This window comes from Strongylocentrotus purpuratus, unplaced genomic scaffold, assembly GCF_000002235.5.
Source record: "Strongylocentrotus purpuratus isolate Spur 01 unplaced genomic scaffold, Spur_5.0 spur5_scaffold_5, whole genome shotgun sequence".
NCBI lineage: Eukaryota > Metazoa > Echinodermata > Echinoidea > Camarodonta > Strongylocentrotidae > Strongylocentrotus > Strongylocentrotus purpuratus.
The window spans coordinates 29,221,830-29,293,918 of NW_022145611.1; the positions used below are offsets into that span (position 1 = coordinate 29,221,830).

Consider the following 72,089-nt stretch of genomic DNA (forward strand, 5'->3'; position numbering starts at 1 on the left):
TGCATATCTTATTCCCTGTTACTATGTTTAATCTTACTTTTATTCCTAATTCATTTAAATAATTGCAGTTTTCTTAAAATTACTTTTTGTTTAATCCGGTAGAATTGCGACTAAGATTATTTCTTGGCTCCTCTTCTTGCCGATAGTATCGATTTCACGAGATATCTAGCTAGTAAGCTCGTCATGAAACGGTTTCGGAAGTTCAGCGACATCTCCGTAGTTGCTTGATAAAGTTATGACTGTCTTGTCGTTGGTTTCGAGAAACGGGCCCCTGTGGTTTTTTTTTCATCTGCGAGCATCACTTTCCTATCGTGGAAAAATGCGCTCATCTGAATAGGTCGAATAGGGAATAGCTTCATAGTAGTTTCTCCCTCCATCCCCTCCCCCCTAAAAAAAAATGAAAGAAAAACAGAAAAACATGAAGGAATTAAACTAAATGAAAAGCGGGAAGAAACTTACTCTTCGTACGTCAGCTCGGCCTTGTGTTGCCAACACGTTTTTGTGGCATGGCGACTTTTTCTCTTACATCGTTCTTGTCCTATGGCTTTCGTCCGACATACGCACCTATAGCGTACTGCACCGTACATCGATGGATGCTCAAAGTCAATGTTCATCTACGTAATGAAAGCAGAGCAAAGAAAACACACACAAATAAATGACTGAGATATTTAATCAAATTTGAATGGAAAATTGAATTGAAAATAACTCCTTTCCATCATCACAGTCAAAGACTAAACAGATGGATAAAATGGATGACAAAGATAAAATGATTGTTTTACAGAGTAAACGGTATTACAAAAATACATATAAAGTACATATCATGTAACCATATTACAAATAGAAAATGAAATGCTATGCTGATAAGGCTTGATCATTCAATGCACACCATGCGCATTGGAGATAAAGATATTGGTTAGGCCTACAAATAAAGAAAACTGGGTTGATTTTGATCGAATATCAAATTGTATTTCCCAAGAACGGGTCTTAAAACCTATCGGGGTTCTGGTGTTTGGACCGAATCCCACTACCCTTTTATTAAAAATCCATTTGACTTTCCTTAAGAATCAAACTAACACATCATATGTCATTTTAAAGAGTAATTAAGATTATATCTAATGACACGGATGACTGAGCAACAGCTATTTTCAAGAAGCATTGTCAAAATTCTTTTCTACCAAGTTTAGAATGGAGAAATATATATTTTGTTAAAGCCCTTACGCATTGTTACTTCAGTCCAAAAACCATTGCTGATTTTACATTCACATTGATTTTGTACATTTGAATAGAAAAGGTGAACCTGTCAACTCAGAAAAAAAAAGAGGGGAAAAAAAAGACATTTTCTTTATTATGCTGACACAATATTGGCTTTTCTCATATCATCTTCTAAGGTAAGCCATGTCATTTCATCCAAAATGGATAAAGTTTACTTGGGACACTTTCCTTTTTCCAAGAAATTTTACTGTCAGCATCTTTGTTAGTTATCATAATGTGTTCTTTCGCGCATTTAATAAACCTCTAAGCTTTCATGTGCTGCTCGAACAAATAACTTATAAACCTTACACACATCAGAAATGTGAAATGTTGCAATGGATAAATGAGCGGAAAGATCTTAGATATCAAGAGACGAGAAGATAGGCTGAAATAATTCAAGATTGTCCCGGTGAATGAAATAAGGTCATTTGAAAGCTTAGGTAAAATGGATCACTTTAAATGATGAAGCGCTACAGTTTGAAGGAGAATTTCATTATTAAAAGGATTTACAAGACCAAAGAAAATATGCACGACGCGTTACTTTGGCATATCCCACATTTAGTGCATGGGCTCAAACGTTAGACAAGGAGATTTGACAGCACTTTTTAAAAGACACTGGTGCTCAATCAACCGTAGCAGGAAAAAATCCCAATAGTGCAGGGGCAGAAAAACAAGTTACTCATACCGTGAAATACATTCACGATCACATTGATTGTGAATTTGTAATCCCAAGCTACCAAAGTTGGGTATACGTTCTTGTATATACACTGCATTACCTTTAAACGTAAATTATTCTGGGACCGGGCTTCCCTGGTCTGTGTTACAATTGGGAAAATGTGATGAACGGAAAATATCTCCAAGTATTGTAATGCCATGATATGTGCTTAGTTTGTTTCGACATTTTCCTTATTGGCATATGATTAGGCCTATACAGTGCGTCCCGGAAAAAACGAAACCGAGAATTATCGATGTTTTATCATAACTTAGTCTCATTTATAATTAATAAATGACATATATTTGGAAGGCTTAGATCCCCCTCTTACATTTGATGTAACTCATAATGATGCATATTTCACGCATGAGTGATTAAAATGAATTTGAAGAGAGGAAACCCAAAAGTCATTTGGCGGACGGTATCTGAATTTCAAAGAGAAAATCCCATTTCTAGAAAGTTGAGTTTCTGCCCTTTCATATGACACCTCAATCAGGAAAAATAAGGAAGGAATGACAAAGTTCTGTTTGTTTAAAGTAGTGCTTGCATTTCCATAATTTTATCAAACGAATTCGTTTGCACTGGCTGCCTGCCGTAGAAACAAGAAGAATTGACAACAGACTTAACTCCGTTTCGTTGACAATCAGCCATGCATGAAGTCTTTCGTCTACGGCTTATTGTCAACTAAACGGAGTTAAGTCTTTTGTCAACTCTGTTTGTTGCTACGGCAGCAACCAGTGAAAACGAATTCGTTTGATACAATTATGGAAATGCAAGCACTACTTTAAACAAACAGAACTTTGTCATTCCTTCCTTATTTTTCCTAATTGAGGTGTCATATGAAAGGGCAGAAACTCAACTTTCTAGAAATGTGATTTTCTCTTTGAAATTCAGATACCGTCCGCCAAATGACATTTGGGTTTCCTCTCTTCAAATTCATTTTAATCACTCGTGCGTGAAATATGTATCATTATGAGTTGCATCAAATGAAAGAGGAGGATCTAAGCTTTCCAAAGTCATTTATCAATTATAATTGTGGTTAAGTTATGATAAAACATCGATAATTCTCGGTTTTGTTTTTTCTGGGACGCATTGTATATATAATCAATCGTGTTTCTGAGGATTTCAAGGTTAAAATAAACATGATGAATATAAAAATTTAACCACACATACTGCTGTACAATGTTGCTACATTATCATGTACTTACGGTGAATTGAAAGGTGTAATATCTATATAGCTGCAGAATCGTGAATCGCCTAAGGATAAAATACAACAAAAAGAGAAGAAAAGGTCATTAAAGCGAATAAGATATGTTAGTACATAGAAGTTATAAAGGAAACCTCATCCAAAAATATAAGTGTGTAGCTTTTCTGAAAAAATGAGATGTACTCATGCCCTTTAGTGTATAATATTCCTTACGAAAATATACAGAAAATATATAAATGAATAATTATATTCTTGGCATGATGCCTTTTAGCATGACATGGGCGCAGCCCATTTTCTTGAAAATGTGACTAACCAGTTAAAGCTACATACTTGTATCATGTACCAAGCCTGCACTTAAAGATACTATGTCCCTTTTGCACCGAACAAAAATTCTGTAGAACTTTGCAGGAATTACGAATATGTCTGTGAAATTTAAACGTTAGCAGACTATGCAAGGAAACCTGTTTACTTGCTAGACTTCACTGTCAGACATTATTGAGTGAGTGACTGGCTTTTCTTCTTCTTTGGTAATAACATGCATAAAATGAGCTATAAAGGTATAATGAGCAATTTGTCTTCATCAATAACCCACTTCTTGTAATGTCCAAAATTAAACTGATTGAATCTTTGAGCAGCCTAAAATATACGACCATTCGGTACAATGGTCTGAAAATCAGACTATTACTTACTGGCTCTAAAGCTCTTAAGTCGATTCAACAACTAATAGTCGTTATTTTTCCACTTAAAGACATTTTCAAGCCCCCTTGTTTTTAGGAAAGTTCTTCTTTCAAATGCTGTTGGAATTTAACCATTTCATTTTTGGCCTGCAAATGGGACATAGTACCTTTAAGTGAGTTGGAAAGACTTTTTCAATTAATAACAAATACCTTAATTTTCAACGAGAAACATCAAAGATGAAAAGATAAAATTCATATTAAATTTTGGTGAAATATATATATATATATATATATATAACCAGTGGCGTACGGAGGATTTTTTCAAGGGGGGGGGGGGGGGGGGGAAGTAAACAGTTTTAAATCGGGCCGAAAATTTCGCAACGACTCTGCCAGTCGCTGAATAAGTGGGAGGGGGGGGGGGTAAGAGCACATTTTTTAATTTTTTTATTTTGGTTCCAAAAAATTCGCAACGACTCAGGGGGGGGGGGGGTAAAGTCACTTTTTGGGGGTCACCCTTTGGTAGAAAAATATATATGTATGTTTAAAAAAAAACTTATTTCTTAATTTATTTTTGTTTATTATTAAAAAAAAATGGGGGGGGGGGGTTCCTAACCAAAAAAAATCACGCACATAAAAAAAATTGAGGGGAGGGGGTTTCAACCCCCCCCCCCCCCCCGCTGCGTACGCGCCTGTATATAACAAGGGATTTATTATTGTAACTTATTCATTGAAAAATAATAAAATGTAGTACAGTCGAACGTGTCTATAGCGACCCCCCCCCCCCCCCGTAGAAAAAAATGCCCCTGCGCATTGAAATTCGTCATCCTTTGTTATAAAACAACGAAATTCCCATACCAACAATCTTTGGTACAAGCTCGCTAATTGGTTGTTTATTCACTTGGGACGTCATTGAGAACGCCCGTAGATTTGTTCTTAAACCGTTCTGGATTTCAGTACCTCAGCGGTCACCCAACTGTTACTATACCGAGTGAGTCAAAAAAAAAGTTTACACCTAAAAACTGATAATTATTTAAAAATCATCTATGAACAGTAAATTATTATACATCTTATAAAAGAGTGTTTTATCCCAAATCATTTGGTATCATTTTTGTGTGGTATGTGTTCACGCTTGGATGAACAGGAGACATTGTTTGCGAGAGTGCAAAAATCGACTTCCGCCAAAGTGATGCCTACAGTATGTATTATGTTGGGATTAGCGGAGTGAGAAAATGAATTGAATGTATCAAATGAAATGAATTGCATATCCTTTTTGAAAGGGCAAAGTCAAACACACCCACACACACGCGCACAAATGTTTGTAGATATTTGATATTCGATATGTGATATGTGTGGCATGATTAATTTTGTAAGGAATGTTATTTGAAATTGCAAAGACCGAATTAATACCCAAATCCCAATTGTTTTATTCAAACATCACATAAGCAACTTTGGCGCAAGTCGATTTTTGCACTCTCGCAAACAATGCCTCCTGTTCCTCGAGGCGTGAACACACACCACACAAAAATGGTACCAAATGATTTGGGATCAAACATTCTTTCATAAGATATATAACAATTTTATGTTTATCGATGATTTTTTTAATAATTAGCAATTTTGTAGGTGTAAACTTTTTTGGACTCACACTGTAGTAGCTTCTCGATTTTGCGCACGCACCCAGGCGCGTACGCAGGAGGGGGGTTATGCCAATGGCCGACCTTAAAAAAAATGACCTCACCCCCCCCCCCCTATGGAGCAAAATATCAAATTTTCAAATTTCGATACCAAAAAAAAAACCCCAAAAAATGTCCTCTTACCCCTTAATGTTTGCCGAACTGGCAAAAACCAATGTTTGCAGTTTGGATTCTGTTTGAAATACTATTATTCTTATCAGGTGAATGAAATAGTTTGTATCGAGGCACTTCACAAAGACGTATGTATTAAATTTGGTTACATTAGAAAATTGCCTATTATTGGCATTGCATTGCAATACCTCCGTAATATACGTACGCGTTCACCGAAAAGCGAAACCGCGTATTCTATCGAGGGCGGTCTATTCCCCCCCCCCCCGTTCCCCAACATAAAACAATCTTCTGTGTGCCCATGCCTTGGGCCATAATGCATGGGCGTACAGAGGATTTTGTTATGTTGAGGACCGGGGTAAAAATTCAATGAATTATTGAACATTTATTGCATTTTCTTTTCTTTTTTTTATTTGTGGGAACTGCCCCCTATCCTAGCCCCCGCTGCGTACAGTCATGGTTCAGTGGCAAAGCAATGGCCTCGTAACTGTGAGACCCCAGGATCAAAACCAAACATTGACAAATTATTATTCAATAAAATCTGAAAATGTATACTATTATCTAGATCTATTAGGAATAAATAATTGTCAAAATAATTCCATAAATTGGGGTAAAAAAATATTCCAACTATATGAGCGACAGTGTAGTAAGAAGATTGTATGACCAGGGAGCTGTAATACAAGGAGTGGAAACTCAAACGCATGCGTGGGTTCTAAAGCGTAACAATGGGATGCGTAACATTCCACTTGGCTCTGAGGTTCCATGCTTCGAGCCGCTCTTTCACTGCGGGGAAATTCGGAGGCCAGGCACCAGTTTCACATTTATAAAATTACCGGCAAAATTTCAGTGTAAATTATAAATTCTATATGGTGATTGTATTGTGAATAATGCATCAAACAATTTTTCAAATTTAGGACTCCGTCCTTCCTATAATTTGTGTGCCAAAGTTGGTAAAAGAAAAATTAGATCCTGACGAAACCTCAATACTTTAGGATAGTCCCATTATTTGTGCGAGTTTTAATGTCCAGTCATTTAATCCATGAGTTACAATCTTCGATAAATTTAAGTTTACTAATGCGTGCTTTCGCGTGCTTTTTGTATTTTTGCAGTTGGCCAAACAATTATGAAACTACAATACGATTTTTTTCTGATGTAGGAATTCTAAATCCTGATATTTCATTTGCTTTTTTATCTCACCACCTGCCCAACAGTTGCTAAGTAGCGCATAATATTTTGGCGGCTTGGAGCATGGGGTCAGGGGCGGCGATTTCTTTTCATGACCGGGGGGGGGGGATGCGAGGGAGCATAGGGAACGAGAGGGGCGAAGATGACGGAAGTTACTACCCCTTTACAGGTTGTTGAAGTTGTGTTGTATTAAAAAATTACATTCCTTATCAAAACTATAGTATAAAACGAAATACAGATTTTCTACAATATTTACTCGTATATTTTTAATGATATTATGCGAGTGAGCGTAGCGACCGAGCAAGGAGATTTTTGCATTTTTATTAGTCTAAACGCTGCACTCCTGGGCCATCCAGAGCCTAAACGTGTGTTGCAGTCTTTAGTCAGTATTTGCTTTACATTTTTGGGGGGTACTTTTTCAAATTTTCCGTGGGGGGTGATCCCCCTAAACAAAATTGAGGGAGACGTGTCCCCCTCCGTCCCCAGGGATCGCCGCCCCTGCATGGGGTCAAAGGAGAGCGGCTTGAGTCCACTCCTTGTATGACAGCTCCCTCGTATGACTTACAAATAGTAAAATTGTATTCGCCGTTAACAGTACTAGTAGGCATAATAATAGACCTTCGTAACAAGTGTAAACATTCAAATTTGTATGAAAAGTACTTAAACAAATTAACAACAACACAACAACAATGAGAATGATAACATTAATAAAACAATGATAACATTAAAACAACAATAACACAACAACATTTACAACCGTTAATGATACCGGCATGACACATTAACATTTATGGAGGAGATGATAAAACATTAAACATGCAAACGTTCTTTACAGGCAGCTTTTGTCAAACATATAAATAATTCTATCCGCTCCGGTAATATAAGACAAACATTCACATTACAAATATGGGCATGGATTAATTTTTTCCGTCATGAGTAATTTAAGAGATAGAGACATACAGTTAATTTCTACTGACATAACGCAACCGCGACAATAAAGTAGGCTTAAAATAGACTTGACCATGAGAGGAGGCCAATATACGGCCTTGGTACCCGGAGTAAACATGCATAATTTTATGATAAACATCGTTCAAACTAACTATTACAAACATCAACAAAAACAACCACAGCAACAACATTAAGGAGTTAAGAGTTTTAAATGATGCCGACATGACTGTAACATATTATACAAACCGTTATTAGTCAACGTTTGTTTTTAAAGTGATCTTTATCGGCAGCATTTAGCGAAGACATGAGCACATGAAAGTTCTATCTGAATTGATGTATAAAAGTAATACAAATCTCAAAAACAGATAGGTACATTTTCAGTCATGAGGCTTTTAAAACAGAGAGACGGTCATGTTACATTGACACACAATAAACGTGATAGGAAGATGAGGGTTGGGCGCCATGACAGGTTTACACATAGCTCCATTACTATTCTGGCTGTGTATTCAAAGCTGTTCTGTTGATTCTCAACATTTCAAACACAACTGTACAAAACTCAACTGATTTCAGTCAAAATCGGTACTTTAGTGACAATTAATGACACCTGAATAGCAGTAAGATACAATTTTTTCAACCTACCGATGTTAGGGAGAATAATTTAAAAAATCAAATCGTGAGTCTACTATCAATCTTGCCGATTAGCCACATCGTATTCATGGTGTGCATTTATGTGTATTGCGTACCGTATATTGACTATTCATGTGACTGTGCAATTGCTGCCTCTTAGCACGTAGTGCAGCTCTAAAGGTCGATACGCATTAGCGTTGACTCTATGTGCTTTGCTGGAGTGGACAGGACTACACACGGGTACAGGACCTTTTTCATACCATGTTCTTATTCTATAAATCAAAAACAAAATTCAGAGTTAAAACCATTGATGGGTTAGATGGCCCCTGCATGTTAAATAAACCGTGTTAAATAATCTTAAAAAACAAACTGAACATGAAAACGATTTCTACAAACTAAGGCAACTTTTGACGAAGAAAATCTATGACACCAACACCTCCAGCCAATATACAATAACAATCACTCAATATTAGCTAAAAATTACATACCCAAATATAAACTCACATTATTTCTAATGATACGGAAATGGAAAATATAACCAAGAGCATATCTACTGTTCATATCAAACCATAATATTGTTAGACATAAAACATAGTGAAAGAATGACCACAAATATGAGAGAGACAAGGAAGGTGGTGTTGACTTACGTAATGCTGTGAGACAAGTCTGCAGATCATTGAAGGCTGTTGGTATTTATACCAGATAATGATCAGAGACGCTCGCATTGAACATGACCACTGAACTATATCAAACTCAATGGATTAGCTTGTCATCTTAACCAGTAACTTGTATTCTTATCTTCCTTGTCTATCGCCAGCTCTCTGAAAAACAGCTTTGTCATGTTAGAAGAAATCATTGTCCCCGTCAACTCTGGCAAGTTCGTAGCCGTTCACGTCTCAAACTGACGAAGAAAAGCTCCAAGCCTGCAACAAAGCATTGGCAATGTTTTACACCCAGGATAAAGGGGAAACATTCTGGGTCAATTATCATGCAAATCTGCTGAAATAGTCATTTATTTGTCATCCCTCTTGGCAATAGATGCTTTCGATTAGTACATGCTGTAAAGTCAGCCTTTAATCCATCTCCCTGATCAGGGTTTAGGTGCCCATTCAATCCTTCAACATCATGCTTTGTAGCTTAACCAGGAGAGCCAAATTTGTTTGGTACAACAGTAATTTCAGTCTATGTTTACAGTTTCTTATACATACAACAACATTTGTGAACTATAGTTCTGCATGATTATGCAACAATAAATATACAGCAAATTTAATTTTTGATTCATGGAAAATGGGGATTTCACCGGCCAAGCATCAGAGTTGATGAGGAGAAAGAGACACTGTATTAAAATGCAAAATCAAGAAAACTGTTAAAGTTGTGACCCCCCCCCCTCCACTAAATCGCGACAAAGAGAGAGAGAGAGAGAGAGAGAGAAAGGGGGGAATAAACCCTCACATAATACAAGTATAAATCTCCCATTAACAGTGTACGTGGCCCTTGGTAATTCGCATTTCAGTTCCGCACCCCCCCCCCTTCCTTCCCCCCTAACAGTTCCCAATCAATGGCTGGACCGAGGCTACACTCTTTGATACCGGCGTAAATATTCACAATTGAATGACACACGCCCTTAAAACTAAAACAACAACAACAACAACATGGTTAGGGTTACATAACATGTAATGAGGGTCTTCGGGCCGTTTGTATTCCATTCAACGGTGAAACTCCCCCCCCCCCCCCATCAAACCGCCAGTGTCCCTTAAATGACGGGGCCCAAATCATGGCACTGGATTTTAAGTTGGGTTTGAATAATTATTTAAAATTTGGGAGCCTTTACCTTATGCAAAGACACTTTAAGTGTAAAAAAGATAACACATAATGTGCAAATGATGGTCTGAGTTTTTAACACCACAGGAATATTGTTTGAAACGAGCTATATTCTTGATTTGATCAAGTTTGGTCAAAATAAAACAGTTATATTATTAGGAGTGTATAAAATGAGAACAGAAAAATATTTATCGTGCTTGGTTAAATATAAGTGCAATGTTGCCATGCCATAATCAGCAGTATGGTAATAGTTAATAGCCTTTTCGAAAGTGAGCGCACGGAATTGAGAAATTTCTTGTCAAGTTAATAATTTTATTGGGGTAGTAGGTTCAGTGTATGGCTTCATATCGTGGAGGTGTTGTGGTATAATGGTTCATTAACTTGACTCTCAATGCAAAGTTTGAGGTTCAAATCCCAGCGCAGCACTAATGTCCTTTGGCAAGATGTTTTGCGACTCTCCACCTGGTACGTACCTGGCCTTATCTTAATTACAGGGCCATCAGGAAGAACAATGTTGATGATGATGATGGTTCACTGGGTAAACAAATTATCATCATTTATTATTATTATTGTTATTATCATTATATTTTATTGCTGCTATTATTATTATAATTATTACTATAATCATTGTTACTAATGTGCCTCTTGATTTAACTTTAGTATTCGGGTTCTATCTATAATATAATATGTAATAGAATTTCACCATCTTTCTGTTACATTTTTTATGTACGTTTGAGACATTCGGAATTAAGTACATTCATTTCGTGTCTGCATTGCAAACTTTCTGTAAGTTTTGTGGTAAGGTATCCTTGAACTTGGTTTCATGCGACAGGGAAGGTATATACTTTGTGGTTTTCAAAGCATTGCGAAGATGAAACCTTATTAATTGACTTCAGGAGAAAAAAAAATAAGCTAGGAATGACCTTCATTTATATTCCCCCTTTTCACTTTTCACTCTATTAAATATCATAGTATGTGCAATCAGCTGCTACAACATGAAAAAACTAGTAAATGATCCGCATCCATGGCGAGCTGCGTCAACTTAGTGGAGTAATAGTGTGACAAACACACAGACAATGAACGGACGAGTCCATTGTTATCTCGAAGGGTAATGAGTCTGAAAATAATGTTTCATTGATGAGGAACGAGGCACGAGCACTGGTGAAGGGTAGTTTGCAGGCACAAACCTTGGTCAGTCGTAAAAGAGAGTCTGCACTATAAGACTACCATAGGCCATGTACTATAGCTGCTCCTGATATTGACATGTATCTTCTTTCTTCTTCTTGATTTGATTTTGTTTGGCAATCAGTCACAGTTGACTATTTTTGCCACACACTATTTTATGAATTATTTATATATATGCATATGTACAATTTCATGTCGTAAATGACTATTATTAGGATTCTTTCTCTTTCCATCCCCTTTCCTTCTGCTTATTTTCTTTTATATTTTTGTTTTTGTTTTCAATAAATTAATAATTTTGGAAAGAGACGGCCTAGCAAGTTGTACGTACTCGTGTTTACGCGCACATGCGCGCTCAAATATCACCTCTGTATGTACTTCGCACTCACCCCCCACCCTTTTCAAAATGCCATCTTACCAGTCTTTGAGGTACATTTCGCAGACTTTCGGTTTTAACCTAGGTCACTCCGGCATAGGTGAGGGGGTGCCAGCTGGCATGTGATGCTGGAGGCGACCACCGAATTGTTAGAAATTTAAATGGTCAAATTAGTTACAAGTATTGTGGGCTTTATTGGTGCAAGAAAAAGGAAAAGAGAAGATAAGAAAGAAAAAAAATAATAATTTAGTTGTTTTGATACAGCCGCTTTGTTCTTCAAACGAAGCGAACTATTGCTTTTTGTTTAATTATTTCAGAAATTTTAAGTAATGTCATGATTCAACATAGCTCTTTCTATAATGTACTTTGAGCATTCAGTGAGAAAGTAGTATACAGTTTCAGTATGTCCTATGCAGTTATTGCAATGGCCTGTCGAGTGTATATTCAATCTGAAGAGATCTAAGTTCAAACCTATCACTCCTATTCTTAATCTATGGAAAATACTTTCTTCAAATCTGTTCAGCTTACATAAATATGGTTGATTTACTGTAGGCAGTATCTGTCTAAGAAAAATATCAGAATTATTCCATCTGTCTTTTATCTGAGTTTTATATACTTGCTGGTAATAATACTCTTTATTTCAGAAAAGGATAATTTATTACAAATTTCAATGTTATTGGCGTGAGGTCCAGGGGGCCGAGAACCCAGAAGCTCAGGGGTTTAAAGTATATTTTGCATAAAAATCTGCCATTTCATTTCCGTGTACACCACAATGGCTAAGAATCCATTCTAAGTGTATGTGTTTTCCTTGATACTATAATTTTGTACTTAATGTAATAATTTCAGTTACAAATGTAATAGCTTTTTCATCCTTTATAGCGAGCAGGGCGCTTATGGAGTCACAAAAAATAACAATGCCAACATACACATTAATGTTCTCTAGCCAATTAAGCGCAAGGAGAATTGCAGCCAGTTCGGCTCTAAAAGATGATGTGTGATCCGCCAATCGTTTTGCTTGTTGAAAGGAAAAGGCTGGTACATAAAAAGAAGCAGAACTTATTCCAAGATTTGGAACCTTTGACCCATCTGTATAGATGTGTAGTTGTATTGGCCATTTGGTACTGATCAATTCTAAACTGCGTTGAAGTAAATGAAATGGGTTTTCATGTTTGTTCACTATTTCGTTTAATTCTATCGACACGTTTGGAGCATTAATTTTCCAAGGGGGGAGGGGGGAACTAGATATAGTGAAGGGTTCGATAGTACAATGTTTGATAAGTTCTGTTCTGCATCCAAATTGCTTGTTATTCTATTGGAGCTTCAAAAGTTCCATTTGCCAGCTGGGCTTAAAGGTGAAATTCAAAGAAAATCACAAATATGTCAACTAATGTATCACTATAAACTGGTAAGCTTACAGATGGCAATCGTACAAGTTTTAGGTCAACTACATATCGGGTGATTTATAAAAATACAAATACAACCACCTCCATAGCAACTGGGATATACGAGAGATTCGCCGGAAAAATAACGATGTTTTAATGACGTCACTATATGGACCACTACTGCCCAAGCAGACGACATCCCATAAAGAATGAACATAATTGCGAAGCTATTATTTGTCAAATTATAATGAGTTCAGTGTATATAAATGTAATGGCATGTCAAACCATTCAAAAGGAGATATGACCCGATTCCGATAACTAAAATCTTTTGCTTGTAAATACACAGAATAGGGGTTAATTAACAATCAAAGAAACCAGACTTTCAAATTGAAAACCCCCCGGAATTATATTAAGGACGGCATTTGTTCCCTCTTGAAACGCCGAACATACCGCGGTGTGTGCAGCTGAATATTCAATGGCGTCTTATTTTGTTTACAAGCGACAGATTCCTTTATTTTCGTATCGCTGCATTTGTTATCAAAATAAAACCATGCGCGGGGTTTAGAGTGAGGCAATAGATTATACATTTAGCCTGACGGTAGTGAAGTAAGAGAAAGAACTCAAGAGAAGATGAAAACACAGGCACTGAAAATGTGTGAGATGTCATGGGACATCGTCTGCTTGTGCAAATCGTGTCCATACTGTGATCTCACACATCTCAGGAGCGTTCGGAGAGCTCTTCAGGTGCTATGCCGGGGCTGTATTTAAGCGTTTTACAATTTATAATATTCATTACTTCGAATGTTTCCAAGCATTGAATTTTGATAACCTTGTCGAATCAAAGTTTCAACTTTGCAATAATGAAATAAAGTTAGTTTTTAAAATCAATGAATATCTACTTTAACGTTTAATATGACAGGGTGATCTCGATGCATTTCAATCTTTTGTCTGAATCTGTCTGCCAGTAGGTATCAGTAGGTAGCTGGGCTAGGCTTCTCTCAAGGCACAATAATTTTTTGATAAAGTGTCAAATTAATGTCTGTGCTTGCAGAATAGGTGTAGGGTGGGGGGGAGGGCATGGGGGCTGCACCGCAAAAAAAACTTTGAAATTCGCCCCTACTTACGAATAGGCCATTTTCGTCCCAACCAATATAACCAAATTAAATGCAAATGCCTTTGGGGCTTATACTAAACACTCGGGTCGCGGCGCGCTGGAAAACACTCGGGTCACGGCTAGCTGCTTCCAACTTCGTTTTAAAGTAAATTTCCCCACGCACCCCCTTTGAAAAATGGTTAAAAACAGTCGCTAATCTAAAATAAGAATTTACCAGCGTGAAGGGCCGATTTGAAGCCACATTACAAATAATAATGGCCCAGCTAGCAGTGACCAGAGTGTTTTCCAACGCGCCGCGAACCGAGTGTTTGGTATAAGCCTGCCTTCATGCCTCAGTTACAAATTATTTCAGTCACCTGTTCATTTTGAGAATAATTGTTTTTTTAGTAGTCAGCCGTAATATGTGTTCTACATTGCCATAGAACATCATCTTCATCTTTAAGTTTAGGTTTAAATGTAAATCCCACCTCCCTGGACGGCAATAGAAACCGTACATCATTATGTTGGAGCAATGACAATGACAATGATTTGTATTTCTTTAACGGCCCCTTCTGGGGGATGGAAGAAATGTTTAAAAACGATATTAAAAAAAACACAGAAAATCTTTAAAAACAAGAAAATCTTTGGCAGCGAACAACACACGAATCGTTCGTTTGTGTCTCCTTAGATCAAGATAGTAATGTAAAATTCCTTAATTAAATTAAATTAAATTAAATTAAGTTCTTAAGTCGCCCGATTGCTGCAATGGCCGTTTCATTAACAGCGTCAAGGTCTTCATCTGTGCCAGGCGCGGATCAAGGATTAATTAGGGGTGGGGGCCCAAATTTGACATTTAGTTTGCTGAAATTTAAAAATCGTGCCGGCCAATATCTCGCTCAGTGGGGGGGGGGGGGTAGTGAGCACTAATTTCTTTTTCTTCCAACAAAAGGTAAAATTAAAATCGGAAGCTCAGGGGTTTTGGGCAATAAATTACTGTCAGATGAGCATGCTTTTATACCTTATTTGTGACATTTGCAGGACACAAATTAGTGTTGGGTCTAGAGGGCGGATCCGTCAGAAGCTCAGGGGTTTTATACATTAAATTATAGTCAGATGAGCATATTGTATACCTTATTTGTGACACTGGCAGGTCACGAATTGGCGTGGGATCCAGGGGCGGAGCCCCCGGAAGCTCAGGGGTTTTGGGCAATAAATAACCGTCAGATGAGCATATTTTTATACCTTATTTGTTACACTGGCAGGACACAAATTGGCGTGGGGTCCAGGGGGCGGAACCCCCGGAAGCTCAGGGGTTTTGGGCAATAAATTACGGTCAGATGAGCATATTTTTATACCTTATTTGTGACACTGGCAGGTCACGAATTGGCGTGAGATCCAGGAGGCGGAGCCCCCGGAGGCTCAGGGGGTTTAAGCTAGCTTTAAGATATTTTTAAAAATTCATAATACCCTATATCTCAACTGGCAGTACTAACACTACTTTATACAAGTATGTAGGAAATAAATAATTATTATCAGGGAGCGGATTAATTGCATCGTGACAAAAGATGGCGCTAGAGTACTATTACACACGGCCAGAGCTATTCTGACTGCAAATTCAATCACAATGACTTTACCAAAAAAGCTGATTTACTGACGTTACGCTTTCGAGATACAATCATGATTTGGGTGAAATCACTCTTGGTCGCTTAGGGGCACGTTTAATAATGAGATTAAAAAGGGGTCACACTTATCGAAAGGGATAAGTCACTTATTAGAACAGAAAAGGAGCACGTGCCAAAGCACAAAGGGTAATTATCAGAGGTGAGAATGGGCAATCCTTACACCTACACAAAAAGCACTCACCAGGGATGAAATAATTCACTTATGAGAAAGGGAAATGGGCATTTTTCGATGGAAAAGGGGCAACCATAAGATTTTGATAGGGGCATCCATAAGAGGTGAAAAAAGCATTTATCGCACCTGAAAAGGGGTATAGGTCCCTTATTAGAAAGAAATAGGGGCACGTATCATTGTTAAAATGGAAATTATCAGAGGTGAAAAGTAACACTTATCGCACCTGTAAAGGGGCACTGACCAAATATAAAAAGGGGCGCTCATGAGAATGAAAAAGGGCACTTATAATAAAAGAAAATGTGCATTAGTTGAAAGAAAAGTGGAGGGGCATTTATTTGAGGTTATAGGGGGCATTGATGAAAAGGGGGAAGAGGCTATTATTAACAAGAAAAAGAGGCATATGTCAAAACGGAACAGTTATCAGGGATGAAAAGGAGTAATTATAAAAAGGGGGAAGGAGGCACTTATTGCAAAGGAAAATGGGAACTTGTCGAAGGAAAAGGGACACGTGGCAAAATAAAAGGGACACTTATCAAATGTGATAATGGGTAGGGGCACTTTTACAAATTAATAGGGGCACTTTTAGAAGTAAAAGGGGCACTTTTAGAAGTAATGGGGGCACTTTTAGGGTACTTAAAAAGTGTGGGGGCACGGTGCTCCCATCCCCCGGGAGGGCCGCCTCCGATTCGGAAAATTCCAGACATGCACTTTCCAGTCAAATAAAACAAATATGTATACCCTATCACTGACCGACCATGCGAAAATTGCCGTCCAAATTCGCAGTTTTGAAGACAGTTCAACTTGGTCTTAAATGGCGATCTTTATACTTTTGTGTTATATAATTTGATGACGTCATCGCAAAGTTATCGCCAAAAATGATGGATTTACTATGCATTATATACATACGTTTCAGGCTTGCAGTACACACTATGAACATGACAGACAAAGAAAGCGGACAAAATATACAGTTCCTCAGGTAGACAAAGGAACATCCCTTCACTGCTATTATGTAAAAAGTGAATATGCATGTAACACCTGTTCTACACGTTTTTACATAATAGCAGTGAAGGAATGTTCCTTTGTCTAGCTAAGGAACTGTATATTTTGTCCGCTTTCTTTGTCAGTCATGTTCATAGTGACAATTTGCACAGATGACAATGGTTTCAGAATGAAATGCCCTTATGGATGATTCCAAATATGGTATATTTCACGCAGAAATGACCGGCAGCCAAACACACACACAAAAAAAAGGATTCTAGAAAAAGATGTCATGGCGTTTTAGGGTCATACTAATTAATAAGATGCGGGTGGATGCCACACGAATTCTTTACTAACAATGTCATAACATTTGAAAAAATGTCAAAAATTCGTAATTTCTGTTTTTTTGTTGTTGACAAAATAATTTTTTTTCTTTAAAATTATGGATTTTACTAAAGTAGAACGCTGCAAAAAAAGAAAAGTTCTTGTAAATTCAGGTTTTCTCAATCTATTAAACATTAGCCTAGCCTTCTTAGCCCAGTCAAAAGTCCTCTTAGGCTCAGGTATAGCATACTGTATAACTAAGTGCAGAAAAGTAGTTATTTACGTTTTAGGGTTTTCACTTAGTTCCTGAATTACCATATGATACATTTATATGTGTAAAATCTTGTTAAGGGTAGCGGACTTGAATATCAGGTAAAGTGTCATAAACAGAAAATAAAATAGTGTTTCCTTGTTTTACTTCAGTTATATGTCTGTTCAAATGGTCTCGTATATTATTTTAGTGAGGAATGTTTGTATCAAAGCAAAACGAAGTAATAACCAAATTTAGACATGCTTCAACTTCAAATAGTTTTTCATCGTAATTTTACTCTAAAGAATATATTCGACGAACATGAGTTTGAGCTTCTATGCACCCGCGCTTGTAAGTTTACCATCAGTGATCGGTTATTTTTTTTTCTTTAATGTTGAACCTAGAGAGTACGTGAACATCATTACAAATGATTTCAATCAAAGTACATTTCCTTTCAGAATGTTGCTTTCAAATGTGTTTTTCTTGTTCCTTTTACCCTTGTACATGCCCAGCCGTATGAAATATCTTATTTACCTACGGTACTTTGACATGATATAAAAAGTGTGCCAGTCCGTATATCATGGTATGACTAATGGTGATCGGACATAGATTTGGGTGGTCTCCAGGCAAAGTCACTATTTGGCTCTCTCTCTCTCTCTCTCTCTCTGTTAAAAAGGTCCAGGGTCCATGAGTAAACCCATATCGTTCACATAATATAAAATAAGAAAAAGAAGAAGAACAGAAAACACTACACACACAATAAGTTCTACAACACAATGTTTTTAATTTAGCCTCCTTCCTACATGATGTATTAAAGGTACTATGTCCCATTTGCAGGCCAAAAAAATGAAAAAGTTAAATTCCAACTGTATTTGAAAGATAATACTTATTTAGAACTTCCCTAAAAAAGGTGGGGCTTGAAAATGTCTTCAAGTGGGAAAATAATGACTATTAGTTGTCAAATCGACTTTAGGGCTATAGAGCCCAAAAGTAATAGTCTTGATTTTCAGACAAATGTACCGAATGGTCATACGTTTTATGCTGTGCAAAGAACAAAGATACAATCAGTTTAATCTTGGCCATCACAAGAAGTGGGTTATTGATGTAGACAAATGCTCATGTACCTTTTACAACTCTTTTCATGTATGTTATTACCAAAGAAGAAAAAAAGTCAGTCAGTCACTCGATAGTGTCTGACAGTGAAGTCTAGCAAATAAACGGGTTTCCTTGCATAATTTGAATATGAGGACACTGCTGACGTTTAAATTTCACAGATAGGACATACATGACATATTCATAATTCCTGCAAAGTTCTACAGAATTTGAGGTTGGCTGCAAAAGGGACATAGTACCTTTAATGACATAATTATTTCATGGCTATAGTAATTTTAAAGAATATTAAAATAATCCCTCTTACACGTCAACATGGTCAATCAGACCATGTTGTTGATGTCAGTGATAGTTGAGTTTCGGTATAGAGGGCGCTGTCCATTTTTTAAATTTTTTTTTATTTGTGAGGCTCCACAAATATTCGCTAATTTTGAACCAGGCGTTGAAGACTTCAAAAATGCTTACACTTTTCAAACAAATGTTTTTAATAAGTTGTTGATGATGTTTCTATTCAACCATTAACATAACATGCATAATTTTATTATTAAAAATGGTTGAAACCAATGGCTTTTTAGAGAATGCCCATATGTGGTTTGACGGCTCTCTAAACAGGCTTATTACTAAGTCGTATGTAATTTGTGTATACCTTTCATCTGAGAATGCCATTGGTTGAATCTCCATAATCTGTTGTATTGGTGTTTCAAAATTTATATAGTCTAATGCCGCCTCGGTTCCGATTTCGGGAATCGGCTCGATTGGGTTGGCCTCCGACCTAGTCCGTACAGTTAGAGGTGTGGAGTTAGCTCAATCCGACCACCGATTTAGTTTGGAAATACTGCTGGATTTAAAAGGTTCCCGGGACTTCAAACCACTACTCTCTTCTTTACCGTCACTCTTTCTCTCTCTCGCTCTCAGTCTCTCCCTCTTCTCTCTCCAAGTAACACTACGAGAACCCCAAAATAAAAAACAAGTACCAGCTCGGAATTTGAATTGGCCAAAAGGCTAAATAAGATTACTAATTGCCGTTCATGCCTCTCCTCGGCTAATAATAATAATAATACCATGCAGTGCGGGGGAAGGGGACGGGAGAAAGGAATAGAGGGAAGTTCGCTCGAGCTATAACGTTTCGTGGTCGACCACTGGTTCGGTTAGTTCATTCATACCTGTCGGAGTTCATACCTGTTTGAGTTCATCCCTGTTGGGCTTGGAGATATACCTGTTAGAGTTCAATTATATGGTGTTCGATCAGAAATCTGTGATTCTCCCCCCCCCCTTTCCTCGCATAGCTGGAAGGAGGAGTAGTGGAGGTGGCGGGAACAAAGTTACTTATTGCTTGACGTAGCTGGAAAGTGATTCTACTCGACGTAGCTGGGACATGCTTCTACTCATCGTAGCTGGATGTCAAAGCGGTCCCTTAGATGCTCATCTGACTGAAAAACCTAAAACCTAAAACCCCTGATTTCTGGGGGCTCTGCCCCCTGGACCCCACGCCAAATAGTGTCCTGCCAGTGACACAAAATAATAAGGTATCAAAAAATGCTCATCTGACCGTAATTAAACGCCTAAAAACCCTGAGCTTCACGGGGCTCTGCCCCCTGGATCCAACCAAGAGCCCTAAGGCGGGCCCCTTGATACTCATCTGACCGTAATCGAGTGCCTAAAACCCTTGAACCTCGGGGGCTCCGCCCCTGAACCCTACGCCAATTAGTGACCTGCCAGTGTCACAATTAGGTATCAAAATAATGCTTATCTGATCGTAATTAAATGCCTAAATCCCCTGAACTTCCGGGGCTCTGCCCCCTGGACCCAACCTAGGGCCCTAAGGCGGACCCCTGAATGCTAATCTGACCGTAAATTATTGCCTTAAACCCCTGAGCTTCCGGGGGCATACAAGGTATTAATATATGTTCATCTGACCGCATGCGCGTAGCCAGGGGGCGGTGGGGGTGGTCCCCCAAAAAACGCAAGCCCCAAAAAGAGAGGAGTGAAAAGGAAGAGGACGTAGGAAGAAAAGGGAGTAGACAATGAACATTACTATTTTTATTGGCTATATTTGCCCAATCCTTGAATATGCTACTCAAGTTTGGAGCGGAAGCCTAATTGGTGCACAAAATCATCGCCTAGAAAGATTACAAAAACGTCCATTGAGGATTATTTTTGGAAAGGATTACCTCAGTTACGCAAACGCTCTTATTCAATCGAAATTACAAACATTGGAAAGTCGTCGAAATGACTTATGTGTTACCTTCTTAAAAAAACCCTATCATGCACAGACCAGTTCAAACAATTTATACCCCAAAGAGCACACAATAGAACTTTGCGAAGAACTAACAAGATCCCTGAACCCAGGTGCAAAACTAAACGTATGCAGAATAGCCCAATCCCAGATTTGATCCGTTTGTATAACAAAAGCTTTTTATGATTGTATTATACTTTGAAACAAATTAAATTAAATTAAATTGTCTTTTACTTTTTTTGTTATTACAATTTCATATTCCTTAGTATATAATTAATCCATAAATCTGAGGTCTGATTTGTTACCAAATTAGTCAATGTATTTTTTATGACATGAAGAATGCGATGCATATCTATATGTATATTTTAATATTTCTAATGTTCACCTTATAATATTCATATTTGTTTTGCAATGTATCTTTGTATTTTATCAGCATGTACATAATTGTTTTCCCTCTCTGTCTATCTGTCCCCTTTCACCCCTCTCTCTCTCTCTCTCTCTTTCTCTCTCTTTCTCTCTTTCTTTCTCTCTCTTTCTCTCTCTTTCTCTCTCTTTCTCTCTCTCTCTTTCTCTCTCTCCTGGTTTCCCATCTCTCTTTCTTTTTTAACTCAAATTTTTAAATTGAAATATTGTTTAAGATTAATGGTATATAGTATATACACGCTCTTCATAATTATGTAGATTGTAGTGTGACATCTTGAAATGTATACTTGCGTTTTTTCCAGCAATTTACTCATGTGTAATTCAGTTACTTTTTACTGTGATAGCTCTTGAAATGTATAATTGTCTTCACCATCAATGTTTTATTCATGCACAATTCAGTTACTTGTAACTGCGATACATGGAAATGAATCAATAAATACCATTTATCTATCTATCTATCTATCTAACATTTTTGAAATTCAGACAAGGATTAAGAGTCGAAAATGGTAATAAAAATCGTCTTCTTTCTCTAATGAATTAATGAAACGTCAAAGCTTCCTCGCTTCGCGCGGGAGAGGGGAAACTGAATTTAGACGAAGATTAAGAGTCCATAACGCCACAACGAATCGTCTTCTTTCTCTAATGATTTAATAAAACGTAAAAGCTTCCGCGCTTCGCGCGGGAGGGGGGGAAACATAATCCAGACGAGGATTATTTTTGGGAACGGTACAACGAATCGTCTTTTTTTCTAATAATTTATTGAAATGTCAAAGCTTCCGCGCTTCGCGGAGGAGGGAGGGGAAAACTCGCCCCTCCCTGCACCCCCAATTACGTCACTGCTGGTCACCATTACGTACCAATATTTGGCTCGCATAATTTTAAATTTGGCCCCCCCCCCCTCCCTAAGAAATCCTGGATCCGCGCCTGACTGAAAAGGAGGAAGATAATCTTTTCCTCTAGTTCATTTATTCAACAAAAAAAAAAGTTCATTTATTTTTCTAGGAGAGGAGATAGGGGAAGAAGTTAGATATTTGAAGTAAGGGTTGTAACAAAATGATGGGGGGTGGGGGACAAGAAGAGATCTGCATTCCGATTGAATCATCTATAATCAGTACTGTCATACTTTAGTCAGCTCCTGTATGAGAGTATACAGAGCTTGATTTTGTACTAGAATCGTTCCGATCCCGATCCCCCACTTTGTCGAGTTGATTGGATCTATTCACTCACACTGTAAATTCAAATGATAAATAAATGAATCAATCGATCCATCCATCAAATGAATGAATAAATAAACCAATTCATAGAAAGCACGTTGGTTCCAAATATCCATAGTGCCCAAGTATCAGCAGATCTTTTAAACATCGAGAAGCCCCACTTTATATGCATTTTTGAATATCCACTGCCCCCTGAAACAAGAATATATATTTTCCTCTTCTTCTTCTTCTTCTTATTCTTCTTTTTGTGTATAATCGTCGGTGCGTAAATAAATAACAGTTACATAACTGTCGTGAAAACGTATCTAGTATTCGTCTAGATGGGTTTTACAATTTTGTACAGATGACCTCTGTCTCTCCATTGGCATGTACTTATCTTCGAACTGGCTTTGCCTATAAAAAATATAAATTAATCACCGAATAAATAAAGAAATAGATAAACACACACACATACGCACACAGTCAAATAGAAATATGTATAAAAAATGAGTATCAAAGAAATAAATATATAGGCAGATAAATTGAAGAAAAAATAGATAAAAAGATTTGATGGAGCACAACCAGAAATAAGAAATACACTGAGAGGCGCAATGAAAGTTCATGTCGTTGACACATTTACTTGGTAAGTGCCCAAGAATACAATTCAATTCAAACAATAAATATCTCATCAAATCCGATTAAGTTGTCAAATCTTAAAAGGTATCAAAGTCAAAATTGACATGTCAAATAATTTTGATAATCATAATCCTTCTTATTTTGTTCTTGGCTAATACGGCATACAAAGAAAAGGCAACAACAAGCAAATGAAAAATTAAACTGTATCTAATCTCCCGCTTATCTGTGGCAAAGAAGCAACAAAACAAAAATTATGTTTCTTTGTCATTTTGATCTCTACTTAGGATGATCATGTTATAAATCTACTGAGTATAGTTGTAATCATTAACAGTTTACCCATCTCACACAAAGCAACAATGAAATAATACAATAATCTGAAAGCATACGGTCTCGAATATTTGGCTTATACAACTCAAAAATCATGGACAAACACATATATTATAAGAGGACATAAGGAAAAGGTATAGACAAAAAAAAAAATCATAATTGGAAAGGCTTTTACGAATTTCAATAAATTAAAGGAAAATGTAACAAATTAGTGAACGCAGTAATAAGAGGAATGTAGGTTTCAGGAAAGAAAAAGTGAAAAATACCACACATCCGATTTTCTTTGCAGAGACACACAATTTGGGGAATGTTATTTCTCATATCAAAAAGAAATAGATAAATAAGAATGGAATCTTGGTAATCGATTGGAATCGATTGGAATGCTTGGAATATGCTGCAAAATTCAAATAACACGTATGGTATGTATATGAATATCTTCATCTATATAGTAACATAGTTGATAGTAAAGGTTACAATATGTAGTGACAGGACGGGAACTATACTCGGTATTAGCAAAAATATACCATTTTTATATACTGGAGAAAAAAAGACAACACTATATTACAATACAATGATAGAAGAAAAAAGTAAGATTCTTTACATCCATTTCATATAAATAAATTCCTGTTTTAAATGTAAGATCAACCATAGTTATGTCGATGGTAATTTTATTAAGTTGTAATCATCCACGTTCTGGTACTAAATATCGTTGACGATATGGCATGATTATGATTATTTTCACTAAAATGTTTAACGAATGTTTGTTTTACTGTAAGTGAACCTACAGTAAGTAAATGTATGTGACGCTAGGAAGGCCTAAATAGTACTATGTTTATAGCATTTGACGCTGTAAATCGATACATATTAATTAGTCCTGTTTGTGCATCTCATTTAACGCCTATGGTACTAAAAGCCATTTCTGTTAAGATCATAAAAAAATAGAGAGAAAAAAGGAAAAAAGACAAAGTAAACAAGTAAACACAAATCACAAACATTTCGGAACGTTATCTACTAAAAATGAATAAAACCCACCAAGAAAATGAAACCAAAATCGTACATTTGATAATTGTTAAGGAAAGCTTATCTGTCTCTGTTTAAGATAAAATTTTCAACATTTTATTATCTTTTACTCTCCCATTTGAAGAAAACAAATTTCCATTTTGACAGAGCGATTTTAAGGTCGGTGACACCCAAATATAAGTTGATTCCTGTTGATGTGCAGGGCTTCATACAACACATATTTTGTTATTCAAACATCTAAATACATTTCATAGATTTTAAATATTTTTAAAAATAATTTTCTCGAACCTTCTAAGCTCCACCCTAAAAAATGCTCCAGATCTCATTCATCGTATGAAATCAGCTGTAAATCATTAGTGAGCTAACAAGAGACAGTGTTATGTAGCTCAACAGAGCTGACCACTTATTTACAATAGACCATACAATACCAACATATGAGTTGCTATGTCAGACATGCTGTATCATCACCATGAAAAGAAAGGTATGTGGAGGTATTGTATGAAATAATGCAATTCCTTTGTGCTGAGCTGGGGGAAGTTACATTCCACTGTCTCTTGTTAGCTTACTAATGATTGACAGATGATGTCACAAGATGAATGAGATCTGGAGCATTTTTTTAGGGTGGAGCTTAACAGGTCTGAGAAAATTATTCTAAAAAACTTTTAAATATCTATGAAATATATTTAGATGTTTAAATAACAAAATAGGAGTTGTATGCAGCCCTGCACATCAACATGAATCAACTTATATTTGGATGTCACCCGACCTCAAACTCTCAGCAAAATCAGTTAGAATTCGTATATTTTCCCTCTGCATTTAACTTATCTCAAACTACTTTAGTGATCAATTCATAGTAATAACATCATCCTTGGTTCCAATACCAGTTCTTGCCCCCCCCCCCCCTCCAATATAAGTTACCTAGATCTCTCTACTTTAAAAGCCCCATTGGTTTAGAGAGTCTTGGATATCATTGTAGTACACAATGTAAACGAGACTGAATTTAGTTTACATTACAAACAGCAACAACTGCAAAAATTCCTCTTTTGCGTATACAAAATTAATATAGAGCCTGTTATAAAATAAGACGGTTAGAAATGTTATATAAAACAAGAGTCCATTTTGCTCGTTGAAATTCAGGAACATATATTGATATTATGTCATCTACGTATTGAAATATTTGTCATCCCACAATGTACTGTCGTCAATAAAGTTAATGTGGACCAAAATCTGTAAAAAGTTTGTAAATCGACTGCGAGACACTTCTTAAGCTCCACATGTAATATCAGGACACCGGGCATTATTGTTTATAATCATAATGACAGCTCTAAATGAAGGGATACTATAACATTATGTAACAGTAATTTCCGAATTGCTTTAGCAAATACAAATTCAAATATAAGGCTTTGAATATACCACAACGTTTTTTTTTATAACTTTCTTTGTCACAGAAATAGGCAATTGGTCAGTGTGATCACTCACTACAAACTACATCTTGTAAATGCATTCCTTTATTGTAAGCACATAGAGTACTTGTTTTTCTCATCATAATCATACCGAGCCCTTGAAGTTTTCTATGATAAAGGCGGCTCGCAAGATATTAAAACTAGTTCGAACGGAAAATCATTAATGCTTCAAAAGTATGGTCCGATAATATATGAAACTAAGCTGTCACAATTTAGAACTATAATAGTGATATTGTCTGACGGAGAGGAATTTCGTATAATCAATAAAGCATCGAAAAACTTCCCGCACACAATTGAAAAATATTGCATTAAGGCACACCGTATAGTAAAATTCACACAATTTTATCTATTACAACAAGAGCGTCTATCTGTACAGTATACATAAATATTGTTCTATTATTTTCATTGAAATGAGACAAAAGGCAATGTTTGTGAGAACAATAATCATTTTTTTCTCCAAGAGGAGAGAAACAAATAACCGAGGAATGATATGTGAAATTGAGAACATGACGACTAAAACTAGGAAAACGAGATTAACCATGAAAGTAAATTTGGTGGATGGTATTGTATTTATGATTATATTCAGCGACTTCCATTATATTGTGATCAAACCACCCCCCCCCCCCCACCAAAAAAGGTATTAGTGTAAGAGACTCGGTATTATGATTTGTCAATTCTGAATAAAAAGAATAACCCCAACCATATTTAAACCATCAAAATTTGAAATGTTATGTTTTATCATAAACACAGGAAGTTTCATTTTGGATGGAAAGAAATTAAGTCATGATATTGGGAGGGGCACAACGTTGTCTCGGTAGTTTAAAAAAAAATCAACACACACCCACAGTAATTTCATTAAATAATTGAAGTAATCCGAATATGAAGATCTCGTGAGAAATGCAACGCTCGAGGACGACAAATATATATTTTTCTAAGAAATATATAGATCACGATGATATAAGAATGAAAAGTTTGTATTATCTGTAAGGCTATATTTCTATTTACATTGATATAAACTCTAAATATTGCGCAAGTTATGACATAATCTGAATACGACATAAATTCATGAACGTAGATAATCCTCGTTTTCGTTGCCCATATCGACATAAAAGCACTATATACTGTATATTTACATGACCATCTTCAGCTTCGACGGACGATGCTTTGTAAAGCTTGATGTAGAAGAGTTCAAAAACCTGAAAGTAATCATAATTATCAATCTCGCATGAAATCAAAGAGAGTAATGATAAGAGAAACAGGATGATTTTGTGCATCGGTAATTTAGATTTCTCAAAGAGTCAATAGCGGGAATTCCGATACGTATAAAATATTGTTTTTCATAAACTGAATACGTGCAAACGCAATGTGTATGTACAACATGTATAAGTGATTACATCATACAACAATATCGTAATCAAATGGAATACTTCCATTTGTTTTGACACTTGATTGTTTCTTACTTGCTCTATGTGCATAAATTACGAGATGAAAGATCGATAGTTTCCTTATCTAGAAAAACATCTATGCAGTCTAAACCTGGAATATATGATTTCATCATTATCTGCTTTCATCAAATAATAAACATTTTACTGTATTCCTTCATTTCTTTCATGAAAGATTGTCGCCTATATCCTTCATCTAATAGCCCTAGAACCAACAGCACTTTTCAGTTTCGTGAAATAAATAAGAGTTTAGCTTTAAGCCCTGTACCCCCTTTCAGACCTCGACTTTGTCGATATATATCCTTTACGTATCTTTGTTCAAATCATAATATGAGTTGTTTATAGACCAGTCAGACCGAAACAAGACCGACAAAAGACCGATACAAAACAATGCATTACCCCCAGTGGCCATCGGAAATCGGTCAGTTTCGTGACGAGTCGGACTATTTTGGCCGTGTGGCTGAGGTATAAATTGATTAAATCGTTATCCGATAAGATGACCCCTAATTTGGTGCAACAAATTAACCTTCAATATAAAAGTATAAACCATAATATCTCTCCAATCCTTGTTCGAAATGTATGCTTCATTAACAAAGAAAAATGAGTGAACATATTAGCATACTACAATATTTTCATCATTTTAATATCTACCTATGTACACGCTTTTTCTAAAAATAGAAAAATAAATTTGAACAAAGAGGTCAATACGTAGATTTTGTTTGATGAAGTAATCACGAGGTTATAGTTCATCTTTATTTGTGTAGTGTTGTTGTTGATTTGTATCTGCAGCACGCCATTGATTTGTTCTGTTAAAACGAAGAATTGCTGATAGGATTTTAATTGGAACAACTTTAGATTTGGATTTTATATTATTCGTTTAAAGATCGGATGTATTGAGTGGTAGAATTTTTGGAATTGCGTTAAAAAAACACCGTAATATTTGATGCTAGAAGCAAGCGCCCATGTTCATAAAATCTTATTAAGCTGATTGTAAACTAATTACATAGGCTGCAGTTCATAGTTGACAGCTAGGCTTAGTATGGTTTTATGAATATGGGCACAGAGGGCTAGAGTTCTATGACATCCGTATCCCGCTCATCTTTAAATGCTAACAACTTAATATATATTTGTCTTTGCAGTACATCATTATGTTTTTTAAACCTGCACTTTTAAAGCAAAACTGACTTTTGTAAATTTACGGATTGGTCTCTGTAAATAACATAATCAGCTTAGGATACTGCAAAAACAGTTGGTAGGGAGTTTTAGAACACGTTTTTAATGTGTTGATCTGTCCAAAAAACAAGAAGAACTAATTCTGAATTAAGTAAAACAAAAAAGATGATTACAGGAGAATTTGGCATTAGCATAAAAAAGTCTTGTAAATGCAATGATAAATTGATATGATTAAGAATATGTAGAAAATGTGGGTAGTTGTTACCCTTCCGGGTAGTAACATATCACATCAACATACAACAACTAAGATTTACCCTTGATATATATTCAGCAAAAGAAGTTGAGAATTTTGTTGACTCATAATTATGATGGTTGCCCTTCTGTAAAGAACATAAGTGTCATTCTTTGTGTGATAACTTAGCAGATTTGGAACACTTTCATATTATGGACAGTGAGCACTTTCTCTGTTCTCACTGTTTCCACTGTATAATGATGCAACGACACACACTGCAGCCACAGACGAAACTTAGTGTGTACACATCACGGTGTGACAACAGAGGAGAATTCAGTACATTTCCACATTGATGTCCGTGTGGGCAGACTGTGTTCACAGTGTTTTCACAGTATATTGGGATCACAGCGAGAATCACATTGTATCTGCATCACAGTGTGACATTCCAGTTGACAATGTGAACAGGTTTTGTTCACTCTGTTTTGTTACAGTATGGATGCTGTATTACACTGTGGTCACATAGAAAATCAAAGTGAGTACGCACCACAGTAGGACTATAGACATGATCTGTAATATTTATGTAGCGTTGACAGTGTGAAAAGACTGTATTCACACTGCTGTGGCGGTGAATTTATAATTTGACACACTGTGGCAATTACGCACCACAGTGTGAGGGTGCGACGACTTGGTTGAACTACATTTTGTTCTCACTGATATCTTTGTTCTTTCAAAGTATTGGTCAATATGTACTTTACGACAGGGTGCATTGTGAAGTCTTCCCGTTATTGATGCCACTACCCAAAGTATCCAAGATAATTCGAAGATTAAGGGGTGGATTTTTCAAGATATATTTTTGTAGTTTCCGTTGGCCTTTTATTTAAAAAAAGTCCTTAATCTTTTGTGCTTTCAAAGAGTTTGAAAGATCAAAATTCTGGATTGCCCCTTGGTCCTGGACTTGGCGGGGACTCAATCTCAGATGAGGAACCTGAATCGGCTTGGGTATCGTGTTCAACGAGGTTCAACGTGTTCTCTACAGGTGGAGGTCCCCGACGCCCGGTTATCGCTGTCGGACTTCGACCTCCATTGCTAGATATGGTTTGCCTTGATGTTGCCGAACCTGTTGATGTCACACTAAGGCTTCCTTGCTCACCCAAACCGCTACTGTCCGATGACGCCTCACCATGTTCCCTAACCTGGACAACCATAGGAGATTTCTGTGGTGAACTCAAGGGCACTTCGTTACAAGATCCCATTTGGGAACTACTTGAGCTGGCCATACTGGACGAGTACTGTGATACGTCTGGTGAGAAGATTTTGATGATGTCAGCAATCTGATCGTCTAAGCGATTCATCTTCATCCCCAGGTTCTCGATCTCCTCCTTCAGTTCAAGTTTAATCTCCATGAGACTGGATAAGAGATGATTATCCGAGCTGGCAGCACTTACTGAACTACTGCCTTCCTTGCTATCACTCCTACCAATCTCATCGAGCCTTTGTTCACTGCGGAGGATCCCACTGTCCGTACTCTCTGCTTTTCGAAGAGGTATCTTCTTTAACGGTCCCCATTTGGTTTCGGGCACTTCTTTAGTACTGTCTTGTCTTTTTACCGGTGCGTCTGGCATTTTTACAGATTTAACCCTCCCAATCGCTGCTAAAGGCGGTGGCGTTTGGTGCTCAGGAACTCTGCTCAAAGCATGTGAGTCTCCCTTTTCAATGTCCTTTGTATCCCCTCTCGGTTTCCTTATTGCCGATGCTGGAGGCTTTTTATCAGGTACGTCACTGAGTTTCCGAAACTTATTGAGCATCTTCCTGACAGGATGATCAGCTGGTATTGGAGGCTCGTTCTTCCGTTTCTCTGCCTCTTCCTGTTCCCTTTTGACATCAGCTACTTTCCGGAAAATGAGCTGTAGATACAAGCAGTGGAGAGAACAAATATTATCCCATAATTATTTTTTAAATTCTTTTGAACTTTGAAACTTTTTTCTGCAGTCATTTGTTATGTGGATAACATATAACATCAAAATGAAATACTACTTTCAAGCATCAAGTGAGCTTTATTACAGGATAATGAAGTTTGAAATTTTAACTGTTGACGATCAGTCCAAGAAATGAAACCAAATGAACAATGGGATCTAAATGGTTCCATCGAAATTGACTTACCCTGCGTCTGAGGTTGTAGGTAAGCACCATGTTGCGAGCGAACGAAGTGGCAAATTGCGTGTAGAAATCAAGGACATCTAGAAGATCATCCCTCGTGATGCTATGAAGATCACAGTACGTCAATGACCTGACATTAGCAGCTGACTGTCCAAGGTTTAGCTCTTTCCAGAATGAATCTCCGATTACATCACCTTTACCTGGTCACCAAGAAATTAACAGTTCAATAATAATTAGAGTGATTAACATGCATATGATTACCAAAATACTGTGCTCTCCTATCACATTAAACTCGGTCGATCGCAAAGAACTCACATAGTAGAGGTTTTGCAACTCTGTCATAGTGATGTCCATGTTACAAGATTGTTCATAATGGGTGACAGACTTTGGCCACAGGGAACTGCATCATAGTTTGACCTCAGTGTATTAGATTGGGACACTGTCATAGTGTTGGCAACCTAGACATAATGTGTTTATACCGACTGACACACTGTGGCCATAGATCTGTTCCACACTGTAAACATATCGTGGATTGCAGTGTGGATTTGGAATGCGCTCACACTGCTTTTACACCGTGTAGCAGATGACAGACTGTGCTATGGTGTGAGTTTTCGTGTTGTTGCCAGTGTGAATATCTATTTCAACCCTGACCTTGCACTGTGACACACTAAACCTTATCTACAAGGGATTCGAAACTGGCTTAAAGCACATATCTACTTTTAAACGACACCTTTTGCCGACATTCTGGAACGGTTCGCTTAGCTTGTAGTTACACCGATTGATATTCTTTTGCTCTGATTAAAGAGTCCTTTGTTAGGTCAACATCAATTTAGGCCTACGTCAATGGAAATGTAAAAACTTGTCTTGTCTTCCGCAGACATCAATATGTATATGACTTACTTAGGATAGCAACCACCTCGTCATCTTGTACGACCTCCAGTGAGCCAGCGACCACGAAACACAGTGAGTCAATACTTTCACCACTGTGTACTAGCAGATCACCCGGGGCACTGTGGCTCATTTGAAAGCTGATGGCCAGGGCCCTCAAACAACCTTCGCTGGCCAATCGAAAGGACGGGTGCTCGTTGAAGACGCGCCGGTTGAGATGAACGCAGACGTCTGCTTTCATGTCCTTGGGACAATAGCTTAAAACCTAGACAAAGTAGAAAGAGAATATTTCATTTTAAAAAAATGATTATAATAACAATAGTAAGTCCAATTATATGAATATACTCTACTGTGCTTAATACCAAGTATCATATTATTACCCCGGCTGTAGCTGAGCTTCCATAATGAGGCGCTGAAGCATTCCAGGAATTATTACATCCTATCAAATACTAATCCTCACAACGATCACTTGAGCTCACTTCAGTTCTGGAAAAATGTAATTGCTTTTCGAAAGAATCTTGATCGAAACAATTCTGAATTAATGCGGTAAATAGTGGTTTTGACCAGCAAAATATCAGTATGATAATAAAATCCTGCCAGAAATCACAACAACAAAAAAAGCCCGCAAAACATCATTCACTTTTTGCACATTATAAGTGTTTTGCACGTGGCAGGGACGGCTTGTTTGGTTAAATATCTTTTTATGCTAGTTCTACATTTCTACAAAATTCGTTTGGCAGTTGTCTTTGAAGTATTCATCTTTTAATTTGTGTTGTTGACATTCTGCCTGTCCTTGTATGTGTGTTTATATGTCTTAGTTAATGTAATGTCTATATTGTCAATATTTTGCTTTTAATTATTGAAGATTTTACTTTTGGGGTTGTAGAAAAAGGGGACCAGCCTAGATAGGTCAATGGCCTTTGCTGGTCCCTCACATCCCTACTCCACCCATTAATCAATTTTAGTGTTACTGTTGTTGTTTTATTTGTTATTATATTTTATATATATTGCATTTTGTATAATTGTATTTTTAATGTTATAATGATGTTTTTATTGGATGTGAAATAAAATGAACTTGAACTTGAACATTGCAATAATGAATGTATTATAATTAAATATGTTACGCTAATTGATTTTTCATAAATATTTGCTATCTGTATTTACTTTGCTCTTAATTAATTATTAAAATGTAATTCATGTATGAATAAGAAAAATGCATCAAATGGCAACTAATGAAATTTTCATTGACTTTCTTAACCTGTTATGATCCTGCTGTGCATGACGCGATGGAAACAATGTTTTCGAACATTATCAAAGTGTTCTTATTAAGAAATAATGAGTGGTCAAAACTCATAGTTTTTATGGCCATCAAAAAAATGCCTATTGACCACTGATAACAGAAATTTTCTTCTTCATCCTCATCGACGTTAATGGGCGACTCAAAACCTTTATCATCATCATCGTCATCAATATTATCCCCCGTATCGACATTATCATCATCACTAACACTGATCATCATCATCATCATCACCACCGCTACCACCACTACCGCTATTATCATCATCATCATCATCACCATCTCATAATCATCATCATCACCACTATCACCATCACTATCATCATCATCATCATCATTATCATCATCATCATTATTGCCAACATCATCATAAACACAACTAAGGATGTCATTGTGTTTGGTTATTGACTAATACCTTTTCTGTGTCAATGCCCTTTGACATCGACCATGTCGAGATGACGTAATCGAGCACGCGTTCGGTGAGTGGTTTGCTGACTCCATGCAGCTTCATGAACTCTTTGACGTTCTGTAGCATGTCATGATACCGGGCTGTGTTTTGGGTGAATTGTTGGTAGATGGTGGTCACGTTACCGAAGATACAGGCGTAGAGCAGAGCTGCAAAAGGTAATGTTGTATGTCAATAATATAGAGGCTCATTTACCTGGCTTACAATCGTGAGATTAAGGGTTCGAATCTCAGCTCCGCACTAACATATCAGAATTGGGCAATATAGTAATCTTCATTTACCACTCCTCACCCAGGTGCCAAAGAGTCATTGATATGCTTGAGCGTTACATTCTTTACTTATCTAAATTCTATACATTACTTTCTATATTTAGCTGCTCGGCTACAATGTTATAACCAGGATAAAATACCGGGGCGCATGTACGTCACGATGTGACGCACATGAGCGCTATACAAGAATATACTGATAATATTTTGTATCACTTTTTAATAGTAACAAGTTGGTTGTGTATTGACAATGGGACTAACTTTTAGCACATCTCATTCGAATTTTGTCCAAACTATTCACTGCACTTTGTAGGTATTTTGAGCTATTTTCTGTGTGCGTTTACAAATCGCATTTAAATAACAAATACGGGAAATTATATCCGTTAACACTTTTAAGCTTAGCTGGCATTTCAACAACAGCATTTAAATCAGTTTTAAATAGAATTATGCACAATTCAACCATATAACCACAGACTGTCACTTTTAACCAAAACTTTCTTTACAGTAAATTCAGTTGAATGTAGGGATTTTATCTCTATATAGCTTACTCTCCTGTCACAAAATTGATTAAAATTACAAATAAGGTATATTATCAGATTTACATGCTTCGCCTGCTTGTGTGAAACTTACTCCACACGTAATTTTCTTTGCATCGTTTGCTAATTTGCAGGTTCTGTTTTGGATGGCTTCGGGAAAAGGTTTTGACAGGATAGAGTTACTCGTGCGCATGTATGGCTGTCGATCATTTTGATAGACCTCTTCCGATCTTTTGATATGGACGTTGTTTTGCTCAAACACAATGACAACATGGTCCTTTGTGATAAAGATTCACAAGGTTACGTGTTATCAAGGAAAACAAAATTATGGAAATGGATGAGCTATCGGTTTTCCTAAAGCACCTCATATCCCTCGAATTGAATTTCTATTGAGAAATCAGGGGCGCCGGTAGGCTACTTTATTTCGATGCAATTGTTTTTTTGTTCATTCTCCACCTCCTTGCCTAATTGCTCCTGCCACCCCCTTTCCAATCTATTTCCTCTATTTAACCGCCAGCTTTCTGGATTGTGGTACCTCTCCGAATCCGAAAATGTATGGAGGGCGTTGGTGGATCCAGGGGGCGGGGGACCCGGGCCCCTCCCCTGAGCAAAAAACAGGTAAAAACACCTTATTCATTTGGAGACGGGCCCCCTCGCCTGGTGCTCAAGGGGGGGGGGGGGGTGCAAATCTTCATTATTTTCGAGGGCCCAAATAAAAAAAATAAAAAAAACTAGTGCTCACTACCCCCTCCCCCCTCTACCCCCGCTTTTTCAAATTGGGCCCCCTCTTAGGCCCCCTCCCCTGCCGCCGACTGGATCCGCTCCTGACGGAGGGGAAGTGTCAATCTGCAGGAATGGCTCACGTCCCCTTTCCTTCGCGAAAATCATGCTTTGATATAAACTTTGATAGGATATCGAACTTTGTTGAATATTACTTGTTGAATTGACTTACATCCAATGATCATCATTCCGATGGTAAAGAGTCGTTCGTAGGTCGTATACGCCGACACATTCCCAAACCCGACGCTGGTCAGACTGCTCATCGTGTAGTACATCGCCGACACATACTCCATCCCTACGTCCGGCCCGTTGATCACTGTCCCGTTATCTAAGATCTTATACGGCATATGCATGTCGTTGCCAAACTTCCAAAGCCACGAATTGGTGTCGTTGTGTCCTAGGGCTTCCCTCCCGATCGTGTACCATATGCAGGCGAACCAGTGGGCGACCAAGACGAAACTTAACATGAGCAGGATGAGGAAGGCGAGCCCGTACTCGATGTAATGGTCGAGTTTGCGTACCACACGTCCCAACCGTAACAGACGAGCTACCTTCAGGGCGCTAAATATCCCACTGATTTTGTTCTGATGAGAAATGAAGTCAGAAATGCAAGTTTTTAGTCAAATGTTGATGGCATAATAATGATTCAGGCATTTCATGTCATGCCCTCTCACTTTGAAACTGTTTAGAAGCTGCATGTCGCCACTTTTTCTTTCCTTTGATTAAACTTTTTTAAATACTATTTCGCCTCCAAGTTTGCACACGTAAGACATCAGTAAATAATAAAAAAAACCCTTTGTAATCGCATTAACAACCACTTCAATGTGAATATCATTACATACTTTATAGGTCTATGGATACTTAATGCACATTACAAAATGAATTAATAAAATGGGGTATACTTTTGGGTAAAATAGAAGTACCGATCCATTTCAGTAACAAATTTGAGAATTACTTTATAATGGTTGTGCGATAAAGGCATTTCCCTTTGCAGACATCAAATTTGTTTAACATAGGAAAGAAATCCCAGAGGCAAGATTGAATGTGGTCAATAATTATATTGACTTTCTTCCTGCTATGCACTCATGGCATCACTTTGCGGGATTCCATTTACTCAACATCTAATTAATATGATAATGATTAACTGTAACTCTATGCCGTAGTCTATGCTTACAAAACGAAATTATTAAATAGCTGAGATACTATAGTGTGGGTATGTTTGTGTGTGCGCGTATTAGTGTGTGCGTGTGCGTATGTGAGGGAGAGAGAGGAGAGAGGAAAAAATTGGAAGAAAGAAACATAGAGACAGACAGACAGAGAAAGAGAGACAAAGATAAAGAGAGAGAGAGATAAACAGAGGAAGAAAGAAATTGAGGGAGAGAAAGGAAGGTGGATGGAGGATAAAGAGGAAAATTTTGAGCTATGTAGCATTACTTCCCTGATGAGAGTGAATGAAATGTTTAGCTTTAAGGTTTTGATCTTCTCGGTAGATCGAACTTTGTAACTGTGGCAACATAAATCAAGACATCCTCGTGCTTTAGCACAATGGTGACTATTCAATGATTCTATTAATTCCTTTTCTTTCTTTTACACCCTGTCGAGAAAGATGTTGTGTACTTGAGCGAGCTTGTGAACTTCAATTTTCTTGATGAAGACTGCCCCCCTCTCCCTCTCTCTCTCCACTGACGTGTTCATGTTTGCACACTGTAAATTTCGGTGCTTTTTAACAACCTGTTTCTCCTCACACGAATCCAATCGAGAGCTAACGAAATAGGTCAGAAGTGTCTTGGAATGAAAGGAAATGTATACGATAGAGCCACAAACAGGACACAGGAGAGAGCAAAAGTCACATGACATTGTGTCAGCTTTTGATACCAGGCAGAGCCGTCTTTTCTATTTTTCATCAAAAGGCATGGCAACGCCGGTAACGAGAAAGCAGGCAATCGCCTCAAATTAAAGGAGTGGTCTTTTAAAAACAAGATTTGTTAGAGATGTATAAAATCGTATCAGACGGTGCTTTGTAGTTGTGATGCTGTTGCCATGGTAGCACAGTGGTAAGAGCGCCAAAAAGAGAGCAAAGGCCTTGACTTTATGGCATAAGATGCACGTTTTATTTTTGTATTTTATTGCACTGTAGCGCCTACTCCCTCTCGAGAGAGTACAACAAAAGAGAAGAATTTTGTCTTTTGACATGCCAGCCATAGTATCATTGCAAAATCGTTCATTAAACTGTTCCAATGCATGCTAATCAAATAAGTAAAATTAAGATATGAACACAATCAATTATTTTTGTAATGCATATAATGTTAGTGATGTGTCTATTCTTCAAATTTATCTATCAATGCCATTAAAGGGTGATAAAGCAGATTTGTTATACAAACAATTATAACATCAAACCTGATTCTCATTATCATGCATTGCATGTATATAAGGACAACATGGGAAAAATTGACAAAAAGAGAGGAATAGACTTTAAGAGTAGGAAAGAGATGGGCTCAGAAGGAGAGAGAAAGAAAGAGAGAGAGAGAGAGAGAGAAAAGAGAGAGAGAGAGAGAGAGGGGTGGGAGCTGACAAAGGAATACATTAGATAATTATTTCAAGTTGTGGCTAAACTACCACGCTTGTGGAAACCTTCTTTATAAAGTGCTAATCTACATTAGCCATATTCAGACGTGACTTCCTAGTCGGCGTAAGTTTTTCCCTGCAGCAAATATTTCATGAATATTTGACTTACACCATTGGTTGTCCATACGCTCTTTCTCGGACCAACTTGCAACGATTAAGTTAACACGACCTTTCACCGACCCAGTCTTACTAAGCGTGATTTCCGGAAGTGGTGGCGCCCGCTCTAGTCGACCTCACCCAGCTTTCACATTTAAACCCCGCGAAATCCTAAAGCCCCTTTCACACCGGATCTGCGTAGAGTTGCGTAGTGTTGCGTACCGACTACGCCGAAGTTAAGCTGCGTACTCATGAATAAATTGATGCTTCGGCGTAGTCCCTGCGTAGGCTTGCGTACGATCGGCGTATAGTTACGTACCCTGTGCGTAGGCAATTGGCGTAGGGTTACGTACGCTTGCGTAGGCCTGGCGTAGGGTTACGTACGCTTGCGTAGGCATGGCGTAGGGTTGCTTACGGTTGCGTACGGTTGCTTACTGTGTGCGAAAATGCCATGTAAAAATGCTATAGACGCGAGTATAGCCATAGGCGCTTTATAAACATATATAATAAAAAAATATGTTAAAAACAGTTCAATATGAACTGTGCAGTGTACAAAGAATTGTACATGTTATTACATGTGAACATAACTTGATCTTAGTATAATAATAACATTCTGACACACCCAAGGGGCAGTGGGTCTCTTTTGCATGCGTGAAATAGGGCTGAAACGCCAATTTGCGTAAAATAGTGATTGCGGAAAATAACATTTATAAACCTGCCATAAGTTTTAATAGTAGCATTTGGTACACGTTTTTGACCGTTAAATTTTCAGTTTTTTTTAGTAGGTATTAGCAACTGCTGAGGTTATTTTTGCAGTAATGTTAATTTGTTCAAGATTTTATTTTCCAAAAAATGCAGACATTTTTGTTGATGTACTACATTATTGTACTATGTATCATTCAAAAGGGTAATACATGAACTTTCTTTTGATGAACATTGCAAGGTCACGTGATGTGATTTGATACCTCAAAACGCCAACAAAAGAGAGCGCTTATTTTGATTTGTGAATAAATGTGGACAGAAGTCTGATATTTGTTGACCATATCCATTTTTTCACTCATTTGTAAAATATCATTCCATAACAGTTTCCTGAAAGTTTGAAGACGATATCTGTTGTCCTTGGTCCGTAGCGTATTGTGTGTGACAATGTAATGATATAAATGTTAGTCAATTATTAGATTTAAAGAAATACTTTAATACAAAATTATTTCTTTGCTCATTTCAATTAAACAATATTATATTACAAACATACAAACAGGACCACAAACGTACACACAAGCAAACAAACCGACACAAATACATACAGATTTCCACAAAACATAATAACATTTCGCATGAGGCATCAGTTTATGAATCTTATCTCTGTTTATTATATCAACAGCCTGAGATGTCAATTATCACAAATTGAATAAACCATAACAAAACAAAACATGTCAGTCTGAAATACCTTGTAGTAGTACAAACAGAATTACAAGCAAGAATGATCAATGATCAATACCTGCCAAATTTACATCCAGGTATATACAAAAAAAAATCTTTATACCATACGTTTTTAATGCTTCGTCGGACTGGCGTAGGGTAGCGTATTGTTGCGTAGGCTTGGCGTACATTTGCGTAGGCTTGGCGTACAGTTGCGTAGGCTTGGCGTACAGTTGCGTAGTAAAGTCTACGCCGAAGGTACGCGAAAAAAATTAAACATGTTTAATTTTTTGCGTTCATCTCGCGTACCCATTCGCGTCCCTCCGCGTACAGTTGCGTAGGGTTGCGTACGATCGGCGTAGGGTTGCGTACGATCGGCGTAGTCGCTACGCAACTCTACGCAACTCTACGCAACTCTACGCAAGGCCCGGTGTGAAAGCCCCTTAAGTTTCATTTTGGATTGTAAACATACATATTCCTAAACCATTCAAAAAATTACTCTTCAGGCATCAAAAAACTCGCATGTGTTAAACACTGGAGGTTTGATTTCGGAAGTATAAAATTCAAGTCATACAATTCTTTTGAAAGGTCAAAGATGCTCCGAGTGCCAAGTGAGAGCATCCACACGGTCAACTTACGCTACCCTCTAGTCGTGTAAGTGCTCCTGGAAAAATCCAAGAGTAAATAAGTCGGCGTAAAGGTCGGTGTAGCTAACACGACTATCGTTCAGACGGTCACTACGCGTACCTTTACGTGGACCTAACCATACTTATGCCGACTAGCTCCAAACACGACCTTTACCCCGATCAAAATTGCCATCGTGTAAACACGGTTAATAAAAAAATTAATAACAAAATAAGACGTTATTCTACTGATGTCCTTTCAGATCCCAAATGATTTGCAAATATTACAATGTTCTACATTACTTACAAATTACTTGCAAATATTACAATGTTCTACATTACTTACATTACTTACATTACTAGAATTTTGAAATGCATTGATGACGTCATAAGGGAGGCACGATAGGAGATCGATAATAAACCAAGATTTGAGATAATTCATGCGTATGATTTTGGGCTCTGACACGACCTCGCCTGCAGGACCAACGAATGTCGTGTGGAAGTTGAGGATGACATCGATGAAGAAGACGATATCGACGATACCTGAATATTAAAAAACAAATAAAAATGAGTATGACTATTTGAGATAAAAATCAATTATAGCATAACACCGTAGAACTATTTGTTCATTACCACTTTCTATTTCGCGTCGTCAGATACAATAAGCAATTTCATATTGTGGGTTTTGGATCAACGCGCAAATCCTTGTTTTTGTGTGTGTGAGCCCTACTAATTTGGCTTTTACGTAAAAAAGTAAGAAACATCTCAAGACATAATATTACACGAATAGTATACATTTTTAAATAACAATCTTATGAGTGGTTACGGGGAGGGGGCAGAGGAGTGAGGGGACAATTATCCTCATATTCGCTTGTCCCCACCCCCTTCCCCCAACATGCCCGAATATACATGTACAGTCATTCAGCTTGTGTTGCTCTTGGTGTTGTTGGTTTGTTTATTTGCTTGTCAGAAATTTTATAACCTGTTTCCCTAACAAAATACTCAAAATCCCCCCCCCCTCCTCCGTGAGTGTGGGGGGGGGGGGGGTAATCTTTGGGCCTTGCTATGAACGTTTTTCACAAATTCAAAATTCATAGGTGATCGTATAGTGATTCGTTGTCGTGTTCGTCCTTACCGTCGATGACTACAAGAGTGATGTATTCATTGTTAGTAGAATAGTTGAAGGTCACATTGAAAGGCACTGCAACTGCTGTGTAGAAAGTCAGTACGAGAATCACCCAGTCCCATATAGTCTTAAATGTGCAGTAGTGAAGGATGATATGTGGTGGTGTCTTGGGGGCTTCTCGCTTGTACTGCGGTAGGACCTCAGCATCAAGGGTCATCATCTAATGGATGGAAAGACAACCAACCAAAAGAGAAGAAAGACTAGCATTTAGATTTTTAGTACATGACCTCCATTCTTTCAACAAAGTATTGTAATTTTATTTAAATGAGATGAACAAGAAGAAATAGCGCAATTTCTGTCACTCTGTATAGGCCTTTAATATAAAATTAAATGCATAAAACGAATTTGGCATTACAGACAGAAAAAATACCTTTTTGATTAAACAAGTAATCAAGTAACCTTAAATGTGAGAGAAAAATTGAAAGGCGCAAAAAGAAAATAATGATAATAATCAAAAGATGAAAACTGTACATTCCATGCCAATAATTGTATTTTTGCGATTGTATTCTATCATCTTCAAACTTTCGACAGCTCTTGCAACATACAGTATCTGATGAATTCGATAAGGAATCGCCTACACTGCTTATCGACAGGATTGTGGCATGAATGTTTTGAAGGTCTGGCAAATATAGTTAAATACCAATTAATGGTAAACCATTAATTGATCCCCCCAAGTTTAACATGTTCATCACTTTTGCGTATTATATACAAATTGTATTGGACATCATCTTTGCTTGCACTTTATGAATATGATAATCTTTTAAAGGTAAAGACCAGTATTGGTAACGCCCCAATTTCAAAAAATGAAATGGAAGCTCTCATTACCAATCATGTGAAAGAATATGTTTTGACTAATACATGATGATAACAAATTTGCCGGGAAACCGCCTACTAATTCATATATTTGGTAAATTTGTTTCTCTCATGGTCTGTGAGAGATATAGGGTAGTCCCATATACATCTTTCTGTGTATAGTGCTTGTAACTTTACGAAGAATGGGCCAAATTTCTTATCATTTTGATGATTCCAGAACCTTGCAGATGCTAGATGCTAGATGATCAACCTTTTCTGATCGATTCCACAACGTTTCTTTCACAATGCAATCGCATGACCATAACTGGTCTTTACCTTTAAATTTGTTGAACTTCAAATTCATTCACCCATAATATCTGAGATGATGTCCAGAGGAATGTTTGTACTTACATGTGAAATTTGTGAAATCTGTGCCTGCTTTGTTTGCTCTTGCTTCATATTTGGTAGATGTTGAGCGACCTGTACTAACACGGATCGACTCCGGGTAACTGTCCGTGCAAGCTTTGCAAACCGACCCACACCTGAAATGTAAACATACAACGAGATAAAACAAAAGAAAATCACGATATTTGAAGGGTCTCTCAAACCATGAGTATACATGTACATGTGTAGAAGACCTGTTCACGTATCATTGGTTATTTTTATTTTTATTTTTATTTTTAGACATTTTTATTTTATGTATTTATCGTATGAATATTTATATGGTTATCTTCAAGCCCATTTAAAGAAAATTCACCACATAATTATACAGTGTATATTTATTCACAAATCACCTAAAGCCTCTGTAGGGCAAATGTTTTACTTCATTCCATTCATCATTCCATTCATCAATTCATTTAACTGTATGAGTCATGAACACCTTGGTACGTTCTAGTATTTTCTGAAGAAATATATTTTGAATATTCATAAAACAGGATCGTCAAATCGGGGGGGGGGGGGACTATTTTCCCTGTTAATTGCAAATCACTCCGTAGAGTATTATAAGACTTTATGGATAAATATTAAGGCGCCGGTTCTCGTCAGGAAGACGGACCGACGCGTCGCCCGCTGTGCTGATACAGTAGTTATTCAAATGTATTATGTGCAAAAGAGAATCATATTCATTAGCTTTCAAATTTCTCCATCTTTTTAGGAAATAATACATTCATTGATTTTTTTTCTTCAAAATAGAATGTGCTCATAAACCTGATGTCAATGATATTCTACCAACTCTCAATTTCATTTATTTATAAGTAGCTCATTTAAATCTGAATTATAGATGAATGACATTTGAAGAACATAAGCATGTGTTCTAGAATTTATTATTCATGTGGATTATTTTGGTAAGCTATAGTGACGTGCACTGCAGAAACGAGGCTCCAAAGCAAAGCTAGTGGGAATCACCCAGTTGCACAGCTCTCGACTAAAGCTGATAAGAATATCTTTTTTTATGTAGATTAAAGGACAACCTCAAATTTCAAATTTGAAAGTGGGAGCCCTATGGTGAAGGCTCTTGACTCTCCTGCGAGAGATCCCGAGTTCGATCCTAGCTCGATGTTAATATCCTTGGACAAGGTGTTGTGCCGACACCTTGTCTCTCTTCTCTTGTGATCCGGGTGTATCAAATGGCTACCTGGCAAAGCTGGGTTAATAATGGTTCCAGGGCCCGCAGGAGAGAGAGAAACTATTCTTAGTAAGGTAAATAAGACCGAACTCTTATATATCATCTTTATTAGTATTACTATTATTCATGCAACTGATTCATTTGTCAAAGAAGACCTATACTCACCATACCTTCACTGTAAAATCCATAATTCCTAAATCTGTTACTAAATAGTTGACATATTTAAGAAGTATAAGCCATTTTTTTTTTTACAGTAGAACACAACCATCATAATTTTGATACCTTACATCATCCAGGTAATGTTCCCTCGTTACTCGTTTAAGGTCTATATATAGTTCGCATGACCTGTGTCAAAGTGGGGAAATTGTAATAATCATACCCTTAGCGGCATTGTCTTCAATCGGATGCTTGAGTGCCGTGATGTCTTTGAACACACAGAGGAATAAGACCACTTGTTCCCTGTCATCTTTGACTGGCGCGATCTGTACTAAGGTCCACATCGGCGTCCCTGTACGGAAAGAGAAGGTGGAGGGGGAAGGGGGAGATGTGAAGAGATGAATAGAGAGAGGAGGAGAAGGGGAAGAAAGAGAAGCAGGAAGAGAAAGAAAGAGAGAGGGGGAGGCAGATTAAAAATAGAAAAGGGTTAATATAATTGCACTTTTTCTATCGCAGATTTATTTCGTTATGTTTATTTAAAAAATTACAATAAAATGTGATATGCTTTTACAAAATTAAAAATCAATAATAAAACGCCACACATAGTCACATTTCGAAGAAATGACAAGACGACAACAATGGAATACTATTTGAAAACGAAAGTGTCGCAAGTAGTGTGCATAGAAAGTGAGGTTATTTTTTTTATAAAGCGCAAATTATAGTCTCGAAGTAGCAATGCGCATTTAATAATATCGCTTTTGAAGAACTCCGCCATTTCTCATACCGTTGGACAGCTATAGAGCGCCACAATATCATTATAGAAAACCGCAAATCCATGTGTATATTGCAGTCTGCATCATTATATTCCTGTATTGTTAAAGAAATAATGGCCTAGCTGATCTCTGAAGGCACTGCTTTTCATTTTCTAAAAATAGGTAATATACTAATTCTAACAAAAAGTAAAAAAATAAGAGAATATTAACTCGTTCAGGAAGTAAATGTTATTAATGCACAGAAGATGTGCTGAATTTTGCATGAATTGATGGCTACCTTTAAGTAACAATACTTTTGAACTCGTTTAAACTGTCGATACCTGTTTTAACTGAACTTTTTACTTTTTACCTCAGCAATGCTTCAGTTGTATATAATGTCATTAACGTACGAACTTGACTCTGTCAAGACATGAGGATAAAATCTTTACCAAACCAATCTCGATTGTGACCAGTGGCAGCGATTTCTTTTCGTTTCCAGAGGCTTTATCCGAGAGGGGGTAGCGACCGAACTATAGAAAATTTACCATTTGGGAATACCAAATCTTTGCATTATCGTGCACTACAGAATATTACAGGGTTTACTGTCGGTAACATGAAGACCGTTTTTAGTGTATTATTGATGCAATTTTTAATTTGTTCGGGGGGGGGGGGAGGTACTTGGTCCTGTTCCCCTCGCCGTGATGGCCTCCCCTGTTCGTGATTATCGGATAGGTTTCATGCATGTGACGTACACACTCTGATATGGTAAACTGAACTCTAATCGACGACACACTTTACATCCGTCATTCAATCAGCTGAAGATTAGGCAGACAGCAATGATCGCACGATATCCCTATCAACATGACAGTCTTGACATTCAATTGTTTCATGTTGGTGGTAATGGATGGCCTTGAAGAGACGGATAGAAAGTACGGGAGATGGGGTGAAGGGAGGGAGAGAGGGAGAGTGGGAGAGGAAGAGCCGAGCTGGAAGCAAATGGAAAGGCAAAGGCAAAGCAAGATCGGGAGTGAGATGGAGAGAGAGAGAGAGAGAGTTGAATATGACGGGATTCTTTGGTTGGGTGGTTATCTCGTTATGCCATTAATCAATCTGTATAATGAGCTAGACAATAAACCGAGTCACGTATTGACCAATCAGATTCCCATGCAACATGTTGACTATAATTATTATAAGAAGCTAGATGTGCACAAATTTCAAATTTACCTCTGCTAATGTGTGAGCATTGACCAAAATATGTGCTTTTATAATAGACCTTAAACTATCAAGATAAAAATTCTTGGTGACACTTTTGAATCACCTCCTTTAATGACAAAAGGTTAATACGTTTACTCATCCCTCATTCGTACAAGAATTCAAGACCTTCAGATATCGCACTTCTTTTCCTCCACCCCCCCCCCCCCCGGTTTCCCGAAAATACATTTTGACACAAAAGCTTGGGAAAATCTATCTATCTGGCTACATGGCATCGTTGCGGAGATTTGGAGGATCAAATTGTCCCTACCCACATCACCAGCCCCCCCCCCCCCGAGAATTAAAAATATAAAATCCTTGTCTGACTTGTGTGGGCTGTGTTATGGGAACTGTTTTGATGAAGTATGCGGTCACGTGACCGATCCCAGATGAGCTTTATGTTTGATTAGGTTTCATGAATACGAATGAATTATGAAAACCGCAAGTGCTGCCATGCGATGCTTTAGCTTGGCGAGGAAAGGAAGGTTAGTTCCGACAGAAGGCACACTGAAATTAGTTTTACATATTAAGAGATTGTCTTTTCACGGTTATCTTGAGATATTAGAAAGTAATTATAATGCTAACGCAATTTCAACTCTCTAAAAAACTGCACGATTTTTCTTTCAAGTTATACTCCCAATTTCTGTTCACATAAAATTGTCCATGCAGAGGCGCAGCCCCGCGACAGAGGTATGTCCCTCAATTAGCTGAAACAAAAAGGAAAGAAAGCTTCGGCAAAAGCCTGGGTAATAATAGTATCCAGCGCTTTGTATCTTCGTGAAAAGGCGCTTTAAAAATCCAGTAATTATTGCATGTTAGAAGTTGTAGTACGGTTGTTTCGAAATGCATGTTTTCTACATATCAGAGTGATATTCTGCCATGACCCTGGCTATCATCCAAGTAAAACAAATATCCCCCTCATAATACGCTACGCCTCTTGTTCAGAAGACGTATACCCAAAATAGATTATCCCCTGATTATCTGTATCACATTACGAGTATAGCATGCTACCAAAACCACTTCCCTGCAAATGGGACTAATACACCTAAGTCAAACCACGGGCTGCAGACGACAGAGATTAGGCAATCGATCACTCTAATGAGAGATCGCTTAATACAAGAGAGGTTTCTTTACTTTAAATTGGGTGAGTGATCGATTAGTAATCAGGCTGTGCCAGTCGGTGATCAGAGATTGGTTGTCAGGGGATAGGACATATAGGGGATAGGGAAATATTAACAAGTGACGTAGCCACACGTTAAGAAACAGGAGGATGTAGAAGTGGCGATTGTACCCAGTCTTCCTCCAAACACCCACTGTACCACTGTATGTACTTGATTTTTTTCAGGGGGTGGTTCACAAAAAGGGGGCATATACCAGTTCCACTCTGTGCTGAATAAAGCACTGGTGTAGTAATGGAATTGATTATAAAACAAATGAACCATTACTTTTATTGGTATTGTCGGCGTTCCAGCACATCGATAATCACTTAATCCTTAAAATCATTATATGTCTTTTTTTGTAAATTCCTATCCGATTACTCTAATTGTATTGCGCTCAACCAGGATAAAGATATGTGACCAATCTTCGTGTGTGGGTATATATATATGTGTGTGTGTGGTGTGGTGGTGTGTGTGTTTGTGTGTGTGTGTGTGTGTGTGTGTGTCCATGTATTCGCCACGTTTGTAAAATATAAGTAGAAGACAAATGACTGCAGGGAAATTTTTTTAATATCCTTACCAAGGACGGACGTTGGTCAGAAAACGGAAAGAACAAGACGAGATTATCTTGATAAAATACATTTTGATCATGATGCATCATGAATTACGTTCTATGTGCGCAACTTTCCTGCGTCCTCTGAAATTTTAATGTCGGTCGTCTGTTTCTGAGAATATACTAAATCACTTGGCGAACGAGCCCTTGCATTATTGAATGTAAGAGCTTAAAAATAAGGGAGTGTGGATGAAACTTACAACTTTCATCCATTCATCAAAGACTTATCAATATTCATAGTCTTCGTTAGTAATTTTAAATCTTATAGAAATGAGAGATACAACAATTCATTTCATTATCAATTTTTTTATATAGATATTTGAGGGACATACGTATATCTTATGTGCTTCAGCCGTCTACATCGTCAAGCAAATTTTGTATAAAAATGTTTTTTTTTAAATTCTTAACGTTCCTGTGATATATACCCTTTCATGTTCTTTGTCATCAATCCAAAAATAAAGCAGCCGACAAAGGGGAATTGTTAGCCAATCACAGTTGTTGAATTTTTAACGAATCGGGCCGAGTTTTTCTCACGAAGGTAGACGAGTTAACACCGTTTAGTGTTTACGACTCACCCGAGGGTTGACTACATAGACAGGTTCACAGTATCATCAGTCACTGGCGATGACGTAGGGGGGTAATGGCAAACACCTTTACACCCCTCTCAATGTAAGTGGTGGGTCACACCTTGCACCCCATCAAGTAGGAATACAGTTCTGGTGGAGGTACTAAACAGGGTTTGATGTACTTGATTTTTCAGAATTACACCTTGCGGCCTGCGGTCAGGGTGTGTCCTCTGTTTTGGTGTACATGATCCGTGATATATAACCCCCTTGAATGCCTCAGAATGTAAAATTTACCATCCGAATGTTCCGTGCTTATACGACAAACAGGGGGTCATTTACATGACATATAGACTTGTTTACTGCAGAAAAGAGAATAGTCTATATAATAGAGTTTGAGAATTTTCACCTAATTTTTCGACAAATTTTGGTTGGACGCCCCCTTTCTAGCAAGTGCCCCTGATGATAACTTCATCATGCAGATGGAATATCCGGAAGGCACTAATGACACTGTCTTCCCCTTCACAAGACGTGTTAGTAATCCATTCTCGTACAGTACATGATTGTTTAAGAGGCTTCGTGATCGAGTGGAATGGTAGCGAGTGATCAATACATAGTGGTCATTTTTTCCAAAATCGGATATGACTTTGTAAAAGCAAATAAAAGCCAGGGGCTTTCTAAGGAAGACATAAGAGGTATTGCTTTCATTTCTTAAAAATAAAGGTTTGTAAATGTTGCATCAATAGCTTAGAATATAACTATCTACCCTATGTTGATCTAAATACAACAAATAGAACCAACTAAAGTAACCAAGATAGTTCGATATATGGTGAGTCGTATTCTGTTTATATCTGTACTTTTGGACTATAAATAAGGCTCACGCAGGTTGAATTGTGATATTTCTCACACGCTTATGATTCTAATTAGCTCATTATAAGTGAGGTCCAGCTTTTGAGAGCTTGGCCGTCACCTTCTGAACCTTATCCCTGAGACATGAAGTTTAATGACATGAGTATCACGTATTGACCGAAAATTCACCCTATTTTCACAAAGGTAATTTGTGATTAAAGATGGCGAATGCTACGAACCGATTGCTAATGTTTGAGCGGGGACAAGGGTGGTTCCAGAATTTTGTAAGACGGGGCACGATTCCTAAAAAATTACGAAAAATCACTCGATGCAGCGTCAACGTTTGTTGTGCACTGAAGTATTTGAAGTAGTTGTTGTTGCTGTTGTTTTTGTTTTTGTTGCACTAGTATACATCATTGGATAATTTGTTTAGCCGAAAGCTAATCTGCCACATGGTCTGCCAAAGGGGCTTCGAGGGGGGTGTAAAGGTCGGTTGTGCCCCCCCCCCCATCCTCTAAATGTTCTGAAACCAAAAAAGGTTCTATGACGAACATAATTATGAACATAAAAAGATCAAGAGGTGAAACCTCTTTGGTACTCTGGCAGTCACTGGTCGGCTGGAGGGCACTATGCATAATTGATGAAACTTCTAATGACTTTTTAATCGAAGCAATTTAGGAGGTTAAATTTAGAAGGTTCCCCTTTTATTTCTTCTTACTTTTTGTTATAAATAAAGCATTTCCCAAAAGACTCTATAACCTTGGCGATAGAGGTTATAATTCTGGCTTGAACATACCGTCGGCATCAACTTTTTACTGAAAACGATCATTTTATCCATGAACTTTTCTAACTAAGCCACCTTTATGATGCTTCTACGTGAATGCCCCCATTTTCACAATTTCTTTTTCCAAAATGGTTAGGTCGTCACTTTTACACAAAAAAGGTGTACATGAAAATCAAAATCTTCTGTGCAGTTAGTTGCTGATTTTTAGAACATTTTTTTTTTCTTCTTTATTTTCCTCTTATTAAGGCTGAATGTATTATTATCTCTTTAAAACCGATAAATACCTTTGCTCTGGAAGTTCTAGCTTGCGTAAAAGGGATTTGCCGACGTTATGGCCAACAATTTTATTGAGGAAAAAGGTATAATAATGAAGTTTACACAGATGTCAAGACATATGAGACATTCCAAAGAGGAACTCTAACATCAATCATCACTGGCAGAAAGCTTATTAAGAATTTAATGAGACAGACAACAACGCGATAAAGTCATTTGTTTTATGAGATGAACGCGAGACAAACTATGAATATAAATGAGTTGTAAACCGACAATACTTACACCGCTCCATCGTTTTACGTTTGGTCATGAATGATAAATGAGTAACCAAAATTGTAGATTGTATAAAATGTAGGACTTTTCTGGTTACTAATCCGCCTTCAGATAATTATTGTTGTAAAGTCAGAGAGTGGTAAAGACAAACACGTTGACATGTCCGTTAACACTAGACTGACATCAGTTGACCTTACACGCAGGTGTTAGTGCATATAATAACTTCAACTTTTAAAGTGCATCATTTATATTTTTGTAAAATCTTAATATTTCCCTGTAACAAATGATCATGGTTTTAGGAGACAAAATTTGGATCAGGTCCGTTGCAAACAAACTGCGTAGAGGCTCAAATAAACATAAAGTATATTGGCCCAGTTCAGGTGCCATGCTTACAATGAAACAATAGTTAATAGTTATTTTTTGATAGTAGTACAGAAGTCATAATAGTCGTAGTAACATTATTATTATTATTATTATTATTATTAGTAGTAGTAGTAGTAGTAGTAGTAGTAGTAATAACAGTAGCAGTAGTAGTAGAATTAGTAGAAGTAGTAGTACTATAGCAGTAGTAGTAGAAGTAGTAGTAGTAATAGTCGTAGTAGTGGTGGTAGTAGTAGTGGTAGTAGTGGTAGTGGTAGTGGTAGTAGTAGTAGTAATAGTAGTAGTAGTAGTAGTAGTAGTAGTAGTAGTAGTAGTAGTAGTATAGTAGTAGTGGTGGTAGTAGCGGTAGTAGTAGTGATAGTAGTAGTGGTAGTAGTAGTAGTAGTAGTAGTAGTAGTAGTAGTAGTAGTAGTAGTAGTAGTAGTAGTAGTAATAGTAGTAGTAGTAGGAGTAGGAGTAGTAGGAGTAGTAGTAGTAGTAGTAGTAGTAGTAGTAGTAGTAGTAGTAGTAGCAGCAGCAGCAGCAGCAGTAATGGTACCAGTAGAAGTAACAGCAGCAGCAGCAGCCGCAGCCACAGTAAAAGTAGAAGTAGCAGTAAAGAGGTCTAGAAGAAGCAATGGTACAAATAAGTTAGTTAAGTTTATTGTTACGTTATCTAGGTGAGTATGCTGAAGTCGTCCCTTACCCCACCCCGAATAATAAAATCCCCAACGTATTGCTTTTCTTGTAGATGAGTAACTCATCTTGGGCTGCCTATTATTTCTCGAAGGCCTCATGTACGGCTTTAACGCCTTCTCGATTGGTCAATTCTCCATACATGAAACTAATGGTGTATAAGGTTAGAATTAGGATTAGGATTAGTATTAGGCCATACAGGGTTAGGCTAAAGGTTATCATCACTTGTGCTGTGGAGCGAGTATTCTACAATTATAGTCCTTTGTTCCCATCAAATAATGCCCAACTTACTGCTCTTCTTGTAGATGAGTAACTCCACTTGAACTGCTTCTTGTTTTTCGAAGGCCTCCTGGGCGGTTTTGACGCCATCTTGATTGGTCAATTCTCCATACATGAAATTGATGGTGCTACTCCTCTGCATACAGTCTGCTCGGTTGAAACCCGTCATTTTACAAAACCCATCGTTGCTAAAGACTATAGGGTAGTCCACTACCCTCGCGTTGGCTAGAATAAAACTGCTATCTGTAATGAGAATTGTGGAGGGAAGAAATTAATGACGTGCAATAGTATCAACATGAGTGTGAAACATGTGTTAAACAATCAATTACCTGCAAATTGAGATACAACAATACCTCATATAATACGATTAAATTGTATATATAATTTCCTTTCTTGATACTTTGTTTTAATTGCAACATTAAAATGGAGATATTAATAGTACACCAAACAAAATACTTTGAGTATTTATATATATATTTTTAATGAAATACATTGTTTTATTTGTAATGATGCATAAATCAATACAAATTATCCTTATCACATTAATTTAAGTAATTTGAAGCAACATCGCCATCTTACTCTTTAAGAGCGTATGGGGTGCTTAGCTCACTAATGGTGATACATATTTTCCTCTTAGTCTTCGGTGAAATTTTATTATACTTGTGATTAAAAGCAATTGTACAAAACATGGAGATGTTTGGTGACAAATATAGAAACGTGTGGGTCATTAATTTTGATAGGATTTGGTATTATAAAGAACGGGAGTTTGTATTCACACATCCAATTTTTTAACAACTACTGAAAACAAAATTAACCTTTCTGTCATCAATTTACTTGAAAGAACTTCATTCGAATATGATACCGATTTGGAATTGAAATGCGGAAAATATGGTGGTCGAGAAATTTATCTTGAAGGAATATCGTTATTCATTGTTAAAGTTGCTATTTCATCATAAATGATATCAAATGTCTTTGTCCAACATTTTATTTTGTATAATTGTGTCCTGCTTCTGATCCCAAAAAGATGCATTAGCTACTAAAGAGTATGATATCATTCATCTCCGGCAAACATGCACAAGCTCTCTCGTTTGAGTCTCACTTTTTTTCTTCTTCAAAAGACTAAATAATCGATAATCTTAATAAGATATGAAAGTATTGCGACATCATGAGAGAAATACAGAGATAATCAACAAAGACTCATGTGCACATAAAATACTCATGGGTAAAAGAACACCGGCGCCATGAACGGATGTTTAGGCTTGAATACATGACTGTATAGACTGAGGTATAAGCGAAGGATTGTGTATTCATAATGGTGACCATGAAACTCTCAGTGGCTTTCAGAAAAAGCGGAATCAAAAATGCAGGCGACATTTTTACACAGATAAAGCCTGATAAAAGATTCAAATCTTGAGCCAAGAAGGTCAAGCTATCTACATTGGAGTTGAGAGATCAGTGAAAGAGATACTGAAATGTGAATAAGGTTTTATCTCCCTCTTTCTTTCTCTCTTTCCTCCCCTTTATCTCTTCTCTTTCTTTCTCTCTCTATCCCTCTTTTTCTCTATCTATCTCTTTTTCTTCCTATTTCTCTATTTATACCTCTCAATCGATTATAATCATGAGGTATAGCTCACTAGATAGTCAACTTTGGTTATTCTACTGGAGAAAGCTCCTTTCTAAAAGAAACGCCATGTAATATAGACATGGTGTATTAAATCTAAGTTTCCCTTCTTGCCGTGTCTTTAGTTTAATTTCAAGAAAAAACGTTATGCAATTTTTGCTTTTCCGTACCTAATTCTTCTAGATTTCTATAATTACTTCAATTAATATTCTAGATATGGGACCTTTTCCAATTATCGTTATTCATTTTTTATGATATAAATTTGTTTGCTAGTATAAATATTTTAAAACGGACACAAAAATAAAAACAAATATAAAAATTAAATTATATTCCGTTACTTTGACGCAGATTAAATCTTAAGAATCATTCATGAGACTGGCCTGATTTCTCGATGTTTTTCATTCTTTTCAATTTTTCATTAGAATTGACCGCTTCAGGTTATTACAGTGCTCAATATCAAACAAGTTGTTTGATCATAATATTACTCTCCAGTCTGATGTGCCATGTTTTCTATCGGCTTAATGACAAAATGGAAATATTCCCTTCCCTTGAATAGTCTCTTATGATTTTCAAATTGCTGTTTATAGCGAGGAACGGTGTGGTAGCTATGGTGACCTGACGCAACGCAATTAAATTGAACCGACGAAAGCAAGGCTTCAACATGAGCATGAGGGAGGAAAGGGAAGGGTTGATCTTCCAAGAGAAAAGCATGAGCAGGGGAAAGCAGTGAGATTGCGGTTATTAGGAAATGGAGAAACTATGAGGGAAGGTCAACATTATGAGTGGATAAAGAGAATGGTTAGAGCGATAGCAGATCAACAAGAAACCAAGAATAGAAAAGAGACGTCCGTGTAGGGGGTTAAAAGGCATTGCTATACGATGAAAGGAATTGAGAAAGGAAAAAAAACAAGTAAGAGAGAGAGAGAGACAGACAGACACAGGGAGAGAGAGATAGAGAGAGAGAGTCGGCTTGAGAGAGAGGGGGAGCAAAGGAGTGAGTCTGGACGAAAAGGAAAGAAAGGAGAGAAAGAGAGAGGGGCGGGGGAGAGGCGATGAAATATGTTGTTAGTTAAAACAAATATAATTAATGACGTTTTTGAAATCTGAACTATACATTTCAAGAGGATTATAGGGATAAAGAGGGCGGGTGGGGGGGGGGGGTAAAGAGATATTGAAGAATTCTTCGTCAAAATGGAAATAAATAAATGAAAATTGAAGGGGAGTGGGGAGCTAGGGAGGAGTAACTAATTACCATTGTAGTAATTTGTATCTGCAAAAGTTAATTGAGTGAAAACCTATTGTTTATGCTGAAATGCGTTTGACATTTTTGTTCATCAACAACGTTTGCAAAGTCTAAAGATATGAAAGGCGCTAAAATAATTTACTTGAGATTCAAATAATGAAATTTAATCATCAGTCTTGTACATGCATGGGCTTGCCGCACTCAAATCTCTCTCTCTCTCTCTGTTTCTCTCTCTGTCTCCGTCTCACTTATCTTATAAGTCGCATGGTCATCTTATAATATTACAAAAGCATTGTGCAAATTCTTATTTCATAATTCATAAAAGTGTCAATCACTTCGCCAGTAGTAATACGGATTTTTCGTCCAAGGAAATAAGCCCTGATTGTTTGAGAAATAAACCTATAGCGGTGAGACATGTCCTTTTTATGAAACGGGCCTTGGGAATGGAATTATTCATAAATAGCCAGAAGACATTTGGCATTCATGTCTTTATCTGCATTCATCTGAAAAGGACGTCTGCACTTTCTTGATATATTATCAACCTCTCCAACCGTTACGTGTACTTCATCAAAATTTGATTGCATTATCATGGTGTTGTTCTTGCTATTGGTCATGATTTTTAATTCAAAATATGACATTGAATCTCTTGGATTTCATTCAATTTATGTGATCATGACATTATTAGTCGCTCCAATGTGCATTATGATTTGTTAGTATGTCATACTTTCGAATTAAAAATGAACTATGCATTTAAATTCACTACATTCAAAAGACAATATCTTGCACAAAGTAAACTTGCAGCATCCATGAAAGTTTCTGTGCGCTTACACATAAACAATGAAAACCTTAATATGAAAGCATTTTGGAGCAAAACAAATCTCACTACAAAATTAAAAGAATAAAACTTCGAAATGTTTAGATTTTGAATCTCATTAACAAAATTCTATATGACTGTGACATTAAAATAATATTTTGACGGTTTTTTGAAAATTTCTTACATTTCACGAGAGAAAGTAAGCGTAATATGTTATTTGATGATAACTTATAGCGATACGTTACATGCTTTTGCGTGTGTTAGAATTTATTTTTTGTTACATTCGACTTTCTACAATTTTCACAGATGGACACTTGTTATTCCTGTTGTCACAAATCACATTACAGAGATGACACAATTAGTCTGGCACAACCCGTGGGACGTTCAGTTTAAATAAAAATGTATACTCTAACAAATTATGACATCTAAAGTTATCCATAGCTGAATAATAGGATAAATCTTTGACAGGTAGCTTATCGTCAATTATTCTATCATGTTGATATGAAACTCTAAACATAACAGCGTTCACTTCAAATACTGGAGGATTCGACCAGTCTGGAGGCGAGCTTTCTGATTAATTTTGATCATACCGCCCTCAGGCGGCATCTCCTTATAGAATCTGAATTGCCAAGATACATAGTTCGCTGGATTGCGGTCAGTTCAAGCATGGACTACTTCAGACGATCATCAGTTCGTTCTTCAAGCTAACAGTTTGCACCATTTCCATAACCTAACAGGAACTGTAGCGTTTCACATTCAGTGTGTTCACAAGGTATGAATATTATTATGAAACAGTATTTTCGATGGGAATGGCAATTAACCCTTTGAATATCCGATCTTCTCGAAATATATAGGTTTAAAATAACTCTAAAAGAGTGTGACGTTTCTCACGTTTTTGGCAAGTAAATCCAGTAAATCCTGAATCTTTTACGACCCATTTTGAAAAACAAAATACATATTTCGATTTCAAATGCTAAATTTGGCTCAACACTGTATCAAGAAAAAATCACCTTCTCCCCTCTCTCTCTCTCTCTCTCTCTCTCTCTCTTTCTCTCTCTATCTGTCCCCTCCTTCTCTCTTCCTCTCTTTCTCTCCCCCTCTTCCATTTTCACTTTTCTGTTTCTCATTTCCGTAACGCATAGTCAATCACTATTATAATGATTGACTACCAACTAGTATATGACATCTACTAAATTGACGCCCCTAAACGTCAAGCTTTCATTAAGGAGTAAGTATAGGTGTACCTCCACGTAGCTCCATAACTTTCAAACACGGTATACAGAACTACAGTACATGAGTCTTTCACCCCCATCCCCACCTCCTGTCTCCTCCTACCCTTCCCTCCTTCCCTCAGATTTTACACCTTCAAAGTGAGAATATGAGTTTGGTGCTCGCTGGCTGTCATTCCATGGTAAGGAAGATAATTTGGTAATCGATGAGCGCTGTCATGATGGGGATGACGAGCGTACACGAAGGCGTACTATATATAGCCCTCACTCAACATTGATCTATGTACTCAATCGCTTCATCGCCACTATATACTATCAGCCACCCAGCTAAGCCGTATTGGTCACGGTATACCATCTCCTCGATAACAGTGGCGTACGCCCCCTTCCCTTTCCCCCGCTTTACGAAGGGTCCTTTAAATATGTATAGCTTGCGATAGAGCACGCGGAGCTGGCTCGATACATTAAGCCCTTTAATGTTCCAAAGAGGGTGCCATCCTTGTTTCATATCAATTAGCCCCCACCTGTTTGAACGCCCACAAAACCTAAAACATCTTACAATGGCTCTAAAGCACACGGAGCTTGCTAGTTGAATGAAGTTACCTCCCCATGTTTCAATAGAATTCCGCTGATTCCTCTTTAACCACTTTTTGGATACGCCATTGCTCTCGTGGGACAGTGAAAAAGAGGGAGTGGAATATTCAGGTTTGAATGGTATTGTATTTTCGTGGAAAGACAGAAGTAGGACTGAACAACATTATTTGAGTTCGCTGAATGGTCTTCTGTGACAGACATAGTATCAATACCCTTTATTGATTACCAGTCAGTTCCGTTATTATTATGAGGATGATAATGTTGTATGTTGGGTTAATAAGCGACAAAGGGTACGCCCCCATACTTCTTGGATTGCTTGTGCGTCGATGAAGATTGATACTCGGGTTGCTTTAATTCACACATTAAATTTCATATACTGATAAGAGACACTATACCCAAGAGAAAACTATAATAATGTTCGAACTGTTAATTGAGAATCCGTCTCATTTTCAGTTTTCAAAGATAAGAGAAGAAGTATTTGTCAGCATCGGTAGTGTTTTTCGCCGTGCAAGCATTACTACTTTATTTGATTAGGTGTGTCCTTGTCTTTGCATTTTATCTTCTTTGCAAATCATCCGATCACTTTATTTGAATACAGACGGCGACATTGCTACCCAAACTCACACAAACGTGACCTGGCATTAATATCTACAATCTGTCTTTTCAAAAAGACTCCATAGTATTGGTGCAATTTTCTTGTCCCTTCTCCAAAATGTCTGAGTAGCGCATAAATCTCAGAAATACAATCAACGGAATACTGAAATGACATTTTTGTTTGCTCCTTTATTCCTGAACACGAATTGGACAATTATTAGATGAAAACATCACTGTCGCTCATTCGGAAATGTTTAGACACAGGGTTCATGTTGTACAGGGAGCATGAAGGGAGGGTGTAAAGTGTAAAACATCCTGTTTAACCGCGTGGACGAATGCACAACAATGGAGATTTTAAAATGATACCTAACATAACCTCAAGGCGAGAGCATCTTGGCTCTGAAAGTAATGCATCTTGAAGTTGAATTTATTCGTCAAGGGCTATTCCTAAGTAGTGTACACGAATTAATCTAACTCTTTTACTTCGATTTGATCATATGATTTATTTTGACAAATTTAGGGAAAGAACAACATCGTTGTCTATTGACAAGAGAAAGGGGGTCTTTCCTCTTATCTTCTTCTATTTCAAGCTTAAGTCTTCCCTAAATGTTATTCGCAAATATATTCAAAATACTACACAAATCGTACAAGTAGGTTCAAAACTTACGTCTACCTACTTATGCATCACAAAACAGATTTTCATCTCTCGAACCCAAAACAAAAAAATTAGGTCGAAAGCCCAGCATATGTAATTTTATTTTGATACTGAAAACAAACGATAAGCATCTACAAGCTATAATATAAAGAAAAGAAGTCAATTTTGTAATGAACCCGCATAAAATGGAGGTCAGTTGGTGCCTGGTTAAACCTTGGCATTGATGCATACGCCTCGATATTAGTAATGATGCGAAGTTGACGATTGAATTAGGTACTGTTGACTTTGCTTAATTGCAAAACAAACGTCGGTCAGGGGAAACCAGGGTTGTAAAGGAAAGGGAGAAAGAGAGAGAGGGGGAGAGGTAGCAAGCTAAAGCAAAACGAGTGAAGGGGAAAGGAAGAAAAAAAAAGAGGGAGGGATAGAGTGAGATGTGGGGAGAGTGAGCCATAGAGAAAAGGGGAGAGACAAAGAGACAAAGAAAGAGAGGGAGAAAGAAAGCGAGAGAAAGAGAGAAAGAGAGAGAGAGCGAGAGAGAGAGAGAGAGAGAGAGAGGAAGAGAGAGAGAGAGAGAGAGAGATAGAGAGAGAGATACGTGTAATAATAATGAATAATCATGGCTATAGGCGCACTCCATTAATACATCTTCCAGAAATGTTTGAAAATCTTTCTACTTTCTACATGAAGCGATACTTTTTATGAGCAAAAATGTATTGAAAATTCAGTCAAAATTGAAGAAAAAAATTCAAATAACCATTGCAAAAATATAATAATTTTGCAAACGTATACTTGAATAAGTTGTATGATTTACTGAAAACAAATGAGTTGTATGTAAGTATATGCTACTTTAGTGATCAACAGTCCCTTTCATCATATTTTTAAAAATCATATTGATGACCTATATTCACATCTACCGTAGAAAGTCGAGTTGAATGGAAAACGTTTACTGAACAAATAACAAATAGATGGAATTATATGCAAGAATAAGAAAGGAGGTGATTTTGATCAGTAAATGTGAAGACATAGTATAATCACTATGTGAAAGGAGATTCATTCTAGTAAAATCACATGTATAATAATAATAATAAATAATACATAACATTTATTAGGCGCTTAATACAGGCGTTTCTAAGCGCACCATTGTCTGACTTAAAAAATTACCAACTAAAATTTGTATAAACACAAAAAATATAAATATGTTCTTTATTCAATAAATCGTGCATATATAATAAAAAAAAATTAAAAAAAATTTAAAAGGAGAGGTTTACACGAGAATAATCGACACTTCCCTCGTGTATATGTACGCAGGAAGGTATATGGTAGATTTAATCTGGTATTCTATGAACTAACCTTGGAAGTTAGGCATATACCTCGTCTTCTGACGTAAATCACTTTGCATGTTTTTGAGTCTCCATTCCCTTCTCTCTATCAAAATCTATCACCCTCCTCTCCGTCTTTACCTTTGCCCCACTCCCCATCTTTCATTCTCGCCCTTTAATTGTGTAGGTACCTATGTTACATTTTTAATGTCATAGCCCCCTGAAAAAATACAACAGATGTAATTAATATGATTTTTGTAAAGTGAAACAAATATTTGTTTTCTTACAACGTCGATATGCCAAACAACTTATTTTACAATATAAATACAACTCTAATTGTTAACGCAATTCTCTTAGAGGTCACTAAATCGTATGGGATCACTCAATGTGGCGTTTAATAGTCAGTGTTTATATCTAAGGACTTACTAGAATGTATTTTCACAGGCATCACTCTGCCATATTCCGATACTGTATTTGTGAAGCTTCTTAAATTGGTAGTTGATTTGCCCTTAAATATGCGTTCTTGATGCATGCATCTATGCTAATACAAACGTATCGGTCTGAATGATTCGAATTGTCTCTTGAGAGACTGACATACCATGACCGCTGTGCTCCGATTCGTGCTCGGTTTAGTTTATTCATTGCAGATGCATGGTTAATTTAAAGACCTCCCAACTGGACATCATGCATTCAGTGTTTGTACAGCTTTGGTGGGAAGGGAGTGCTGCATGCACTCAGTTACATGTATACAATAATATTGTGATGTGCATACCACCAAACACCCAAAGAGCAAAGGAATAGGGGCAGTGCCTCACTTGCCCTGTCCGCCTTTGCCCCCCCCTCCCCCCTCCCCCCTCTCTCGTTAGCTCTCTCGGTTTCTCCAGCTCTCTCTCTCTCTCTTTCTCTCAATCTATCTCGTACTCTCTGTTTTTCCGTCTTTTGATCTTTCTTTCTTTCTTCTACCCCTTACCACTCTTTGAAAGGCAAATAAGTACAGGCAATTCTCCAAAGAAGACAGTGTATTATAGTATTGCGCTGACAAACTTAATGGCCTTAATGAAAAATTTTTTTTTTTACCATTATCAGATCAAGCATATCAAACTTTTCAAGCTGATTTTTTCAAGTTCTTTTACCACTCTGCTCATGATTTAATACAAAGTAAAAATGATGCACAAAATTTATAAATTTGTCATCATCTATTTCTAAATTATGATAAAACGACCTCGGAACAATAATGATGTATTTTATGGCACATGATGATGATGATGATGATCTACAGCGATTGAAAGGCGCCATTTATCTGTTTCAATGAACAAATGACGAGCATGATGATGGAAATTACCTTACTTCCCTCCCCTCGGCAATGTGTGTTACTGTGTGTACTTTGACATGGAATGTCTTTTGAATGATCGCTGTGTCATAAAATAAATGAAAATGACCTTAATTAGTGCTTTAAGTGAGTTCAAGCCATTAAATGACCTGTTAATCATGCGCTAAAATTGACTGACATCTCAATTTCCTTTTTCCAATGAAACGGGGAAAACGGAACAATCAAAACCATAAATGTTCCCGGGTTTTTACCTTGGCTGTGCTGAAACGGACGTGAAAGAGGCCATCTATGTCGCAGCTGCAATATGAAATATTCAGTTTCCCCGCGGAAAGGGCTAAGTGCACCAAAGTCTTTATGATTACTTCATTCATTATTAACGACAATCGTCGGTTCATTAAAAGGATACATGCTCATCAGGGAATAAAAGCTTTATACATTGTCAGTTGCATGTCTGATCCACGCTGCATACTTTGCAATGGTGGGGCTTTAAAAAGAATGAGAAAATGATGACCCATGATGTTCTATAGTGATAATGCCGATTGCCGGATGAATAGAAGGTTGCGATGTAATTCATTTCTAACAGTTGAATATTAATAATCTAATTGCGATGTGCATTATTCATAATGGACTTGCATAATAGGTTCGTGTTAAACTTCGTCTAACCCTGCTCATCTTCCATAGTCTGACTGTCGGTGTTTCTTCCCATATCTTTCTACTCCAATCTCTCTCTCTCTCTACCATCCTTTCTTTCTCTCTCTCCTTCTTTTCCATTAACTAATTTCAGAATTTTTGATAGGCTACATCATTAACCTTCATCAAAATGTACTGGTAACAGAATTAAATATTATGAATACAGATAGGAGTGGAAATAGAACTCGGTAACCTCGAAATTCCACGCCTCATGAAAAAATAGACCTATAAAAAAGCACTGAAAGAAAAGATCGCGTAACAACATTAGACTGAATCTGTGTTCATTTAGATATATTTTAAAGATTTCTGTTACAGATGCCGGGAAACGAAATGTAATATTTTGGCAACAAGAACTAGCCGGTTGGTTTACATGCGAACTCCAACGATGTCCCATGACGATGGGAACTACCTTCGCGTGGGGTCAAGGGAGACCGCCCAGGCATCGATTGGCAATTTGACGTGTCATCTATCCTCCCTCCTTTAGGCTTCCAAAATAACCGGGATGTTAACTAAACAAATGTGATCCTTTTTATTAGATTTACGTCGACTGACGAGTCTCTCTCTTGGTTCCCTGGAAATGAAATGTAAGTCAAGGTTTACTGCTGGACACTCCAAGGTTACATTGCGGGTCGAAAGTCGTCTGTCTCGATCGGTATTCATCAGCGATGCTTCCATCAAGTCCAAAACCGGCGCCATTTTGAATGACCGTATAAATGCGATATTGACTTAAACCAATGACAGAGCCTATTCTATTTTATTTCTTCTTTTTTCAAGCGGAATATAATTAGATATATTAACGTTTTCTGGTGAAACCGCCTGCAAGCCTGCAAACAAGACAAAATGTGTGTAGAGCTGTAGTATGTACAATCATGATAGGACAGGTATATTGGAAAGGTGCTTTTGTGTATCTCATAATATTTCTAGCTCTTTGTAATAAGAAATTTACACATCTAACCAAAATGAAGGGAAAGGAAAATTATTATGGAAATATTCCACCCTTCCTTTTGATTTTCGCATATTTTCGAATCTAAATTTAACACCTAATTTAGGTCTAATAGTTGGTCCTCTTGAATTACTCGTCGCTCGTCTTCATTTGATTCACCCTAGAGACCAGTAAACCCATACCCGATTCTTATCATTTTTGCGCGGGAAAATACCAAATCGTATACGCGTTCCGGAAAAAGAATGTATCATTATAATCCCCATCGTAAAGAAAGGTTGGTTGATGAAAAACATGGTGTTGATAATTTACGACGTGCTGGCGAAGATGACTATCCAATTACTTTTTGCTAGATAAGCGAGTGGATGGTTCGTGTTTCATGACGGTCTGCAAATTTTAGTCCCCGCTCGTTCGCTCATCTTCTCTTATTTCATTCTTTTCAAACAGGTCACCGCTAACATTTGTGTTTGGCTGTGTTTGCTTCGATTTCAGGCAATATGATAGATGCGACGTGACATCTGTGCTGTAGGCATTTACCTGTCTGAAAGTCGCGAATCACTAAATTGTATTTAATGGGAGAGGTATATAAACATGGCGTGTTTGGCAAGAGAACCAGACTATGGAATGGTTACTTAGCACAAGATTCAATTTATGATACACAATTTGGGCGGGAAAGTGAGGACGCTGTCTAGTACAAGCAAGCAAACACCATGTGGATGATCCTGAAGCAGTGTCGCGACCTCACAAAAGAATAAAAGAACTATTAAAAGCTCTGTGAGAAATTTAGTCAAACTGTTGCCTCGCTGTGTGGGTAATTAGGTTTTTACTTAGATTTATCAATTAGAATAGGTCTTGGACCGGACTTTAACTGTCACCATTAAACAGAATCAACTCGGGACCGAACCCAGACCGCTGAATATCACTTTTAAAGACCAAACTGTCAACAAGTCCAACATCATTATCTCCATCTCTTCTCATCTCCATCTCTTCTTGTTAATCTATGAGAAATTCAACTTGTTCTGCATGTCATCAAGGTTATGAAAACAAAAAATTAATGAACGAATGTTTATATTTGGGTAAAATGTTTGGGTAAAAAAACACCAACACCTTTTTATATTAGCACTTGCCGGTAAAAAGAGAGTTTTGAGTATCAATACCTATTCAACTGATATCTACACATTGTAAGTTGCCTCCTTTTCTGGAGCAGTTTTATGATACTTCTGCAGACAGTGTGTATCTTAAAAATAACGCTTTGAATTATCGATAACTTTCTCACATTTTGACAAATCGGTACCATTAATGTGCGTGTACTAGCACTTAATCTACCGTCCATCTCTTCTTATTCAGGCAACATGATCATGAATTACCAATGACACTGCGTAAATATGGAATGCTTTAAAAGGTTATTTCAGAAATAACACTTGAAGAAATGTAATAAAGTTTAGGAACAAATGACAGTGTTAAAATTTACAACGCGCAAACTGGATGTAAGCGGGATATGAGATATTGAATATTGCTTCGCGTTTTGATATGATCAAATAAAAAAACTCACATTCTATATTTAATGTTTATGGGAAGGATACCAAACAATGTTAACACTTACGGTGTAGTGTAAATCATTTGGCTGGTAGAATGATGAGGCATTCTTACGTCATTTATTATGACTACAGGGGTTTTTTGTGATGCAACTGTCAAGTCCTTATCATTTTCCCACTTTTACTCAACATTGCAATGAGACGATTCGTTGAGGACTTATATGTTTTTTTAATAGAAAGAATTTGGATACCATCTTATTTCCGGATATGCAGGCTTTCCACTGGTATCTGAATCTATAAAAATTAGGGTTTCAAAAAAGGGTTTCTAAGTGGATATTTGCTTTCATTGCGATTTGCGTATATGTCATTAACATTCCATTGCTATCAATTTGTATGACCTTCAACAGTTTTCATGCATAGGAAAAAAGTATGGCTCATGAACACCATCTTTTGTGACGCAGCATTGATGATGTTGGTAATTAATATTCATTGCCATGGATACATACCTCATAAATAATTTCATGAACATTAATAACACGCGGCAAGGGAGTGCGTAGTTAATGCCTGTATAATAATTATATGTCAAGTGCCAAAATTCTGCAGTATCTAAGTATAACAAATGTCTTTCATTTTAGAAAAGAGAGAATTGACTAATAAACTATATGAATGCGTTTTTTTCACTTCAAGAGACGTTTGTCAAAAGAATAAAGACTGATTGTTATAAGGATTAACCGATAATCTTATGAGATGTAGGGCTTCCTTGGAAAACAGGACATTAAACCTATTTTTGGGCTTGAATGGAACTACCCTATACTGAAATAAAACTTAATAAATAAATAAATAAATAAATGTTCGATTATTTTGAGTTGGATTGGAAATATGCATTGTTTTATACGGTTATGATTAAACAAGAGAAACAAACAATTTATTGTATTAATTTTGATCTATGAATTTTAGAATAGAATGTAAGCCTACAGTACTAAAACAAGCTTTTTCGATGTTTTTCAAAACAAATAATATTCAATTAAAAAATGGCTTAATATACAATTTAATCTTCATGTATAATTAATTTAATTTTTTTCAATATACTTAAATATATATATATCAGTAATAAAGTCGGGATTTAAGGCTCCTACGAAATTTATTGGCTCTGAAATGAAATTGTATTCGTCAGTTTAATTAAGTATGTTTTTCTGATACTCCTGCAGTACCCAACAAAGTATCCACATTCAATATGCATCACTCTCACACTTGCTTTGGAACTGTCCATCAATTATCCATTTAATTCCCGGGGACTACGCGGTATAAAAGCTCTTACATGAATACCTGCCAACAATACATCATGTTAATAGTTAATGTAAACGACCTTCCTCGGGATGATGCACTTTCAGGGAGGGAAAGAAATATATAATGAAATCAGAACATTATATAAACTGATCCCTCAAAGCAAATTTGAGATCAAAATGGGGTCAAAGTCAGCGTGGGGAAATGTTCTGAAATTAAATGAGTGACTGTTACGACGATCGCGGGACATTAGTAACCCAGAGAGAGAGAGAGAGAGAGAGAAAGGGGGTGCAAGGGGGAGGAGTAGAAAGAGAATGAGGGAGATAGAATGAGGATGAGACAGATTGTGTTTGAGAAAATAAAGAGTGTATTGAAAAGAATGTAGAGACAATAAGCTAACGATGATTCGTTATAGAGCATGGTTCGAGTTTTAATTTCAACGTACTTAAACACAGTTTACAAAATTATATTATGTCCAATTAGAGGACAAATCTATTTCATACCAGATGAATTTATATACCCCTGTGAGCAAACAGACATAGTATGATTGCAACATGAACAAAAGTAACCCATAAACATCACGTTGATCTAGTTTAACCTGATTTATACTCGCTTTTCAATTAAGGATATCCCTGGCGATTTGATGGAATGTACCGCTACCTAGAGCGATGCCCCAAATATAAATGAATGCCGATATTAGTGGTTTCCATTTTAAAGGGCATATTTATTATTGTGATAAAAAATTGGAGGGAAAATGTGGCGGTACCACCGCAGAGAATTAAAGACATATATTTTGTTTCAATATATGGCTGTATTTTGATATTATTTTTGTAAAATCACATTATGTAGAGAATATTGAAAGTATGTATATGAATTTGTACGATTGTTTCTAATTGGGTGGACCCACTTACTTTTCAACGTCACAACTTGGATGAATATCCAGGAATGTTCTCCAAGAAAGCAATTTGTCGCCATAAGCGTTTCATCTTTGAATTTCCTAAATTGCCAACCTCCACTGCCTTTTTTCAAATTTCATATCTATTCTGTTCTTGGTGATTTAGGTATTTTTCCTTCTTAAAAATATCCTTTATCAACATGACTCCTCTCGCTCCTCTTATGTTATGACGTACTAATTTTCATGCACGTTATGATATATAATATCTATCCACTGCAGCAAAGTGATATGATGTATCTTTTAGATAACGAATTGAAATAATACGGATTTCTCCCTTCATCTAGATTCCTTAACCGGAAAGCATAATAGAATTTGTGATGTATTGACACCATTTTAGCAACCAAACATTTTTGTTGAAGGTGAATAAAGTTCACTTTCTTATCTAAAATCGCAGACAATGATGTAATCAAAGTTACTATTCCGCGATACAAAGAAAGTTAATTAGATATTCATCGATCAGGTGGTAGAAATAACAATGAACAAGAATAACGCAGATGTGCAGATTATCCAATAATGCCGAAATGCAAAATACAAGATAATCTTTGTCACAACCACATTTGATAAATCAATTGTTTATCCAGGCATCTTCATTATATACGCCTATATATTGGAGACAACAATTATAAATTCACACAAAAATATGTTGAAAAAATGTAGGGCGTTACACGTGATATCCCCATATTTTTAAGCGTTCAGCAAGTTTACACTATCCCGACTGTAATTAAATTTTGTTCATTGTCTATGGCGATAATAAAATAGCACAACTGCAGCTTTATAGATCCCCAAATAACGTTTATAAAATGTACTATGATGGCATCGATATAGGGGGTACTCGTACTTTACGAGGCTGATTGGAATATCAAAAATCGAGAAGGCATTTGACGGAGAAAAAAATTAATTAATGTGAACCTAATATTGATGCCACATACTGGCAGGAATTAATGTCATATAATTTCAATTTTATTACAATTTTATCATCGAGGCTTTTTACGTCATAAACCAACCTGCATGTCACATTCATCATACTCCAGTAGCAATGCGTCAATACAATTATTTCTCTCTTTCTATCTCCCCTTGTCTCTTTTTCTATTTTTACTAAAATACGTAATGAATGTCAAAATTCATATTGAACTATATTCATTCATAAATCCTTCTAATGTGCATATTTACAAGTGTTCCGATCGGGCACTCAGTATAAAAAAAAAATCAGATGTGTATGGAATATAAATTTTATAATGTCATGCGTCATTCATTGTTGAATTCCAGTAAGAAACCCAACATTATTTTGTTGCATGTAACATTAAAATGACACTATATTTACAATCATGATATATTCCCACTTTCATCAATCATTCTACTTTAATGCGCCCTAATAAAAACAACAAGATTGGTGCATTTCTCTTCATTGGTCTCCTTTAATCATGAATAGTATTTATCAGTGACCTGTTACAGAGCGATGTATCCCCCTACATGCGTATGATCGTAAATGGTATGCCAGCGCAATGCTCAATGAAGGGGAAATAATTCACTCCTATTTTCTGGATGAGCGCCGGGGAACCTCAACCCCTCCCAGTCAATACAAATAAACAGAAATGGGTCTCCATTTAATAATGATCGATCTCCTATCGATAATTCTACTGGATCTAATAACGAGGCCTCATGACAATTATGACTGTGTAGATTTTGTGTGGGTGTGTATACGCGTGCGTGATGGAAGGCAGGTAAGGAGGAAAGGCTTCCAGAAGCGCGGAAATTGTGTGTCTTTAATTGGTTTATTGGCAGTGTAAAAGATATGTCATGAAATTTTGGTTGTTATAATTATATTGAAGAAAGAGATGAAACACGGAAGACGCGCGTATGTGGTGTGGGCGAAAGGGTGTGTGTGAGTATTTGTAAGTGTGTGTGTAAGTGTGTGTGTGGGTGAGTGCGTGTGCATACCTAAGGGGGAGGGTTCTGAGTGATTGATATCAACCCTTGGATAAAGTGGAATTTCACTTGATGACTTCCATAACGCTTCACAAACCCATTCATGAATAGTGCGGGTTTTTAGGCTATGCATTATTCCTGCTCCAGTTAGAGGCACGAATTCAAAATGAAAGTTGCCGACAAAAGAATATTTGAAGAAACTAGAAAGGGTAGACGTCCACTCCAGTATGTCCTATAATTACATCGTCAGCTTATTGATTGAGATTGCAATCGATGAAGTACATACTTTATGTGACTGATCAATAATACATAGCCAGGTTTTTCACAGTTGGCGGCGCAGTGTGGGTGGTGGTGGGGGGGGGGGGGGTGCTGAAATGAGGTGCCGGGAGAACATTGTGTCTTTATTACTGACAAAAGGTGATCATTATATACAGGCAAACCTATATGTAGTACCTAATTAATCGGGGGAAATGGCAGAAGGGGTTAGGGGGTCGCGGTCGTATCTCATCTTCTCCCTTGTCACTGCGCTAGTTGATACTCATCAAAGTAAGTTGAAAACAATTAACGGGTACAGGAGTACATTGTCTTTGAACACCAACACGTTTTGAATGAGTATAACCCGAGAGAACGTGTGATAATTTATGTGACTATTAAAATAAAAAATGATTGTATGTCTCTAGAACACCAAGTTGTGATTCAAAGATATTACTCAACTTTATTCTCATATTACATACTGGACTATAAACCTCTTATGAAATCCACCATTATATATCAACTTTATTTCACCAGAACCTGATATAATATCAGAGTGATTTTAATGTTCCAAAGGCTTCAAATTTGGCCCTAGCTATCAGCGGTCCGAATCTGTTTCAGTGCTCACGATCTTTATAGTTCTTCTGAATGGCATTAACACTGTTGGCATTTTTTGTCCAAACTCATTTTCTTCTTGAATCGCCCATTGAAATGAATGAGTAATGCATGTCAAAAACTCGACAATTACGCTGGCAAAGTTTTCTTTTAATCTATTTTTCATGGTATACCCTCGAAAACAGCACGCGACGTGTCTGAATAATGACTAAAAGCAAAAACCTGTATTTCAAGAGAGAGAGAGAGAGAGAGAAAAGAGAGAGAGAGAGAGAGAGAGAGAGAGAGAGGCACGCCTCACCACTGACGTCAGAACCCCAACAATAATCACCATGACAACAAGCTAATCGATGGTGTCCACGCGTGGCAGTGATAGTCTACTTTTTCAATCTCGAGTTTTCCTCGGAATAACACAGAAAGTGAGCCTCTGAATATCAGAAGGGTCTAGCTCTAAAATCGAGAGTTGGATCGTTGTAGGTCCATGGTTGGATACTGTGGTCATGATTCACATTTTGTTGTTGTAATTTCCTTCCAACTCTTTGTATTTTTGTAACAGTTATCGATTAACTACCCCTAGGAAGTAAGCTTTGCAGCTTTTACCCCTACTTGTTCAAGTTATAATGTGTTTACTAATCTTATGTTTTATATGTACCACTTTTTGACGATTGACATGAATTTATATCAAAGCAGAATGTTGAGTTATACTAGAGAAATCGATTTCGAGTGATCATTATAGTGGTTATCATAGTAGGAATCTTTCAATAGCCTGGTCAATCACCTTTTATATACAAATTAAATATTATTATTATTATTATTTTAAATAATACAATGACATATTACATAACCCGAACATGAATTCTACACGCAATATAATAGCGTATTAGATTTTCGATGTCTTTGCAATCGTGTACTAGTAATACTGATCTCGATTTCAACTCGAACATTTTAAGTGTTACCATGATTAATCAGGACGCATGGACTAGTTTTAATAGGACATTGTTTCCCCAACGACATCTACCTTCGAAACGGCAAAAAAAAATATTTTCAATAATGAGTTAACAATCAACTGAATTGGCTGTTCAGTATTTTTGCATCAACATCATGTGAAAACAATGACGGTTACTAGAACATAAGGTCTGTGAAGTGTGGATCGTAGAATGTTGTAACATGTTGAGTTTGATAACTGGTTGTTATCTCATCGCTATGGTAAAAAATGGTCTCTAATCCAGAACTAGGCAGACGCAAATGGAAATTTGGCTGCCTGACACAAAATAATGCTTGTAATTGGGCGATATTGCAGTGCGACGAAAGCTAATGATTTGCCTTGCTGAATATTATCTGACCCGAACCTTTGGGTGTGCCGGCTCCCTGTAACTCATATTGAAAACAAATTTATCCTCCTCCATATCTGCTTTCTAAACCTGATCAGTCTTGATAAATCAGTCACACAGCTCATTTAGAAATGGCTAATATTACATGAAAGAAAGCGTGAAACTAACAACACGATGCCATCTGACTTCATTAACTCCATCTTTCGCTTTCACTAAACCATGATATAGACAACAATGGAGCTGCAGCTATTCAATATTTTAACTCCCTATTAATGAAACAAAGGTAATAAAATGATGATGGCATGACTTTCTTATTGGACAATTAAGATGGCGAACTGGAACTTCAGTATTTGCAAAATATGTCCTGCCCGAATGGACAATGAGCAACAGCCAATATTTATTTTCACTTAATTCGGTACATCGTTCTTTTGATGTAATTAACATGATTTGCAGCAATTTCTTTGTTTAAATTGGTATATCTGCATGATCTTATTGCATTTTTTTTCTGTGTTACAGTACTAAACCAAACACATTGTTCTTTTTCAAAGGACTATGCATACAACTTTGGTGTCTCTTTCATATCACAAGTGGGCTTTTAATTGAAAAACAACTTGGAATTTTAGTTCTCAATCTTCGATGAAATCTCACTCATAACCAAATTCAATGTAACTGATTTAAATCGTTCTCTTTCCTTTACCTGTTATTTACACCCTAGTGAAAGGAATCTATTTTGTTTTGTGGGCGAAGACCGTACTGGTGAAGTTTATAAAAACCAAGGTTGTACGACAAATTCAATATAGATTAATATCTCGTTCTGTACTTGTAAGTATAAATAAGAAACGACATGGTTGTCGGGGCATCATTCATTTGCAATTAATGACACAAATGAGAATATAATCAGGGTATCCCTGAAGAGCACAATAGTTTCGTGCTTGAATGGTAAGGTAAGCATTAATTCCCGCTAGTCCTTGCCATTTCTCACACTATCCTTCTTACCATCTTAGTACTCCACATTATTACCATGTCCCTCTCTCTCTCTCTCTCTCTCTCTCTCTCTCTCTCTTTCTCTCTCTCTTTCTCTTTCTCTCTCTCTCTCTCTCTCTCTTTCCTCTCTCTCTCTCTCTCTCTCTCTCTCTCTCTCTATTTCTCCTTCTTTTAACGAACCTCCATTTTATTTTATTCTATCTCTTCTTGTAAATTTTATATAACACGGTTACAGTTAAAATGTAAAGTATGCTGTTCTTCATTCTATGATATGCCACCATAACTTACATGTAAGTATACAGTTGCATAGAAAGAGTCATCGTCAAATATTTTTACCACCAAAACTTTGTATAGCAAAGACGAATAAAACTCTGCATGACTTGGTGGAAAAAAGTATGATCGGAGACTTGATTACAACATATAAAGTTTGGTCTCTGAATTGAGTTGATTTCTGTTATATATGTCATTTCAATTTTCCTGGGAATATGATTATAGTAGGCTA

General features: G+C 37.0%; 1 protein-coding gene across 1 annotated transcript; it reads right to left on the minus strand.

The window, feature by feature from the left end:
- Window positions 1–26,643: 26,643 nt before the first annotated feature.
- On the minus strand, window positions 26,644–51,919 carry LOC582440 (potassium voltage-gated channel subfamily H member 1). Its single transcript, XM_030999493.1, has 10 exons — window positions 51,695–51,919; window positions 44,056–44,184; window positions 42,464–42,594; window positions 41,210–41,420; window positions 40,430–40,617; window positions 35,484–35,895; window positions 33,679–33,878; window positions 31,979–32,231; window positions 31,082–31,278; window positions 26,644–30,825 (listed from the first exon to the last, which is right to left on the minus strand). Exons 1-10 carry the CDS (start codon window positions 51,849–51,851, stop codon window positions 29,845–29,847), a joined length of 2,859 nt encoding a protein of 952 aa, XP_030855353.1. The 5' UTR covers window positions 51,852–51,919; the 3' UTR covers window positions 26,644–29,844.
- Between the last annotated feature and the right edge of the window lie 20,170 nt (window positions 51,920–72,089).

Bases quoted from the DNA above. Each gene is read 5' to 3' on its own strand.
- LOC582440 (XM_030999493.1), bottom strand. From the start codon at position 51,851: ATGACGGGTTTCAACCGAGCAGACTGTATGCAGAGGAGTAGCACCATC. The intron at 35,896-40,429 runs GTAAGTAATGTA...ATTTCTCATCAG, and splicing joins CATTTCAAAATTCTAGTAAT to AACAAAATCAGTGGGATATT. The intron at 30,826-31,081 runs GTAAGTCAATTT...TTGTATCTACAG, and splicing joins CCTACAACCTCAGACGCAGG to CTCATTTTCCGGAAAGTAGC.